The 70,304-nt window shown below is 45.4% G+C and overlaps 4 protein-coding genes and 1 long non-coding RNA gene across 8 annotated transcripts; 3 read left to right on the top strand and 2 right to left on the bottom strand.

Moving 5' to 3' along the window:
- Window positions 1-13,247: 13,247 nt before the first annotated feature.
- On the top strand, window positions 13,248-16,612 carry LOC100284854 (UDP-glucuronic acid decarboxylase 1). Its single transcript, NM_001157749.2, has 7 exons — window positions 13,248-13,864; window positions 14,393-14,540; window positions 14,636-14,715; window positions 15,146-15,229; window positions 15,311-15,385; window positions 15,809-15,901; window positions 15,967-16,612. Exons 1-7 carry the CDS (start codon window positions 13,316-13,318, stop codon window positions 16,153-16,155), a joined length of 1,218 nt encoding a protein of 405 aa, NP_001151221.2. The 5' UTR covers window positions 13,248-13,315; the 3' UTR covers window positions 16,156-16,612.
- Window positions 16,613-18,071: 1,459 nt separating this feature from the next.
- Window positions 18,072-21,887, top strand: LOC103651035 (uncharacterized). Its single transcript, XR_002750309.2, has 3 exons — window positions 18,072-19,791; window positions 20,301-20,436; window positions 20,542-21,887. It is a non-coding gene; the product is annotated as an uncharacterized lncRNA (long non-coding RNA).
- A 3,311-nt stretch (window positions 21,888-25,198) lies between these two features.
- LOC100275821 (plant-specific domain TIGR01589 family protein expressed) lies at window positions 25,199-27,173 on the top strand. Of its 3 annotated transcripts, NR_175400.1 has the most exons (4): window positions 25,220-25,421; window positions 25,587-25,692; window positions 25,899-26,386; window positions 26,547-27,143. NR_175400.1 is itself a non-coding variant. In NM_001149815.3 (3 exons), exons 1-3 carry the CDS (start codon window positions 25,374-25,376, stop codon window positions 26,318-26,320), a joined length of 576 nt encoding a protein of 191 aa, NP_001143287.1. In that variant the 5' UTR covers window positions 25,199-25,373; the 3' UTR covers window positions 26,321-26,535. The 3 variants fall into 3 exon arrangements, 1 of the variants encoding a protein (NP_001143287.1); NM_001149815.3 differs by lacking the exon at window positions 26,547-27,143 and having other exon boundaries at window positions 25,199-25,421; window positions 25,899-26,535; XR_002267817.3 differs by lacking the exon at window positions 25,220-25,421 and having other exon boundaries at window positions 25,510-25,692; window positions 26,547-27,173.
- A 2,092-nt stretch (window positions 27,174-29,265) lies between these two features.
- On the bottom strand, window positions 29,266-63,383 carry LOC103651034 (metal tolerance protein 5). Of its 2 annotated transcripts, none has more exons than XM_008676627.4 (6): window positions 37,488-39,338; window positions 35,739-35,854; window positions 35,346-35,591; window positions 30,972-31,052; window positions 30,284-30,517; window positions 29,266-30,058 (listed from the first exon to the last, which is right to left on the bottom strand). In XM_008676627.4, exons 1-6 carry the CDS (start codon window positions 37,678-37,680, stop codon window positions 29,708-29,710), a joined length of 1,221 nt encoding a protein of 406 aa, XP_008674849.1. In that variant the 5' UTR covers window positions 37,681-39,338; the 3' UTR covers window positions 29,266-29,707. The 2 variants fall into 2 exon arrangements, with proteins under 2 accessions (XP_008674849.1, XP_035822278.1); XM_035966385.1 differs by lacking the exon at window positions 37,488-39,338 and adding an exon at window positions 63,249-63,383 and having other exon boundaries at window positions 29,287-30,058.
- Window positions 63,384-63,463: 80 nt separating this feature from the next.
- LOC100501850 (Serine/threonine-protein kinase AFC1) lies at window positions 63,464-67,518 on the bottom strand. Its single transcript, NM_001196498.3, has 12 exons — window positions 67,207-67,518; window positions 66,417-66,594; window positions 65,990-66,016; window positions 65,663-65,816; window positions 65,532-65,580; window positions 65,335-65,449; window positions 65,018-65,109; window positions 64,551-64,707; window positions 64,352-64,416; window positions 64,129-64,226; window positions 63,886-63,991; window positions 63,464-63,776 (listed from the first exon to the last, which is right to left on the bottom strand). The coding sequence occupies exons 1-12, from the start codon at window positions 67,315-67,317 to the stop codon at window positions 63,624-63,626; spliced, it is 1,305 nt and encodes a 434-aa protein (NP_001183427.2). The 5' UTR covers window positions 67,318-67,518; the 3' UTR covers window positions 63,464-63,623.
- Window positions 67,519-70,304: the final 2,786 nt, after the last annotated feature.

Genomic DNA, 70,304 nt, shown 5'->3' with positions numbered 1-70,304 from the left:
AGCCGCGATCAACGGCGACGGACACCGGCGGCGAGCACGGGGGAGATCTTCTTCAGTTAACCAGGCACTGTACCATGGCAAAACTTGATTCAGTCACCTGACAGCCAGGATTTAGGGCCAAATTGCTCCTAAATTTCAATGGCAACACACGTCAAGTTCTGCAGCAATATTGTAGTGCTATAAACCAGCTACATCTTTGCTATATGGTATTGTCACAAAAAGGCAGCAGATCATGCATGAACTTGGTCTTGAAGTTGCTATCAGTCCACTGTCAGTCTGAATTTTCAGACTTAGATAGCCTGACAGTCCAACTTCAGGAGTGATTATCTTCAGTTTTTCCTTAACAACAATGCTCACACCTTTAAGCAAAGTTGTTCTCCTATAGTTGAGCTTCAATTTTGATGTGGTGTCCTAGGGCAAAAACCCTATGCTTTGAAAGTTACAAGGCCCAAAAGTGGAGCCAATTCTCTGATTTTCAGACTTCATCACATGAGTCAAGTGTGGCCCTTTTGCACTTAAGTCCAAAACTTAGGGTTTGGCTTGTAAATTCACATATTTGTGAACCAAATGACTTTATATGTCAAAACATAGTAGTTTTTACACTTTAGTCCAAGGGTTCATCATTTTTGCATATAAGCCCCTAGGGTTTGGTGTTAGGGTTTTCCAGGGTTCCAATTAGGGTTTTTGGTATCTCAGGGGCATAAAAGTGATTCAAGTTTATTCTTAGGATCATTTTATGGCTTTTACCCTAAAGTATTTAGGTTTTCTTAACTTGAGTTAAGTTTTACCCCTTTAACCACTATTTAGGGTTAAGTCCATTAACCAGGGTTCCATTTGCAAAAACAATAAAACAATACAACTTGTTTGAAATTTTTGCCTAGTGAATGCACTCTAGGTGTGTCACACATATGCAATGGCAATGCTTATGATGTTATGCTCAAGTTTTAGTTATAGTAACACCAGGGGTGTTACATCCTTCCCCCCATAAAAGAATCTCGTCCCGAGATTAAAAATCCTAGGGTAGGGAATGGTAAAGGAAATGCATCACATTTTTATTTCCTTAATTTTGGTACAAGGCAGGGGTGATGTGGGGTTACTTCTTCATTACAACCGCTATACAGACTTTACAATTTACATGAGGCTAGGAAGCCTGGGAAATTCTTATTTAAAAAGTCTTGGGTTTCCCATGTAGCCTCATCTTCCTAATGCTGGTTCCACTGTATCTTGTAGAACTTGAGAGTCTTTCTTCGGGTGACCCTGTCCTTTTGATCCAGAACTCGAATAGGATGTTCCGAGTAGGTTAAATCTGGTTCCAGGACAACATCAGTTATTTCAACGGTTCGATCAGGAACCCGAAGACACTTCTTCAATTGTGACACGTGGAACACATTATGCACAGCAGACAAGGTTTCGGGGAGTTGGAGTCGATACGCCACTGGCCCATATCTTTCCAGAATAAGAAAAGGACCAATATATCGTGGTGCAAGTTTTCCTTTAACTCCGAAACGCGATACGCCTTTCATTGGCGATACCTTCAGGTAGACATAGTCTCCTTCAAGAAAATATAAGGGCATTCGCCGTTTGTCTGCATAACTCTTTTGCCGTGCTTGAGCTTTCTTCATATTATGGATAATTCTCTGAACCTTTTCTTCAACCTCTTTCACCATATCAGGTCTAAAGAAGTATCTTTCTCCATGTTCAGACCAATTTAGCGGAGTCCGACACCGACGTCCATATAAAGCTTCAAAGGGTGCCATCTTGATACTTTCTTGGTAGCTATTATTATATGAAAACTCCGCTAAAGGTAGACATTCATCCCATTTTAGTGAGAAATCCAGGATACATGCCCGTAGCATATCTTCAAGTATTTGGTTCACTCTCTCAGTCTGTCCACTGGTTTGAGGATGATAGGCCGAACTGTGGAGTAATTTGGTACCCAGGGATTTATGAAGTTCTTCCCAAAACTTGGATACGAATTGAGGTCCACGATCCGACACTATGGTCTTTGGAACACCATGCAAACTGAGAATACGGGCAATGTATAACTCCGCATAGGTAATGACGGGATATTTAACTTTGACAGGGAGGAAATGGGCGATCTTTGTGAGTCGATCAGTAATAACCCAGATAGAATCATACCCTTTTGCGGTTCTGGGCAATCCCACAACAAAGTCCATACTAATGTCTTCCCATTTCCATGTTGGGATTGGCAAAGATTGCAATGGACCAGCAGTTTTCATGTGTATGGCCTTGACACGTCTGCAGGTGTCACACTTAGCCACATAGCGTGCAATTTCAATCTTCATCTTAGTCCACCAGTAATGTTGTTTTAAGTCTTGATACATCTTAGTGCTTCTGGGATGAATAGAGTAGCGACTAAGATGTGCTTCATCCAGAATTTGCTGGCGGAGCTCTTCGTTCTTTGGCACAACTATGCGGTTTTTAAACCATATCACACCTTGATCGTCTTCTTTGAAACACTTGGCTACTCCAGCCTTTATCTTCTCTCGAATGTGCTTCATACCCAGATTATCCTTTTGAGCATCAATTATTCTTTGCAAAATGATTGACTCAAGCCTTAACTGATTTAGAGTCCCTTGTTGAATGATCCCCAGGTTTAGCTTTTCCATTTCCTGACACAACGTGTTCTCGAAGATCTTCGCCATAAGACAGTGGCAGGAAGTCTTACGACTCAATGCATCTGCCACCACATTGGCCTTACCTGGGTGATAATGGATCTCCAGTTCATAGTCTTTAATGAGCTCAAGCCATCGTCTTTGTCTCATATTCAACTCTGACTGGGTGAAGATGTACTTCAAACTTTTATGATCTGTATATATGTGACAGATATTACCCAGCAGATAGTGACGCCAAATCTTTAGGGCATGAACCACAGCAGCTAGCTCCAGATCATGAGTTGGATAGTGCTCCTCATGTCGGCGCAACTGCCTTGAAGCATACGCAATCACTCGGCCCTCTTGCATCAGTACACAGCCGAGCCCACTGCCAGATGCATCACAATAGACGTCAAAAGGTTTAGTGATGTCCGGTTGAGCCAATACCGGAGCAGTGGTCAATAGTGTCTTTAGTTGCTCAAAGGCTTCATTGCACTTAGGAGACCAACTGAACTTAATGTCATTCTTCAACAAACTTGTGATTGGCTTCACAAGCTTAGAAAAATCTGGTATGAATCTGCGATAATACCCAGCTAGTCCAAGAAAACTCCGGACTTGGTGAACAGTTGTTGGGGGTTTCCACTCCAGAATATCTTTGACCTTGCTAGGATCTACCGCAATTCCTTTAGCTGATAATACGTGCCCCAAAAATTGAATTTCTTCCAGCCAGAACGCGCACTTACTGAACTTGGCATATAGCTGGTGTTCCCTGAGGCGCGTTAATACAATCCGTAAATGCTGAGCATGGTCCTCTTCATTCTTGGAATATATCAAGATATCATCGATGAAGACTACCACGAATTTGTCCAACTCGGGCATGAACACCGAGTTCATTAAATAAGTGAAATGGGCAGGAGCATTTGTGAGCCCAAAAGACATTACCAAGTATTCAAACAATCCATATCGCGTAGTAAACGCGGTCTTCGGTATATCCTCGGGCCGAATACGGATTTGATGATAGCCCGACCTGAGATCAATTTTGGAAAATACCCTCGCCCCAGTCAGTTGATCAAATAAGATGTCAATCCTTGGAAGAGGGTACTTATTCTTAATAGTGACCTCATTTAGGGGTCGATAATCCACGCACATTCTCAAGGTTTGATCCTTCTTCTTAACAAAAATGGCGGGACAACCCCAAGGGGACGAGCTTGGCTGGATGAATCCCTTATTCAATAGATCTTGCAATTGAGTCTTCAGTTCCGCCAATTCATTAGGGGGCATACGGTACGACCTTCGGGATATGGGAGCCGTACCGGGCTTTAGCTCAATTACGAATTCTACATCTCTTTCAGGGGGCAGTCCAGGCAAATCTTCCGGAAATACATCTGGAAACTCACATACTACCGGAATGTTCTTGATCTCCGGTACAATGGCTTCATAGACTCTACCAGAAGCTTTGGCTGGATTGGTTGCGGGGAGAGTCAAGAGAATCTCTTCTTGGTTATAGCTCAACCTGACGGTTCTAAGTTCAGTGTTGAGGATTGCCTTGTGTTGGGTTAACCAGTTCATACCCAGAATTACATCTATATCCTGGCCCTTCAGAACAATCATGTTAGCAGGAAAGTTCCGTTTGGCCATTGTTACTGGCACTCCATAGGCCACTTCTTTAGTATAAATGTGTCCCCCAGGTGAATGTATTTTAAATCCCTCCTTTGATTCATGGTATGCAATATGATGTTGTTCCACAAACTTCTTGCTAATAAATGTATGTGAAGCACCAGAATCAAAAAAAAGTAATTGCTGGATGACTGGCCACGGGAAACGTACCCATCATCATCGGCTCTCCTTCCGGTGTAGTAGCCACTTGAGTATAATACACACGCCCCGTTTTCTTCATATTCTTCCCCGTAGCATTTCCTTTAGGCTGAACTGATTTCCCAGATCCTTGCGAAGCATTAGATTGATTTTGCCTAGGATATGGGCAGTCTTTGATAAAATGTCCCGACTTGCCGCAATTAAAGCACCCAGTTGAAGAACTAGGCAAGGCAGGGAATCGAGTGCCTGGGGCACCCGGCTGTTTTGGGGTAGTGGGGGTATTATTGGGGCGGATAATGATAGGCTGTTTGAAGGGAAATGAAGGTGGACGAGAAAAAGGGCGATTTTGGCTTGAGGGTCGAATCACAAACCGTGGTTTCTTCGCCTGGCCCTGATTAGGCCTCTCACCACCGAATCCCTTATTCTTTCCAGAATTTGTGTACTTGGCTTCAACAGATAAGGCTGTGCTGACAGCCTTTCCATACGTGAGGTCTATGCATGTGGCCATTTTCCTTTGTAGCCGATCATTGAGTCCCCGCATAAAACAATTCTTCTTCTTCAAATTTGTATTCACCTGATCGATAGCATACTGCGACAGGTGATTGAATTTGTTGAGGTATTGAGTGATGGTATCTCCACCTTGTTGTAACTTCATAAACTCCTCTTGTTTCATATGCAGCACTCCCTCAGGGATGTAGTGTTCACGGAAAGCTGCTTTAAACTCATTCCAGGTGACTTGATGGTTGTCGGGTTGAATAGCCATAAAATTTCCCCACCAGGTACTGGCAGGACCACGGAGTTGTTGTGCGGCGAACAACGGCTTCTGCGTCTCTGAGCATCGGAGAAGACCAAACTTTTGCTCGATAACCCGAATCCACTCGTCAGCTTCTAAGGGATCTTCTGCCTTGACGAATAGAGGTGGACGAGTTTCCGAGAAATCCAGATAAGTGGTCTCACGGGGACCTTGCGGATAACCTCTTGCTGCTTGCTGCTGGAATTGTTGCTGACCCGCCATTTCCCTAAGGAAGCGGGTATTATCGGCGGTGGCATTCACCAAGGCGGCGATCGCCTCGGCTAACGTGGGAGGAACTGGAGGTGGGTTTGGGGTAACATCCCGTCCCCCAGAAGTTCCTGCTGCATCCTGTCCTCGAGTCCTGGTCGGCATCTGTGGCAAAAACATTTGTAGTAAACATAATGTGCCAGAGAAAACCTTCCATTTTACATTACTATAAAAAGTAATGATACAGACTCGATATTACATAACAGGATACAATACCCATTATACAACAGTACACCCTACAATACCCTTCCATACACTACTCTACTTCTATTACACCTTTATTCTTGCTTGCCGTTACTCTTGGCGGCTTCATCGTCAGGTGTGGGAGTCCAGACATCAACCAACCTCAAAGAAGGAGGAGGCTCAAAAAGGTCTAACTCCCCACCCAGCGCACGTCCCCCAACGTGAGATGGTCCAGCTTCGGCCTCAGCAGGTGGTGCAGGCTCACTTGGGTGTAGTTGTGAGTATAATACATGGACTTCCTCGTGCAACGTATTGCAGTAAACCTGCAGGTCATCGACAGTCGAGCTAAGTTCTTTAATTCGGGCCTGAGCCCTTGCTTCCTTAGCACACATTAGCAAACGAGACTGCACGACCCAGTCAAGTGCTAAGTCTCGATCAGCGAGTTGATCCTGCAAGTGTCGGATGTCCCTTCTCAGTTCGTTGATTCTATCACCGTCAGCGACCCAAGCATCAGTCCTATGTTGCAGTGCTGCCTGAAGTCGGCTCACACGAGCTTCAAGGTCTCCGATAGGGTCGTTACTTCCACTGCTGCTGCTTTCATGTCGGGGAGCCAATTGATGCCGAGGCACCCCAATTGGTCCCGTAGACTTGCATGCCGTTAGCCTGGTACGTGGCGGCATCTTTTCTAAGGGGGAAAATGTCATTAGTATGATTCTTAGCATGATGCATGTATAATTACAGAATCAACCTTAGTCGATTCAACCTTCTATATGTTGCACTCTTCCTATCTGGTCTTTAAGATAGACTTCTTCAGAATACTTAAGTAAGAAGAGAAAAGAATTTCTAGGTAAGACTTTCGAAAATTCTTTTGAAGATGCCTCATAATATCTGCCAAGAAGGGCTACGCTCCGATACCAGCTGTGACGGAACCTCCCAAGTAATTAGGCCCACCTACAGTTGTCCTTGTCCAACGGACATCAGACAACCCTGTAGGTGCCCCTGAACTACTTGACAAGTTCGGTATCCTTCCTTACCTCACCAGGAACGTCTCACCCATCTTGTAGACATTACAGAACATCGGAGATAAAGAAATGCGGAAGCGAATTACATAATCTTACATTTATTTCAAAAGCAAGCTTGAGTTATGTTATTACAGACCAAACTAAAAGTGAGTGCATAGAAGTAATATTATACAAACCAGGGAGGCACAAAACTCCTCCCGAGAAGCTAAAAGCAAAAGATCTTAAGTGGAGGACCGAGTCCTCCCGCACTTCAGTCTTGATTTTCTTCTTTTGGAACCACCTTGGCACAGAAGCAGCAAAAGTCTGCTACTTCCTCACCTAAAAACAACGAAGGGATAAACCCTGAGTATGGAATTACTCAGCAAGTCTTACCCGACTAAAGAAAAGACTCTCAAGGGTATGCTGGTTATATGGGAGTCAAGGTAAGGCTTTTCAATATTCAAAGACTCTGTTTTTGCAGAAAGGCTTACTAAAGTGGATCCTTAAAAATCCAGTTTTAATTTGTCAAGTTAAGTAAAATTACCTGTACTAGAGTTCTTTCTACCCTAGTTCAATCACTGGTCCTGCACTAGCCACTGTTTTTAACAAGAGCCCATCATCTTTAGTGGAAAGCTACGTGTAGGGCAGTGACCAAGTCTTCATAACCGCGAAGGTACGGCGATCCGAATCGATTATACTCAGCTGAGGATCTCCAATCACACGACATATGTAGCACTTAACCCTTGCATATGTCAACCCGCCACTGGGGTTCTTAAGACCGGATCAGGTTCACGCAAACCGAGAGCACAGCTACACCACCGTCTAGCCTCTTGCCACGGAGGGTACACGCTACTCTCGCCACCGCTCCACGCCCATTTCGTGTTATCTTATTCCGGCCTTAGTCTGCCCGAGGCAAGGCTTACCCATGACGAGGCATGTGACCAGTTAAAGGGTCCTCGATCATCAAGCCTACATCGAGACGGTCCTTAATCGACGCAGACGGAGACACTACACCGAGACTCTCTTCTCGTGCAAGTCACCAGCCCGGTCTCAGCTTAATCATTTCAAACCCAAAGTTGGTACCTGGCAGAGGTACATCCTTTTCGATGTTGAACCTATCAAGGCCTTTGATAGATCCATCATCAGGTTTTATTTTCGAAAAACATCCCACCCACTTTTGCCACATCATATTTTGTAAAAACAAAACCTTTTGTTTTTCTAAAGCAAAGCTAAGCATTAAAAAGCTTTTGTAAAACAGGTGATCAAGGAAGGTAATTAAATTCAAGGAAGGTAATGCAGGAATGGTTTTATCAAGCAACTCCTATCACCTAATGCAGCAATCAAGTGAGAAAGATTTTAAAATAGCAAGGGAGGTGGCAAATGCACCGGGGCTTGCCTTCGTTCACAGGTGAATCAGGCTTAGGTCCACAAATGTCGAAGTAGAAACTATTCCCGGCCTGAGTGTCCAAAGGTGGTTGTGGTGTCTCCTCTTCGGTAACTTCGATTTCTTCCTCACGTTCTAATCATAACCATACATATGTATAAGAATGGATGCCATGGGATGCTCATGAGGATGCAAAGACAACATAAACTTATTATTTATGTCTTGAATATAACTTTCCTTCACGGAGTTCCGGAAACTTAGGGTTTCCGGAGTCGGTAAAGGAGTTCATAGGGCAGGGGGGTGTTTTGGGGTTTGGTGATCAAACAAGGTCCAAATCAATTCAAACTCTACCCAAGGCTTCTAAATATTATATAACACTCTTATAAAAATTTTGGGCATTTTAGGACTTATCAATTATTTTCTAAAAATCTATAACCAAGACTTTTAACTACTTTAAATACCCTAAAATTTCTTATTTTCACTAAAAATCACCAACTTATTTTTATTAAATACTATGGAAAATAACAAACCTAGGAAAATTAGTTTCATAATTTTAGCATTTTTCTACATTTTTCTACATATTTTAAAGCTCTGCTGGAAAAAGAAAAAGAAAAAGATTAAGGGGAACTGGGCCGGATTCAGCCCAGCGGCCCAAGACCAGGGAGGAAAGCGCCCGCGCGCGGCCGCGCCCTGGCGGCTTTGCAGAAAGGGCCTCGGGGTTTGGCTAATTGGAAAACGAGCTTCTTTACTGTTGCACTGTGTCGCTGACAGATTGCAAGGAAACCCCTGCAGTTCTAATTCTTCGCAGAGGGAGGTCCCCGATGGCGTTCACGCCCAGCCGAGCTCCGGCGAGCGCTTACGCCGGCCGATTGGGGCTACGGCTGGGTTCTCCGAGCAACAGACATGAAATCGAGGCTACCTAGATTGTTTTCCCCAACTTAATTTCGCAAATGGGTGCCTGGTTGGTTCTGGCCACAGTGACCGAGAATGTTGTGGCGAGATAACCATGTTCCCGGCGACCAGAGGGTTTTTAGTTCAATTGCGTGGGTCGGCGAGCATCACCAACATGCACAGATGCTAGAACAGGAACAAGGAGGGTATGAGCAGACCTGTGGAGGGCTGGCCGCGGTGAGGTTGATTTCGGGTGGCGGAAATTTGATTTGGGGGAAAACCAAAATTCAAGCGCACTGATGCACGATTGCTAGCGATTAGTGGTGGCTGAATGCGTGAGGATGTGGTGAAGCTCGCGGCGGGGTCAATTTATAGAGCCCCGAGGCGGTGGCGCTTTAACTTAAGCGGCTAGCGAAGGTGGCCGGAGATAAGGAAGAAGACGTCGCGGTGAAATCGTGGCTAATGGCGTGGCGAGCTCCCCGTCGACGATGGGATGGCCTAGAGGAGTCACGACGACACGGTGTAAAGACAGAGCCACGCGGCGGACGCCGGTGATGGCTCAACGGCGGTGAAATCCTTATCCGAGGGATCGGTGAGCAAGGGGGAATGGACTACGGCGGGCCGAGGTGGCATCCAGTTCACCGGCGGCAAAGATCTTTACCGGGCGGAACTTATCCGATGGCCACCGAGCACGAATCACGACGAGCCGCGATCAACGGCGACGGACACCGGCGGCGAGCACGGGGGAGATCTTCTTCAGTTAACCAGGCACTGTACCATGGCAAAACTTGATTCAGTCACCTGACAGCCAGGATTTAGGGCCAAATTGCTCCTAAATTTCAATGGCAACACACGTCAAGTTCTGCAGCAATATTGTAGTGCTATAAACCAGCTACATCTTTGCTATATGGTATTGTCACAAAAAGGCAGCAGATCATGCATGAACTTGGTCTTGAAGTTGCTATCAGTCCACTGTCAGTCTGAATTTTCAGACTTAGATAGCCTGACAGTCCAACTTCAGGAGTGATTATCTTCAGTTTTTCCTTAACAACAATGCTCACACCTTTAAGCAAAGTTGTTCTCCTATAGTTGAGCTTCAATTTTGGTGTGGTGTCCTAGGGCAAAAACCCTATGCTTTGAAAGTTACAAGGCCCAAAAGTGGAGCCAATTCTCTGATTTTCAGACTTCATCACATGAGTCAAGTGTGGCCCTTTTGCACTTAAGTCCAAAACTTAGGGTTTGGCTTGTAAATTCACATATTTGTGAACCAAATGACTTTATATGTCAAAACATAGTAGTTTTTACACTTTAGTCCAAGGGTTCATCATTTTTGCATATAAGCCCCTAGGGTTTGGTGTTAGGGTTTTCCAGGGTTCCAATTAGGGTTTTTGGTATCTCAGGGGCATAAAAGTGATTCAAGTTTATTCTTAGGATCATTTTATGGCTTTTACCCTAAAGTATTTAGGTTTTCTTAACTTGAGTTAAGTTTTACCCCTTTAACCACTATTTAGGGTTAAGTCCATTAACCAGGGTTCCATTTGCAAAAACAATAAAACAATACAACTTGTTTGAAATTTTTGCCTAGTGAATGCACTCTAGGTGTGTCACACATATGCAATGGCAATGCTTATGATGTTATGCTCAAGTTTTAGTTATAGTAACACCAGGGGTGTTACACAAGTCATAGGTGTATTGAAAGGGAATTGGAGTCTTCGGCGAAGACAAAGGCTTCCACTCCACTCCATAACTCATCCTTCGCCGTCGCTCCGAGCATCTCACCATCTTCGGTATAATCTTCACTCATATTTTGTTAACCAAAGGAGGAGAAAGTAGCACAAGGGCTTATATTTCACTCAAGTATCGTTTTTTGGCGATTCATGCCAAAGGGGGAGAAAGTATTAGCCCAAAGCAAAAGGATCGCACCACCACCAATTTGAAATTTTTTAAAAGGTCTTGAAATGATGATGTTTTCAATCGGTATCTTATTTTCTCAGTTGGTATCTTATTTTCTAAAAAATAGCACCTTCAAAAATTAGTATCTTAAAACCCTCTTGAATACTAAGAGGAGGAATTTATTGAGGGGGAGTTTTGTTTAAGTCAAAGGAAAAGCATTTGAAACAGGGGGAGAAAATTTCAAATCTTGAAAATGCTTATTAAAATCTTATTTATTTACCTTTGACTAGTTGCAAAAGAACTTTGAAAAGAATTTACAAAAGAATTTGCAAAAACAAAACATGTGGTGCAAGCGTGGTCCAAAATATTAAAAATAAAGAAACAATCCATGCATATCTTATGAGAATTTCTATTGGCTCAATTCTAGGTAACCTTTGCACTTACAATTATGCAAACTAGTTCAATTATGCACTTCTATACTTGCTTTAGTTTGTGTTGGCATCAATCACCAAAAAGGGGGAGATTGAAAGGGAATTAGGCTTACACCGATTTCCTAATTGATTTTGGTGGTTGAATTGCCCAACACAAATAATTGGACTAACTAGTTTGCTCTAGTCTATAAGTTCTACAGGTGCCAAAGGTTCACAATAAGCCAATAAAAAGACCAAGAAAAGGGTTCAAACAAGAGAGCAAAAGATAACCCGAAAGGCACCCTGGTCTGGCGCACCGGACTGTCCGGTGTGCCACCGGACAGTGTCCGGTGCACTAGGACATTCGAAGCCAAACTAGCTACCTTCGGGAATTTCCAAGGGCGCTCCGCTATAATTCACCGGACTGTCTGGTGTGCCAGCGGAGCAACGACTACTTCGCGCGCAACGGTCGTCTGCAACCGCATTCAATGCGCTACAGTGCGCGCCAGAGTCAGAGCACACGCAGTTGGCGCACCGGACAGTCTACAGGACCTGTCCGGTGCACCACCGGACAGCCCAGAGGCCCCACAAGTCAGAGCTCCAACGGTCGAACCCCAACGGTCTGCTGACGTGGCTGGCGCACCGGACTGTCCGGTGCGCCATGCGACAGCATACTTCCAACGACCATTTTTTGTGGTTGGGGCTATAAATACCCCAACCACCCCACATTCAATGGCATCCAAGTTTTCCACTCTTCTACACCTTACAAGAGCTAGCATTCAATACAAGACACACCAAAGAGATCAAATCCTCTCCCAACTCTACACAAAGCTTTAGTGATTAGAGAGAGTGATTTGTCGTGTTCATTTGAGCTCTTGCGCTTGGATCGCTTCTTTTCTTTCTCATTCTTTCTTGTGAAAACTTAATTGTAACCGAGGCAAGAGACACCAATTGTGTGGTTGTCCTTGCGGGGACTTTGTGTCCCGTTTGATTGAGAAGAGAAGCTCACTCGGTCCGAGGGACCGTTTGAGAGAGGGAAAGGGTTGAAAGAGACCCGGTCTTTGTGACCACCTCAACGGGGAGTAGGTTTGCAAGAACCGAACCTCGGTAAAACAAATCATCGTGTCTCACTCTTTATTCGCTCACGATTTGTTTTGTGCCCTCTCTCTCGGACTCATTCTTATTTCTAACGCTAACCCGGCTTGTAGTTGTGCTTAAGTTTGTAAATTTCAGATTCGCCCTATTCACCCCCTCTAGGCGACTTTCAATAGGAATATAGGATGGCTGTGTTGTTTTAGCATCTACTAGGTGATAAACACCTTTATATTGATCTTGATGCAAGAGGCATGCATAAAGATTCTTTTTGGAAATATGTGAACTCGAATATCTAGTTCAACTGAAATATGTAGTCAACCAGGCATATTAATAACAAGAAAAATAGGAAGAAGAAATATTTACTTGATATGCTTCATATGCTAGAGATATTTTGTTAGGGCTAATGGTTTTTACCTTCAAGACCTCTAGGGAGGAAACCATAAGCAACATCTGATGCCACTACATGCAACTCCTCAACATGGTTCTTTACATGAATTCCGAGACTAACATCACTCAATCTTCTATCATCAATTGCTAGAGCATCTTGCGACAGGGGCTATCCATGGGTTTGCTATATAAGGCTCGTTGCCGGCTATGGGGACACGACAGGGGCGAAAGACCATGTATTTGACTTTTTTTTCTAAAGATCAGTCTACAAATTATTTTGTCAAATGATTTGTAATTGTTTTGGCTTCTTAAAAAATCTGCTTTAACGAGGAAGTCAGAGATAAAACTAGCTTTTAAAAAGTCAAAGCCCTCCTAGGACCTTGCTAACACGATTGTATTGTCGATCAAGGAAAAAGCAAATAATTGTAATCGGAGGGCCAATTTGCAAGGAACGAAGAAAAATGCAACCTTGCGCTGTTCCGCTCGTTTATTCTTCATCCCTGTCCACCTTCCCACACACCCACCAGGCCACCACCAGGTCACCAACCACGCACGCGCCTCCGCCTGCCCGCTCTCCCGCCATGAAGCAGCTCCACAAGTCTTCCCCTACCCACGCGCCATCGCCGGCGCACGCACCGGCTCCCAAGGCCGCCAAGACGGCGCGCCCAGGTCCGCGCTCCTGGATCGGCTACGTCCTCCGCGAGCAGCGCCTCCTCTTCGTCCTGCTCGGTGCGCTCATCGCCTCCACCTTCTTCCTCCTCCGGCCCTACCTCTCGCTCTCCCCGTCTTCCCACCTCCCCGACGCCCGCCCGCTCTTCTCCTTCGCCACCCGCTCCGGTGTTCCCGCCGGCTTCCGCCCGCCGCAGCGCCGCGTCGTCGTAACAGGCGGGGCAGGGTTCGTCGGCAGCCACCTCGTCGACCGGCTTCTGGAGCAGGGGGACAGCGTGATCGTGGTCGACAACTTCTTCACCGGCAGGAAGGAGAACGTCGCGCACCACCTCCGGAACCCCAGGTTCGAGCTGCTCCGCCACGATGTAGTCGAGCCAATCCTCCTCGAGGTGGACCGGATCTACCACCTCGCGTGCCCCGCGTCGCCTGTGCACTACAAGTACAACCCAATCAAGACGATCATATCCTTCACGACTGGATCTCGCCGGTTGATTTTGCTTACATTGAAAGCGACTCGTTCTGATCCCATCGTCTTCTTCTCTTTTTTGTATTTCTGGTGGCGGGTGGCGGGTGGCGGGTGGCGGGGCGGGTGGGTTAGTGTCAGATAGGAATGGAGGAAAATTGGGGATCCGTAGGGAAGAATAATGTTTTGTTAAATGCGATCACTCAGACTGCATCATCTGTATGTTCTCAAACTGGATTTCTTTCTTTCTTAAAGCAGCCAAAAAGTTAAAACGATTATGGCTAGAGATCCGTTTAGATAAACATCATTTGCTTGCTCTGGTTTTATTGAACAACGTTAGAGATCAGTTGATGCTTTGCTCAAGATTCTTGAAATAATTACCTCTCAGTATATGAGTTCAGTTATTTGCACATGCACGAATATGAGGGGAAGGATGTCGCCATTTTTTGCAGCATGTGTCCATTCAGTATCCATATAGATGGTGTGTTTCTTTTGTCTCGAATTTGGACTTCTTAACACTTTGTACAAGACAAATGTCATGGGAACTTTGAATATGTTGGGTCTGGCGAAGCGAATTGGTGCAAGGTTTTTGTTGACTAGCACAAGTGAAGTTTATGGTGATCCGCTTGAGCATCCACAGAAGGAGTCATACTGGGGGCACGTTAATCCTATAGGTAATTAACGATGTGATCTCCTAGTTATTAAGCCTCATAATTCTGATTGTACGTCACATTTCAACTTCTGAAAATCAATTTCTTATCCTTTTCAGGTGTTAGGAGCTGTTACGATGAGGGGAAGAGAACAGCAGAGACTTTAACTATGGACTATCATCGTGGTGGTGGTGTTGAGGTAACACTCTAGTCTTTGTGGTCAAATGTGGTATCTTGTGATTTCCGTTTACTTAAGTGTGAAAATAATGGAACTCAGTGAAACACAGCCTAAACCTTTTAATGTATCATAAATGATCTATTAGGTATGGTTCTTAATTATTGAAAAGATATGGAATGACATAGTTTTGTTATGAACGGATTATTGTGGGAAGCTAGCAGCCTTGAACATTATAATATTTCTATTTTGTGATCGGCATCTTGGGTTTATTCCATTAACAGTTTGAGACAAGTTACGACTGGTATGATTCGTTATTTACACTAACATGTTGTATATACAATCTAGCTCAATTAATATTCTGGTGGAATAAAACAAAACACTGCAGCTCCTTATTAGCTTAAAATTTGTTATCACTCCTTGAATATGTTTTACTAACCTGAATAGTTAACAGGTGCGTATTGCCCGTATTTTCAATACATATGGTCCTCGTATGTGCCTCGACGATGGTCGTGTGGTCAGCAATTTTGTTGCACAGGTTTGTTTGCTACATATTATAGACTATTTTTCTTAGTTGTGATATTTATGCATTTAAACATCCATATGATCGTCCTTGCAGGCACTGCGAAGGCAACCGATGACAGTCTATGGTGACGGAAAACAAACTCGAAGTTTCCAATATGTTGCTGATCTGGTAAGCACTGAACAGCCTTATTATGCATTTTGGTGTGTGGACTGTGATCTATGTGGGTCTTCTGTGCTGTTGTTCCCTCTGTAATTTCACTGGGCAATACTCTTCTGCATCTGTATATCTTAAGAATGAATACAAAATGTACAGAACTTTGTTATGCTTCATTCTACCATAAGGTGTATTACTATTCCGTCACAGATTCATTGTAATAGATTGCTAGCACCAATTTTCTAGAGGTACTGGGGAATTTGCCATTCATATTGTTGCCACTTGTTTACAATTTGTAGAGAGAATGTTCTGTAACTAAAATCTTATTGCACTTGGTTTATACATCGTACATTTGAGATGAATGGTCACCCATGGCTTCACATACCTTTGCATGCCTCTTATTTAAGTTGTTCATATTCTTACTCTATATGTTCTTAGGTTGCTGGACTGATGGCTCTAATGGAGAGTGATCATATTGGTCCTTTCAACTTGGGAAACCCAGGAGAGTTTACCATGTTGGAGCTAGCACAGGTTTGTAGACAATTTGTTTTTTTTAAACCCTTAAAGTGCACAAATGACAATCGCGCCTTCCCCAGGTTGTGAAGGAAACAATTGACCCAATGGCAACCATTGAATTCAAACCCAACACAGCTGATGATCCCCATATGAGAAAGCCAGATATCACCAAGGCTAAGCAACTGCTACATTGGGAGCCAAAGGTCTCTCTCAAAGAAGGCCTTCCGCTAATGGTTCAAGATTTCCGTCAAAGGATCTCGGATGAGTAATCAAAGCAATTCTTTTTTCCCCGAATGTGCCATGCACGTGTTTGTAATCAGAGCAATCGTATGATACTGGTCACCGGTTTGATTCTGAACGATGCTGCAACTACAGTCAGGAGCTCTTCACCAACTGGAGGCCTGGAGCCCTGTAGTACGATGTACTGTGTACACAACAGACTGTAGAATCACGCAGGCCCCATTTGGAGTGTGGGGATTCCATAGTATTTCTACGACATAGTACTATTTCTGTGAAATAGCTGAAAAGTTCATGGGTTCGTGTTGGTTTTTTTATATATATCTTGGTGAGGCAGAACAGAAGCAATCAATTGTTTTTTTTGTGCATGTGTGAAATTCCTGAATTGTGGGTGGTGAGAGATAGGATACAATGATGTATTTCAGGAGCTTTTGTAACACTTGAACATTCATCATGTGAAAAATGTAACTGAATGTGTTGGCCAGCTCACTGTTGTCGTTGCACATTCAACTGGCAATCCACAACTTCATTCCCCTTCCTCAAAATGTTTGACAGATAAAGTGAAAATTGGCATTGTCTTATATACAGTACCTGAGCAATTTTCTTGGATACACCTGCCATCAGAAGCTGACTTTCAAGACATCGAAGCTTGCAACATAGTAGGTGTTTCTGCAAATTCCGTAGCCTTCTACGTACTTGAGATGCACAATGAAACTAAGCGCTCTGTTCGAGCTGACGTTCCCACCCATTTCTGTTACGTCAGCAACTCTGACAAAGGCAAAGCCGGTGGCTTCACTGTGGGTACCGCCTCGTCCCTCCGACAAGCGCGATGTGGGACTCCTGATCGTCGCGGCGGCCGGCGGACGCCGAAGAACCTGAGGGACCAAGGAAATGGCACCTCTATTTCCCGAGGCTGTCGGCTGCGCCATCGCCGGCAAACGAGGCCTTCACGGCTACCCCTCCATTTCCATAGTCTGGTTGCCCTGCCTTTTGCACCTGGGACACATCACCTGGTGGTGTCAAAACTGAATGCTGCCAGAAATAATGAACCAGCAAAGGCAGGATTGCACTTGGTGGTGTTGATCAGTCCTCACAACACTCGGTGTTGAACAGTTCAGTGTAGGCAGAGTTTAAGCGCAAAAGTTTTGACAGTGTTCAGTTTAGGCAGCTTTTGTTCTGCAAGATAGTATAGGAAGCGTTCTTTGTGTTCATGTTCATATTCACTGTTATGTGCAGATGGTATTCTTGTTCAGTGTCAGGAATTAGAACTGAAAAGGGGTGATCTGGAGGTTGACAGAGCTTTTATTTTCAGATTTCATGATCTGAATACTTTCCTACCAAAAAGGGGTACTTTACTACTACATCTGAATATTTTTATTTTCAGATTTGATTTCTAGTTGATTTGGTTGCTAGTGCAAGCATTTTATGAACCGAATGTTTTCCAATTGATTTGCATGCATCCGAACTGAAAAGGGGTAATGCAATACAAGAAATCTGGATGTATTTATTAAGAAACAAGGCTTAGAAACACCCATTGTACTTATTGTTTGGAGAACCAAAAAGTTGTATCTAGGTACCCTCACATCTGCGCCCCATTCTATTCGGCTAATCACAATGGAGGTTTCGTGAGGTGTTTTATGTATTAATTAGTCTGCCACATCAGCTATTTTGATGACATATCACATCATTTAAGAAAGAAGAGTTTCGTGGAGTTTCATGGGGATGAAACCATGTTAACTCGTTTTCAAAGTCTTGGAAACTATGTGAAACCTCCGCTGAGAGTGTTTTGTTTCATCTTCATATAATTGAGTAAATCCTATTGTTTATTTATATGCAACATTTAAGAAGTATGTTGACATATAAAATAATGAGATGAAATTCTCTATTGAGAGAGGGTGTTTCGTTCATCCATAAAGCTGATGTGACATTTTTAGAAATAGGGACATGAAATCCTCGCTGTGATTAGCCTTGGGACCCAGCTCTGTAGCACCGCCGGACAGCCACAACTTCTCCCCGCCCCCGCCGTTCCCAAGGTAGGACCAGTGCCTTCTCCCGGCGACGCCCTGTCACAACCGGAGGTAGGGAGTCCGGCGGTCACCGGAGTTGAGCGCGAAGACAGGAGAGAAATTCAGAAGAGAAGAAAGGTACGAGTAGTATTGTACGGCCCAATACGGCCCACCAACTACATTTCAAAATTGTGATTCCAGAATTAACTCCCGTGTTCAGCCGCCACCATCCCCATTCGTGACACGCCCTGCCGCCTCCAGCACCTTCTCCTCGCCCCACCGGCTTTCTCAGCGCCGCCGGACACTCTGGTCGCCCGCACCTTCTCCTGGATCGAAGACTGGCGCCGAAATCCCGTCGGTCTGCGTTGAATGCCGTCATAGGTATTGTTGGAGGTCGTCATCCATCTTGGCAAGATAATCGTCGCAGCCCCATGGACACCGGTGCCACAGCACCTGCACGAGCTAGAAAGCGGAAGGGCAGTGAAAATGATGCATTCATCGAAGAAGTCAAAAAAATGAGAGAGTCTAGATTAGAAATAGAAAGAGATCGAAAGGCACGTGTTGACAAGTTCTTTGAGCTGGAGAAGAGTAAACTTGACCTTGAGCGCGACAAACATGACACAAAAGTAATGGAAACCGATACGAGTACAAATGGATGATGAGTCCAAACGGTATTTTAAGTTACTGAAAGAGGAGATTTTGGCGAGACGTTTTGGGAGAAAGCAAGATTAAGGCATCCTAATATTAGAGTTGCTGTTATTCTTATGTTATACTCCGTAATAATTATTTTCAACTGTTAGTTGTTGTGCCATGTACGATTGAACAAGTTGAGCAAGTTGATGTGTGAACTGTTGGTTAGTCTTATTCTATAATAATTCTTGCGAACTGTTTGTGCAGTGTTATTGTGGATTGCTGATTGTGCACTGGTATTCAATGAATATATATGCAGAAGTATGTTCTGAATTTTGTGGTAGCCTTCCTCTCTACTCCTTGCAGCATAGCGAACACGTTAACTTGCTTTGCATATTATTGTTCTTTCTGTGTTCAGGGAGTACTTATATTAGTCTGCATGGTACATTTGCTGGATTTGCATCGCAAAGCACCCACCATTGGTGGTACTAAGTTCACTGCTTTTACAGAGAATGTTCACAACCTAGCTGGTGATGTCTTACACGAATGATAATTCAGATGGTGATGCCTTTGCTGATTCACCATCAGGAAGTCCATCATCATGGAATTCTCATTCACTTGATGAAATAACAGATGCTGATGTATCTCGAATGCGGAAAAAGTGGAGCAGTGCACAGATGTATCTCGGATGCTGATGTATTCTCAGAGTGATTTGTAGTTAGTTCTAGTTTATGATTCATTGGATTTGCATCGCTTTTTAAAATCTACATGATATATGTGCTTCAGAATACCATAAATTTTGGATTTCCATGGAGCAAGAAACCTGCTATCTGTCACAGGCATCTTCATACATGACTTGCTATTTTGTTCTTACTGCCCTGGACTTAGCATCTTTTTAAATTTTCTCTTGGTGCCTTTAATTGAGCGCATATAATTGCTGAGGTTTATTTGAATGGACAGGCGCTGCAGGCTGCCGTGGAAAAATAGGTGGAATTGGTCATGTATGGTAAAATCTGCAGCACCAATCCTAGGGTAAGCCAGTGAAACAAATTATGCCAGATCAAGAAAAAGGTCATTTATGGTAAAGTAGTTGTGTCCTCCATCAATTTATGGGAAAGATCAACATTGATGTTCTGAAAAAAAAGATAAAATAAAATAAGCATGTTCGGAACACAACATAAAAAACTACTGTTGTTGGTTCCTTTGTCCTTCCCTCTCCCATAGATGTTTAGCTAGGTGTGTCTAGAGTTGATGGTGAATGTGAGGATCTGCGCTTTCTAGATTCATTTGACCAAAGGATGTAAATTTTAAGGTTCCTAGTCGTAAAATCACATCTGTGACATCGACATCGTTGTTGTCATATGGCTTGTAATGCGACTGTCGTTCCTTTCATCTTCAATTATCATTTTGTGCATGATATGCATGCCGTCATAATATTATGAAGTGTGGCTTCTTCCCAAAACCGAGCTACACCATGGAGGCTTCATGTAATCTATGTTCTTGTTCTGAAGAGGAAATAACCTTCCCGTCTTTTTATGCAGGATATCACACTTCATGAGCTTGATGCAGCAAATGCACAACCACAACGAGATCAAGATATTTTGTACCTTATGGGATAGATGATGAAGCCACGAAAGACTGAAATCACGGAAAAAACTATGGCAAGAAATCAATGAGGTTTCATTTTTTCACTTACAACTTTTTAGTTCTCTAAACAGTGCCAAATTTTGGTTATCATAGAAACTTATTTTTCACCTGATTTTAAATTTTATGTGTTGACAGGTGTAAACAGATATATTGACGAAGGAATCTGCAGAGCTTGTAGCCTTGTACGTGGTGTTTTGTTCATTGATGGGGTATCATTTTATTGCACTTGTGATTGAAAGATGCACTTATCATGGCCTAAGAGAAAAGTTAAGTAGAAAGCATGTTGATTTTGTTGTTTGCTAAACATGTTTTATCTGCCTCATGGTGCAGCAAGGTTTTAAAGTTGGCTAGTCGACTCTAGTCGCTTGAGCACCGATAAGGTGACTAATCGTGATTAGTCGTTGATTTGCTCGATTAGTCGAGCCTAGTCGACTCCTAATTGTCCACCTATAACAGGACTTTTATATATATATGTGTGTGTCTGTGTAGCAGGACAATAGTACACTGGTTTCACTAAAAGTTAAAGAGGTGCTCATTTTGGTCTCTGAATTCTGAACAGAGGAGTGATCGCCTGCGCGTGCTGGAGGGGGGACCTCCGTAGAGTGCAGCTGCCGCGCAATGGAGGGGGGCGCAGGTGACGCTCAAGTAGAGGGCCGCTGGAGCATAGCAAGGTGGCAGGGGAGGAGGGCGGCGGCGATGGAGAAGGGCGCACATGCGAGCGCGACTGTACGCTACGTAATGCGTGTACTGTATTGGTACAGGTAGGGTAAAACAATGTTTGAGTTGTACAGACGGTGAGTCGGCACATATAACAGAGACCATATTAGTGGCCCAAAATAGGCATACATAGTCGACCATTATACCTAGTCGGGGCAACTAGGACGACTAATCGCTTTCTAATCGCTCTAGTTGAGTCGAAGACCCTAATCGAGCTCGCTCTAGCGATAAGGCCAACTAATCGTGATTAGTCGGGCGACTTTAAAACCTTGTGGTGCAGTGCCACGTTTGTTGAACTTGATTGTGTCTTCTGTCTATTGAAAACCAATTAATGAAATAATGTTTTTCAGGTCCTCATGATGGATATTGAATGTTTTTCTTATCTTAACCGTGCATTAGAGAGTCCTTTATCACCAATTGTGATAATTGCTACAAATAGGGGAATATGTAATGTAAGGTATGCACTTTATTTGCCACAGTAGTCTGCAGCTAACTTCAATTGCGATAATAAGACCGTACATGTACTTGTCTATTAAGTTGCACCCTAAATACTTGCTTGATAAATCTTGTAATGGTTTTATCCAGAGGAACTGATATGACGAGTCCACACGGTATACCAGTGTATCTTCTAGATAGGTTGGTGACTATTCGGACAGAAACATATGGCCCTACTGAGGTGAAACAGGTTCTTTACTTGTTTTGGGCACAATTTCTAACGGCCCGTTTGAATTATTGGAATTGAATTCCATTCTAATAATAGTAATTTAGGCATATATCAATTAAGCTGATTTAGTTTTATACAAAATATAATTGTATACTACTATTAGCAAGATGTCGGAGATATTTATGTGCTATATTTTTACTATAGCGGAGTGAGACGAAGAGTGTCACGTAAGTTACAGAGTAGAAACAAATTCTACTACTGCATAAAATCATTTCACATCCCCCACCCATGAATTTGAGATAGACTAATATCTGAACTTTGAAAAGTAGTCGAATGTCAAATTCCAAACTAAATAAGTTACTTTATTGAGTGAATTCCAATTCTTTTAAAATGAAGGGATCCAAACACCCCGTAAGATTTTTCATGTCCAGAATTTGCATTGGTCTTTGCTCATTGCCCTTCACAGATATTGGCAATCCGAGCACAAGTGGAAGAGATCGATGTAGATGAAGAAAGTCTTGCCTATTTAGGCGAGATCGTACAGCAGATAATCTTTGAGGTTTGATTTGTGTGTGTGTGTTGTTATTTGGTAATTTCCACGAATACCTTGGATTAGTTTTCAAATATGAGTTAGAAGACTCAGGTCCTTGGAAGTTAGGCATGTATCTCGTTGGTCTGATCTGTGGCGTGCATGATTTCCTTCATTTTCAGAATCGATCTCACTGTGGCGTTCGGTATCACAAGCTGATTTCTCCTCCTCCTCCTCCTCCTCCTCCTCCTCCTCCCTTCATAGCAAGTGAGAAATGATGATAACAGATCTTTTTTTTCTCCCTCTTTGCAGACATGCTATTCAGTTACTGTCACCCTGCCAACTTGGTTGCAAAGACTAACTAGTAAAGGGAAAAGATCTGCAAGGTATATCTACCGAGCTTTCACTACCTGCAAGTATTTGCATCTCTGAGCTTATGTTCTCTATGAGGCTGATCTTGAGGAAGCTAGAGGTCTCTGTTCGGATGCCCAATCCTCGGCTCGTCTGGCCCAGGAGCAACAGGACAGATACATCACCTAGATTTTTCCTGTTGTTGAAAGCTCGAAGAAAATGTAGTTGCCAGCTCAAAGCCATGCTGTACTGCATCGATCTGCTCCACATGTTCTTATAGTCTATTCAGTCTTGGAGAGCACGTTTGGGAGAGATTATTTTTTTTGTAGTGCCTGCTTATGGCTTGCTTGTCCACATACTGTTCACTGATTAGATTGACCACTGGTGCGTGAATTGTCCTAAAAAACACAGCCTATATTTCTTTACAGAGTGTCTTCTTTTTTTTTCCTCCCCCTGCTGGTATCGCTCTGATTCCATCCGGCCATCGTTTTCGTGATTTCCTGCGGCAACGCGAAGCGTCTGCGGAGCATCGATCCTGTCAACGTTAGAGACCGCCGGCGACGGCGAAGCAGCGCGCTGCAACTGTCATCTAGTACCGCGGGTGTTCCACTTCCACCGTGCCGGGCCGAGCCGGGTCTTTTTTTTTTCTTCTGTGCCATGATTGGCACCGAAACGTCCGTGTCCAGACAGCGAAACGCTGCTGCTGCTGCATCCCGTGCCCGGCCTGGAGGCTGCTCTCGGTTCTCCTTCCCTCCCCTCCCGGGAGTCACCCGTTAGTTACCCTAGCCGAGCTATCTCATCCTCGCCGCGACGAGCTGCAGCCACCGGCGGATCGGAGAAAAAGCAGCACATGCACAATGCGGTTTAGACTTAGTCCACGGCATCAGCAATTCAGCACCACCGGTGGCCGTGGAGTTTTTGCGCGCGCGGCGAAAAGCCAGAGAGAACTCGGGGGGGCGGGGGGACTGACTCGCACGGCACCGCCGCCCGCCTCACGCGTTTCCTTCCTCCGGCCGATCCGCGCCCCCATCATTCCGGTGCAGTGCGCGGATCGGGCGACAACGACGACGTGGGGTGGGGGGCTGGGGGCGGGCCGGCGCCAGGGAAGCCGCGGGAAATGACGCACGCGCTGACACCAATTCGCCAGCAACACGACACGCCCGGCCGGGCCCGGCCCGCATCACAGCCGCATGCTCTCGCCAGATAACGCGCGCGCATCGCATCGCATCGCATGGGTCAGCCGGTTTTAGCGGCAGCCATGATTCCGATCGCACGTAGCCGTAGTACGTAACGGGCCTGCTAGCTAGCTTTTAGCTTCGTGTTCTCCAAGAAGAAGAAGAAGCGGCGGCGGCGACGGCAGGACCGTCAAGCTGGGGCCGTCGGAGCTTGACACCACCAAGTACCGAGACCTCAAAAGGCTTTTCGTACTGGGTGCATCGCACCTCGCCGCTCGGCGATCGCTCTCGGCCGCCTTTTGTTTCTACGTGTACGTCGCGGCGCCCGGAACTCGAGGACGAGATCGGACGGGCCTGTGATCGCGGTGGATAGGGGGGGGGGGGGACTCGAAATATCTCACGCGCGCACTGTAGTAGGTGACCGGTCCCTTGGCCTCTGCCTTTTCTTGTTCTCCCGGGCGCATTTTTTCTGTGGCGTGCGTGGCGTGCATGGAATAGAAACATGGATGACGCCTTTTCGGTTCCCGCCTTCCGTGTCTCGTCTCGGGTCGCATGATTGCACGTAACAGTACCTAAGCGAGAAAGAGGGCTAGGTGGTTTATACCGTTTGGTCTCCCTCCCGGCGGATGGATGGGATCTGACGGCCGTCGTACTGTACCCGGTGTGGGTCAGTCGTCCAATTATCTGTACGGACGCAATTTCGCCCGCCAAAGGGGAGGCGCCGCGTGGCGGGAGATGTGATGAGAGTGGGTGGGCTATGCAGCCAGTGGCGAAAGAAAGCCGTGCCACCCGGCCGCGGCTCCCATATTCCAGGAGCGGCCAAGGCTCCGTATGATGGAGCACTAGCAGTAGTGAGCACCCGAGACAACAGTATGAACAGCAGCGAATGTGTTCGCCCTCTATCCGGAACGTAGGACAGCCTGCAGCACTGCGAACCATTTTCAAATTCAAACAGGACACGCGCTTTTTTGTTTCCACATGTTCGCCACGCAGGGCACGGTCAAATTATCTTGTCGCCTAGTGCGAGGGCGAGCCAGCCAAGACAACCGCCGGCGCGGTGAATGATCCGACGGTCCTCAAGTGGACGCGCCTCCGCCGATCGGCTGAAAGGAACGGCGGAGGGTTGGCAACCAAGTTTCACCACAAACGAAAAGGGTAAGGCGAGGCGAGGCGTGGGCCCGCAAGAATCCCCTCCCGCGCCTCTCCGCGAATGGGGAGGCGGCACCCACGTGACCGGCTCGACCCCACGCCGCCCTCCCTCCCTGCCTGGCATGCGCATGCGCCCGATCGCGCCATGTCTCCCTCTCCTCCCGCGCCTCTATTTCTACCGCCCCGCCGGCGCTACCCGCCGCCCGCGCTCTCCATCCATCCCCGTCCCCCGCGATCGCCGAGCTCTACCTCCTCCAGCACACGTCCCGCGGCAGCATCCGTCAGAGAAGCTAGCTAGCGCTTCGATCCCCGATCCGTGTCGTAGACGACAGCGGGGCCCCCCGGCGGCCGGTTGTTTCTCGCAGCTCGGCCGGCGGCGGCCATGGACGACGACGCCTCCTCGTCTCCGGCGGCTTCGTACATCAGACTGGTAAGTTCTGCCGCGCGCGCGCGTGCGCGGACTATCTTCCGCGCCCGGCCCGTGCATTGAGAGTACGGTTCGATTGCCTCTTGTGCTGGCGTGCACGCAAGGTGGTGGTGATTGATGCAAGCTAGGTTCTGTGCGTATTATTGCGCACGCATGTCTGATATCCAGGTGCAGCATCTGATCGAGAAGTGCATCTGCTACAAGCTGAACAAGGAGGAGTGCATGGAGACGTTGGAGAAGCACGCCAAGATCATGCCCGTCGTCACGTCCACCGGTACGTCGTCGTCGTTTTCTTCTTCTTCTTCTCGATGGCTATTCTTGTTCTACTCTCGTGTTTCCACTTCGGCATTATTCTTGCAAGCGATTAACCAAGATTCAAGAGTATAGCTAGCTAGCGTTGACGCCAAAACCTACCAGCAGCCGGCCGTACGTGTCATTGACGATTTCTTCTTGGCATTATATATATGTATACGCTGCCAGTGTGGAAGGAGCTAGAGAAGGAGAACAGGGAGTTCTTCGAGACGTACAAGAAGGATCGGGGAGGAGGAGGAGGAGGCCCCAGGAACCTGCAGGAAGCGGCGGCTGCTGGTCACCATCCTCCTCCGCGTCTCCAAGTCCAACAGAGCTGCTGCTCACAAGAGCCGGCGCTGGAGCAGAAGAAGCACCCACCATCTGATGGAGTACAGGAACATAATCGCGTCGTCGTGGAGAAGGAGAAGAGGAAGCAGGACCCACCATCGGCGTCGGCGTCGGCTGATGGACAGGAACAGCGCGTCGTGGAGAAGAAGGAGAAGAGGAAGGACCCGCCGTCTGATGGACAGGAACGGCGCGTCATGGCGAAGGAGAACAGCCGGAAGGATCCTTCCGCTTCTTCCAAGAGATCAGACAAGGACAACGACTAGAGCTCTCGCTCGCTCGATCAGCCGTGCCGCTCCTGTGGCTACGATCGAATGTGGTCGATGCAGGAGGTACGGTACATCTATCGATCGAGAGAGAGAGCTGCTCTCTCTAGCTATCTATAGACTATATATATATCAGCATCGGTCGCCAGTGTGATTATGTGTGTAGGAGGCTGCATGACCATGTGTATTATGGGTAGACAGATTGATTAAACCTAGTATGATCCAGATCTCAGGACGATCGAAGATTCTCGATCTACAGGCGCCGCCGTACCGCGAGCAGGGGGAGGGAGCGACGGACGGTGTTGCGCTGCATGCGTGTGGGCCCTGCACACGTGGCGGCCGGGCGAATATTCACCCGGCTTAGCGTGTTTGAAGGACACGACACGACTGGTGGAGGTGGTGGTGGTTACTGTCAGAAGAAAGAGGCCGTTCTTGTCCCGGTGGTCGGTCTCGCGTCTCGACGTACGTACGTGCTCTGCTCTGGCGATCCGTCGAACAGACAGGACGGCCGGGCGCCGGGGCCAAGGCCAACAAAGCACGCGAGATTTCTTCCTCCCCCAGGCCCAGCCACCCTCCTTTTGGCGCCGGGCGCTTCTGAGCAGGACGTCTACGGTGGCTGGCAAATTCCCAGGCGTGCGCGTGACGTCTTGTTTGGTCGGAGCAGCCTGCAACAGCGCACGCAGTACACAGCCGGTCCAAGAGGCTCGGCCGGGCTCACTCCTGTCATGTTGACATGTAGCTAGGCACGTGCACACGTACTTGTGACCGCTACACAGGCCGGTATGCATGCCACTCGCTGTACGCGTCCACAAGAATCGAGCCCGGCTTTTGTGCTTCGGGAGTTTGGAACCAAGTCGAGTGTCGGGCACGGGGGCTGGTAGAGCTGACGTGCTCGCATCGTTGTCTGCTGCTGGCCACCGGCCGTGCTCTGGCTGCGTGGTCTACTCTACTGCTCTTCCGTCGTTTTGGCCGTGCTTTCCCCCCGGGCTGTACGCGTACGTCGTTTTCAGCTACCCGCCGCCGATCGAGCCATGTTTCAGGCACGCTACTCCAAGCAAGCAAGCTAGCTACTGACGGCACGGGGGTTTCATGCTAGTATCACAGATCACACACACACACACACACACACACGGCAGCAGAAATGGGGTGGACCAGACATTTTCCTTCCCGTACAAAACATTCAGCTAATAAGTGCCTTTTCCCAAGTCCTAGGAGGACGGTGTACCTTTCCCCCTCTCGGTTTTGGAGTGCTATGTACAACGAATATCCTGGGCGAAAATGGATTACGTTAGACTGAAAATTAGAAAGGTTTCAGCTGAAGTGACTTTGTAGTAGCTACAGACGAGATGATGATCTGTGAAGAGGTTTAGTTGCTTACATGAACAGATGCAGGGGCCTATGCAGTTTCGTTTTCAGATGTGATGCATCAATAATAGTGTCGGATACCATAATTCGGCGTACCCAGATCACAACCCTTTAGTGCTTAGACACTTGAGTAAGAAGAGATCATAAACAAAACACGCTTCCGACCTTACCAAGTCATGACTCGCTCGAGGCCAACCTCGAGCGAGTGACCTATGTCACGACTCGCTCGAGGTCAACCCCAAGCCATGACTTGCCCGAGACCAACCTCGAGCGGGAGACCCAAGTCACAACTTGCTCGATGCCAACCCCGAGCGGGAGATTGAGTCACGTCTCGCTCGAGGTCAACCACGTGCGGGAGACGTAGTCGCGACTCGTCCTAGACCAGCCTCGGGCGAGAAGCGTATTTTAGATTCACCTAAGGGCGTTTCGGATGACACTCCGGGAGCTACCCGCCTCGGCCAATCACTTTCGACCCCAGAACGTGCTTCTGTACATTCACATGCCCCGCTGAGGGTGCCAAAGGCAACAAGGACAACACAACTATGGTCTAATTTACCTTTAGTGCCCACGACGATGCGTAGGGCGCGAATACATGCACTATTCCCTTACTCCGACCACTGTTTCAACCACTCCGAGCGTGACTACATATAGCGTCTGATCCCGACCTTGGCCTCGGGAGAAATCTCTGCCTTGCCCGAGCACAACCTCGACCAACTGTCCCGGCAGACGCGCATTAAATGCCACATACTCTCCCGCGAATCTCGCAGAAGACCATGTCAAGCACTGTTTCAACTACTCCAACTCGACACTTCCTCACCCCTGTACAGGCTAAGGCTCGGACACATGTCCGTGCTCCCGAGCCCAGCCACGGCTCCCTACCCCATCAAGAGAATAGGCTACGGGTATCCTTCTCCTGACCAAAAGACAACACAAGGATGAGGGCCATCCTGCCTGCCACACCGCTACAGGGCTCGAACACAAGGACGAGAGTCATCCCGCTGGCCATGCCACTACAGGGCTCGGACACATCTCCTCTGACCACAACAACCGTACACTAACCCTTGTACTCTTTGGTCTCCTCCTTGCGACTATAAAAGGAGCCCGAGGCCTTGTACTACGAGCACTTAGGTGCAAAATAATACAAGCCTCCCCTTCCCGCTAAATGTAAGGTCTTCTTTTGTCCGAACTAAAATAAATTTTGTGTCTTCGGACCAGGATAAACCAAGGACACGCAACATAAATTTACTAGTTGGTTAGAACTTGGTTAGGACTCCGGTTTCTAAAACACCGTTAAATAGAAATCTCAACTTGGATGTGTGCATCCACCATACGACATAGGACATTTTTTATGCAAGCAACTCAATACAACTATAGGCACAGAACATCCATGTGACATATGAGGCAGCTCCACCCGCACACGCTCGTGGCATCACTACTTGAAAATGTGAAATCCCAAATGTGCAATAATGGGATGGTCAAAGGCAGTCTAGTTTAAGCTGCACTTACCGTCTCAAAACAAGAGCACGTCTTGCTTCTGAAAAGAGCTAGCCTTTTTTTAAAAAAAAGTGACAAAATATATATAAAAGAACAATTCAAAGACATAAATATCAAAACTATTTTCGACGTACTGGCAAATTTTAAAAAGTTTTGACTTTTTGAAGCAAGATATGAATTTATCTTACAGAAATACATACCTCAATCATCGGTCTCTCCATGCAAAAAGATAACGAAACAAACCTAGACTAATGAGCTGAAGACCAGTATAAAATAGGTCGTCGTCGTGGTGGTGGTGGAGGAGGAATCAGATTCTGTAGTCCATGATGCTACAAGGACACCATCGCAGAGAGCAAGCACTCCTTTACGTTCAGTCTCATCGCATGTACCCAACTGGTTTGCTGCGACGACTGACGAGATGAGCATCAGGTCTCAGAAGAAGCTTTCTGCGGCTACAAGTAAAATTGTTTCAGTTACGATTACGAAGCCGTGTCCTTCCGCCTGCTGCATCAGTTCGGTCCTAGCATGCTATTTCTCGTGGGACAAGGCGTGCTCGGGGCGGTGGGTGAATTCGTAGTCGAGGTGGACAAACGCGCGCTCGATCTCTGGCAGGCGCTCCAGCTTCTCCTGCAGGGCCTCGCCGATGTCGTGAGCCTCCCGCAGGGGCATGTTCGACGGCAGCACGATGTCCACCTCCACGAAGTAGTGGGAACCGAACGTGTAGGCGCGGACTGTGTCGATGTGCCGCACGGCCTTGTGGTGGTTCCAGCACAGGTAAGTCAGTTTCTGGAGGTACTCCGGCGAGGCCGACTGCCCCACCAGGGAGTGCACGTTCTCCAGCACCGTCATCGACCATGTCCTGATCGTGTAGATCGCCAGCTGCAGGGGAGGACGACAGTTAATTCTGGAGATAAATCATGATGAAAGAGTGTTTCTTGCAAGTTGCAAATGCAAAGTATTACCATAGAACAGTGAGTCATAACAGTATGATGGTAGAGCAAATGATGCCAACTACTCTTTCCCAAACTAATTAATACGTATAGAAAGGAATATATTAAGATGCTATATGGGATAGATGTGAGATCGAGCTTCTCATGTACTTACAACGATTGCACCAAGCGGATCGATCCAGCCCTCAATGTAATTGGCAAGTAGTGCAGCAACCAGGCCAATTACATTTGTGATGACATCGAAAAAGTGATCTTGTGCATATGCTTTGACAATTTCGTTGGTGAAGGAGCGGCAATATATAACCAGGGCAAGTTTTACCAATGTCACGGAGAGCATGATGTCCACAAGCCACTTTTCTTGATCACTTGTTAAGCTGAATTCATCTCCCTGGAGAATTAGATATGATCATATGTGATAATCAACAAGGGCAAACAATAATATGATTTACAGTTAGACCCTTAGACTGGTACTAAGAAAAATTACTAACCGTCCATGACGACATGACAAATTTTCAATTTATTTTTGTTCAAAAATCAATTTATTGCAGCATTAAGCACAAGAAAACAATGAAAAAAATATTTCTAACTATCCAAAGTACATAATATTTGTTTGCTGCAAGTAATTTGACTCTGCAGTGAAGGATAAAACGAAGCCATCTAAATTGCATACACTACTGAGACATGTCGGTTGTTACTCACAAAACAAGAGTTCACAAGAAACATTGAATTATGACACAGAAATAACTAAAACCCAATAGAAATATCTACTCTAAAGCAACCTGAAAATATAATTGGTAATGCCTCAAAGAGCAATGGAAATGAAATGTATTAGAGAGACTTACATCAGACACCAATGAACGTACTGATTCTAGAATTATCTGAAGGCCAAGGGTTGCCATAACAGAAGCAAAAACAAGTATTCCCTGAACAAAATATTTTAATGAATTTTCAGTATAGTGGTAAAGCAACTACAAATACATGATTGCTTATGTCGAAAGAGAAAACTACATGATTGACAATTATGTAAAATAGATTGGAACCCTCCAAACAAAACTGTAACTTAGTACCAGAGATACTATAGAAGGAATATGATCTAAAATAACTATTCCACTTAATACAATTACCATCTGTGCTTCTTTTCATATTGCCATAGCAAATTACCGAAAGATTTTGGAGGATGGGCAGTTCAGGTGTCTAGCAGATGCTAGGGCACAGCTTGATGTAGCTGCCAACTGGTTGCCCTGATAGTTTCCTTAGAGGTCGTTTACACCATGATTGTAACGGCAGTAAGGCGACATACGGCGGTCTATATGTCAAGGACGGTGTACCCTTGACTCGCCGGACCGCGGCTACACAGCTCGTAGCCGTCGGCTGTCTTCTCCGGTGGGGATTATGCCTCCCAACCGCGGGCTTAACAGAGGTAGAAAGGTGAGAGACAACTGATTATTGCTTGCCTTCAAAGGTCCGGTTACAATCCATTTATAAGGCCAGCAGCCAGAGCAAATGGAGAAGCTCACCTTGATTATAGGACCTGACCAATCTTAGTTTCCTTCCTAGCCACTAATCACTGGCGCATGTTCCTGATCTGCTCGACCCCCCCTGATCTGCGTGATCCCCTGCTGCGCGGTCGGCGCGTTCCTCAGCGCGGCGAATGTCCCGCGCGCGCCTCCCCCTACGGATATACGGTTGACCGTACATGACATCTCTCCCGGCGTCGAAGTCCAGCTCGTCCTCGAGCTGAAAGTTGGGAAAGCGGGCGCGGAAGTCGTCGAGGTCCTCCCACGTCGCAGACGCAACCTGCTCATCTTGGCACTGGACCAGCACTTGACGGACGCCACGGGCCAACCGACCCACAAGGATGTGACCAGGGGCGGACACCACCGCGCCATTGAGAGTCGCTGGCAGCACTGGTGGCTCTGCGGGCGGTGTGCCCACGAATTTCTTGAGGACACCCACGTGGAAGACGTCGTGGAGCCTGGCGCCCGCAGGAAGCTGTAGTCGCACCGCTGCCTCGTTGATGACGTCCTCAACGCGGTAGGGGCCGACGTAGCGGGGCTTTAGCTTCCCAGTAGGCATTCGTGGCAGTGACGCCGCCGACCATTGACGGAGACGGAGGAACGCCCAGTCGCCGACTTGGTAGTCCACCTTTCGATGGTGCTGGTCGTAGGCACGTTTCTGGGACTCCTGGGCTTGTTGTAGCTGATAGCGGACGTCGTTGAGGAAGGCGGCTCGTTCCTCTATTTCTTGCGCCACTGCCGCCACCCGCGTCTCGCCAGGTTCGTAGGAGCGGATGGAAGGAGGGTCACGACCGTACACCACCCTGAACGGTGTCGCGTGGAGTGAAGATTGGTAGGCGGTGTTGTAAATGTACTCCACCCAGGGAAGCCACCGAAGCCACTGCCGGGGGCGGTCGCTGGTGAAGCATCGAAGGTACATGGCGATGACGCGGTTGGTGGCCTCTGACTGGCCGTCTACCTGTGGGTGGAAGGCGGAGGACATGTACAGCTTCGAGCCGGTGAGTGTCATCAGCTCTTTCCAGAATGACGAAGTGAAGACCGGGTCGCGGTCCGAGACGATGGACTGCGGCACGCCATGAAGGCGAACCACCTCAGAGAAGAAGCTTGCGCCACCGATTCCACCGTGTAGGGGTGCGCCAGCGGGATGAAGTGGTAGTATTTGCTGAAGCGGTCGACAACAGTGAGGATGACCGTCTTGCCGTGCACCCGAGGCAGCGCCTCGATGAAGTCGATGCCGATGTCTGACCACACGCCGGAGGGAATCAGGAGAGGCTGAAGGAGGCCGGCTGGACGTAGGTGGTCCGACTTGTATCTCTGGCACGTGCTGCAGGCCTGGATGAACTCCTGCGGGTGAGCGTTGGTGGTGGAGGGCACGGTGGATCGGGAGTGGTCGGGCGAGGCTCACCTAACTCGGGATACCAAGCTGTCAAGGACGGTGTACCCTTGACTTGCCGGACCGCGGCTACGCAGTTCGTAGCCATCGGCCGTCTTCTCCGGTGGGGATTATGCCTCCCAACCACAGGCTTAACAGAGGTAGAAAGGTGAGAGACAACTGATTATTGCTTGCCTTCAAAGGTCCGATTACAATCCATTTATAAGGCCAGCGGCCAGAGCAAATGGAGAAGCCCACCTTGATTATAGGACCTGACCAATCTTAGTTTCCTTCCTAGCCCTTTCCTTCCTAGCCGCTAATCACTGGCGCCTGTTCCTGATCTGCGCGATCCCCCTGATCTGCGCGATCCCCTGCTGCGCGGTCGGCGCGTTCCTCAGCGCGGCGAATGTTCCGCACGAGCCTCCCCCTATGGATATACGGTTGACCGTACATGACACTGTAACCTTTTTATTTTTTAAGCACCTAAGGCTTTTAAGCACCTAAGGCACGAGGCAACTTCATAGGCATAGAAGTAAGGTGAATAAAAGCATAAAGCAATATAATAGATAGATGATATAAATCATAATAGGTAGATTATAGTTAGATAGATCATAGATGATATAGAACATAAGTCCCAATGCATAGCATAGTTCATAAATAACATGGTTTTGCACCGGTGCAACCTAATGCATAGTTCATAAACTAACAAGTCCACAAAAAACTCATAACAACATTAAATCCAAATTCTCAACTCTCAAGTCCTTTCCATCTAGGCATATTCATCCTTCAAGTCATTGTTTGTATTGGAAGGGAAACCTTCACCACCATCTTCATGGTCGATGGGATCTTCATCTTGACTATCAACATCCTCATCGTCATTCACTATCTCGTTCTCATCCAGTGGTTCTGTTACATTGTACCACATCACTTTATCCTCCTGCAAGATGCTCCTTTTCTTACATAAAGAGCACCACGAAAGGGCCTCTAGCGTAATGGTTAGGACTTCCGAGTAGCACCTCCAGGTCCCGGGTTCGATCCCCCTTGGGGACAAATTTCGGGTTTGGATAAAAAATCCTCTCATTGTGCCCCACCCGCTCTCGAAGATCGATATCCTGCGCGCCACCCTCCGACTGGACCGTTGCAGAGTGGGCAGTTGATCGGCCCGTTAGTGATGAGGGGTCAGGGTTCGGGGGTTTTCTCGGTCGAGACCATGTTTCGGTCTCTTCTTAATATAATATCGAGAGGGCGGTCTTTCCCTCCCCGACCGAGTTTTTTTACATAAAGAGCACCGCATCAATCTCGATTTCCAGTCACAACCTAATACCCATACTTCCAACCAAGAATCATCACTTTTTTGGCATTCATATTTGAGCTGTCATGGGATCATATTCATCCACCTGAGCTCATTGGTTGTTGCTCATCACTTGCCATGCCCACCTATAGAAGTAGTCGAGCATTGAACTACTGAAACTGAAGCATACACAAAGCCACAAACCAAAGAGATAGAGCCATAGAGAGATAGCAGACAGCACAGCAGCCCTGGCCCACCAAGTTAGGCACAAGCGGCCGGTTGCACTGGCGAACGGAATTGATGGTGCAGGGACTGTGTGCATGGCGGATGGACGACGTGGGCAACTGGGCGTGTGGGTTTGATGGATGGACAACACGGTGGGCAACACTGGAGGAGGGACAAGCGGCCACACCGGCTCGCCGTGAGCAGCAGCTAAGCTCTCGCATCGGTGAGGCGTAGGTTGGGCGGCCGCGGTGAGGAGGTAAATGTGTGGGCGAGGCAGCGCGTCGAGGGGAGTCTGACGGAGTCAAATGAACTAGGCTTCTCAATCTAGGGTTATTGGATGTCGTGCTCAATTCCTATAGCGTCCAAATCAATTGCCCATGGACGCCTTAGCCACGCCTCATGGAAGTCATGGACGATTCAAGGACGCCATATGCCTAAGATCTGAAGTGTCTAGTATGGCGTCCTAGCTGCAGCGCCTTACCGCTTAAGCAACGGTTAGAGGACGCCATAACAACCATGAGTGGCACACATGTAAGATTTTCATGCTTTGTGGTGTGTGGAGTGTGTTGTATATTTTGATCCCTTCTTAATGCAATGATACACAGCCCTCAAGAGTATTCAAATTTTAATTACCAGTAGCATATGAGAAACAATTAAATACGTTAACACATACCGACAACTGAGATAGTTCAAAAGAACTGTGTTCTCAAAAGTTTAGTGGAACCAAACGTGTGAAGTTGTGAACTATGGTAAAGACCGAATGATCCAAAGAAACTTGGAAATACAGGTTGTGACACAAATAAAAACTCACCAGTGGCTGCATCCGCTTTTTCCCAATTGGGTATCTGTATGGATTTGGTGTTTGCATTGAAAAGGCAGTAAACCACAAGATAAATCCTGACAACAAGTCTAGAAGAGAATCCAAAGTTGATGCGATGATAGCAAGTGAGCCACTCCTTACTGAAGCATACACTTTTGCAGCAAAGAGAACCATATTTGCAAAGTTAGACAACCGTATGGCTAATGTTTCACTCCTGGCAACCTTTTCTCGTTCTTCCTGCAGGTCAATAAAGTGGTTATCAAGCATTTATTGATGCAGTCTCACTTTCTTAAAAAAAGAAGTAGAAACAAACACAGTGAGGAAAATTTGATCATTAACATCCACATAAGCTACCTTCACTAATGTCGTTCATACATAATATACCTTGGACATTCCAGGAAGGAAACCACGATCTGTAAGTGTGTCCATCTCACTAAAACCCTCAAGCATCTCCACTTGCTGTTGATAGTATTCAGCAACAACATCCTCAGGACCTTGAGCTGTCAATAGAACAATAAATTTTAGGATTAATTAGATATATGCCATTCAAATTTTTGCAAAATTAGATGGTTAGTTCAATTTGATGCCATGAAGTGGCATGAAAATGAACCGGTTTCCCACTTTCCAAAGAAAATATTGAAATATACTCACTTTAGTTCAAAACAAAAGGAGGGAGATATGTGAAAAGCTTTCATCAAAATAAGACAGTCAGGACTTAAAATAATGTGACCAGCAAAATTACCATGGACACATATCTCGTTTGTTTTTATAAAGTCCCACTTCAAAATTCATTTGTAATTGCCTTTCCTAATATATAGCACCGGAGATACAATCGGACTACCGGGACTAAAACAGAAATAACCCAGACAGCTAAGGGGGTGATTGGTTTGTAGGGACTAATTTTTAGGGAGTGTTTGAATGCACTAGAGCTAATAGTTAGTGGCTAAAATTAGCTAGAGACATCCAAACAACCTAGCTAATATTTCAGCTATTAGCTATTTTTAATAAATTAGCTACTAGTTAGCTAGCTATTTGTTAGCTAGCTAATTATACTAGCAATTTTTTAGCCAACTAACTATTAGCTCTAGTGCATTCAAACACCCCCTTAGTCACTTCATTTTATTCTATTTAGTTCCTAAATTGTCAAATATGGAAACTAAAATAGAGTTTTTGTTTCCATATTTAGCAATTTAGAAACTAAAATTGAATAAATTAGAGGGACTCAAAATTAGTACTTAGAAACCAAACACCCTCTAAAGCAAAAACAACAGTACACCGATATAGCAACGGAAAAGACTACAGTTTGTCATTCAACTTCACCGCGGGGTGTTTGAATGCACTATAGCTAATAGTTAGTGGCTAAAATTAGTTAAGACATCCAAACATCTTAGCTAATAGTTCAACTATTAGCTATTTTTGGTAAATTAGTTAATAGTTAGGTAACTATTTGTTAGCTAGCTAATTCCACTACCAATTTTTAGTCAACTAACTATTAGTTCTAGTGCATCCAAACACCCCATTAGAAGCCGATATGATGGTGTCACACAGATGTCCTTTACTCTTGTGTGCTGATCTGTCAGTTGCCACTTAACTACACACACCACACAACAACCAAAATATCATAATAATAATTTTCCAGAACTTCCGCATGCGCAGTCCAAGAAATGAGTACCTCACGTGATGGAGACTGCCTTTCCTCAAATAGGCAGGAGTGGAATTTGCAGAACCCCAAAGCTAAAATTGTACTAACGGAAAGATGGCATAGACATTCATGCTGGGTTCCCAAAGTGGCGTAATAGCAAATAGGTAAGAACTAGGCCGCATCTAGGCCAACACTACCCAATGTCCTAATTCGACCCCCGGTTCTGGACTGAAAAAAAGAATCAAGCTAGTCCGCCCTAGCGTCAACCTAGCTCTCACTAACAGAAACCTCCCAAAAATTTGCACCGCTTGTACTCACATGTCGCAGAAAGCAACAAATTTATTTTACGAAACAAACCAAGTCGTCGAAACACGGGGCGCGTTACGCGCGTAAGACCAGATCGGCCAAACACAAAACAAACACAGAAAAGGAAAAAAAAACTTAATGGATGCAAAACATGAAAGCAATACAGCCGAGAGAGAAGGACTGACCTAGCACGCCGAGGCAGTGGTGAAGCGGACCGTTCGGCGGCCTCTCCTGGTGCGCCTCCGGCGGGCGGAACCCCTCGAAGTTGAGCCGCCACGAATCCTCCACCTCGGTGGGTACGCCGCCGCCGCGGCCAGCCTCCACGGCCGAGAGCAGGAGGAGCTCCTCCCCGTCTCCGCCGTTCGCCGCCGCCGCCATTCTGGAACCCTAGCAGACTGTGAGCTTGGGGCAACCGCGCTTTGACCCGTACGTACGTGGTGCTCTCCCGCGGCGCGGCGGCGGCGCGCGAGGACTAGGAGCAGACTGACGGCCGAGTTGGTTTGGTAGTTGCCAAGCGGGCAAACGCACTAGCCGTCTAGCCCCAGCCCCGGCCCCCGCGTGCGTCGTCCTCTCTGCGATTAAAAGAGGGCGGCGAGGCGGGCGAGGAAAGCGTGGGAGTGGGAGTTATTCGTCGCTTGCGAGGGCGCGCACGCGCTGGCTGCGCCGAGCCTATGAGCCCGGACAGGCGACTCGTCGGGAACCGGCTTCGGACTTATCGTGGGCCTGGTGTACTTGGTGCAGGGGGGGCTGGGCTGGTGGGCCAGAATTCTACCGGTACGCAGCACATGTGGAGGGGCACGATTTGAGGGGACTCGGATCTCGGAGAGGCCAGATGACACGAAACCGCGACGCGACTGCACGAGCCGCACGTGGGGCCTGCTCGTTACTCGTTAGCGACCAAAATTTGCCATGTCCAATAATTAATCAAGCGAAAGTTAAACAAAAAAATATCATAATTTTGGCAAGCCAAATATGAGGTCACCGAGTCTGTTAGCAAATCAAATAACAGCTAAAATCATGGCACAATAATATATATAGAAAAGCCAAAACAACATTAGGAATTTAGGAGTATTTTATTTGCAACAGGAGTATGGGTGTGCATGACAGAGTTTGGTCAACAAATGAGACACGTGCGCCGTATACTTTGCACGAAGCTAAGCGAACGTCACCAATACATCGAGACCTACACGTCTCCGAGCATCGATTTATTACAAATCGAAGGGCCATCTGTCGTACGGTATCATTTGATTCAATCTGACTGCCGGTTCAAGCCGGTAAGAAAAATGTGGCACGGTTCTGGTCTTGCCAATTTCAAGATGGAAGGCGTACGGTGTGGCCACAGTGGCCCGCTGCGTCGAGATCCCCGTAGCTTTCATTCGCCCTTCGGGGCAAAGAGCCATTCCCGTGCTCATCGGACAAGAGCGTGCGGTCCAATCAAAGTCCGGTTGAGCAACAGGGAACGGAGCGTGAAGACCGGTTGAGCAACAGGAAGCGTGGCCGCGCGGTACAGCGTGGAGAAGGATAGACGGGGACTCCTCCGACTCGACGTTTGTACCTGCACAAGAATTTTCCAGCGTTCCGCGCCCGTCGGCATACAGCGACGGTGATGGGATTTAGGAAGGAAAATCGTACGATGAGTGCAGGACCTAATCCGGCGATGCGAATAACGTGAATTGCGTGGTTATTCCACATTGTTGAAGACGAAGTTCGTAGTCCTAGCACACAGAAGAAAATCGGGGCTACTGTTAATTGATAACGAAGACGAGGGAAAAAACAAACGAATTGGGGCGTTTATCCATGATAATGGAGAATCGTTGGTTGGTGAGGGCTGCCGACTGTTCGTGTGGAAGTCAAAGAAAATTTTGTAAAGTATACCTGATCTTGGACCGCTGCAGTGAGATAAACTAATTCAGGACGCCACGTTAACAGCACGCGATTAATATGTTTAAAGTTGCTAATAGATGTGTAAGTACAATCAACCCTAATTGAGGGTTTTAGTGATTAATGACAAAACAAACTAAGATTCTAACAAGTTTGCTCCTAGTATATACACAGTATTTCTACAGACAGGAGAAGCACAGATCTTACGAGCATAAAAGTATAAAGCACAACGGATTTAAAATTCCACATCAAATGGCGTGCTTCAAGTGTTAAGTGAAAGACGCCTAGAGGGGGGGTGAATAGGGCGAAACTGAAATTTGCAAATATAAACACAACTACAAGCCGGGGTTAGCGTTAGTAATAAAGAAACGAGTCCGCGAGAGAGAGCGCAAAACAAATCCCAAGCGAATAAGCAAGTCAGACACGGAGATTTGTTTTACCGAGGTTCGGTTCTTGCAAACCTACTCCCCGTTGAGGAGGCCACAAAGGCCGGGTCTCTTTCAACCCTTCCCTCTCTCAAACGATCCACGGATCGAGTGAGCTTTCTTTTCTCAATCACTTGGAACACAAAGTTCCCACAAGGACCACCACAAGTTTGGTGTCTCTTGCCTCAATTACAAGTGAGTTTGATTGCAAAGAGAGGATCAAGAAAGAAGAAAACAATCCAAGCGCAAGAGCTCGAAAGAACACAATGCAAATCACTCTCTCTAATCACTATGGCGTTGTGTGGAGTTTGGAGAGGATTTGATCTCTTTGGTGTGTCTAGAATTGAATGCTAGAGCTCTTGTAGTAGTTGGGAAGTAGGAAACTTGGATGCAATGAATGGTGGGGTGGTTGGGGTATTTATAGCCCCATCCACCAAATGTGGCCGTTGGGAGGCTGTCTGTTCGATGGCGCACCGGACAGTCCGGTGCACACCGGACAGTCCGGTGCCCCCTGCCACGTCATCACTGCCGTTGGATTCTGACCGTTGGAGCTTCTGACTTGTGGGCCCGCCTGGGTGTCCGGTGCACACCGGACAGGTACTGTTTGCTGTCCGGTGTGCCAGTATGGGCGCGCCTGACTTCTGCGCGCGCAGAGCGCGCATTAATTGCGCGGCAGAGATCCGTTGGCGCGGAGATAGCCGTTGCTCCGGAGTCGCACCGGACAGTCCGGTGCACACCGGACAGTCTGAATTATAGTGGACTAGCCGTTGGAGTTTCCCGAAGCTGGCGAGTTCCTGAGGCCGACCTCCCTTGGCGCACCGGACACTGTCCGGTGTACACCGGACAGTCCGGTGAATTATAGCCGAGTCGCCCTTGGAAATTCCCGAAGGTGACGAGTTTGAGTCTGAGTCCCCCTGGTGCACCGGACATGTCCGGTGGCGCACCGGACAGTCCGGTGCGCCAGACCAGGGGTGCCTTCGGTTGCCCCTTTGCTCCTTTGTTGAATCCAAAACTTGGTCTTTTTATTGGCTGAGTGTGAACCTTTTACACCTGTATAATCTATACACTTGGGCAAACTAGTTAGTCCAATTATTTATGTTGGGCAATTTAACCACCAAAATTAATTAGGGACTAGGTGTAAGCCTAATTCCCTTTCAATCTCCCCCTTTTTGGTGATTGATGCCAACACAAACCAAAGCAAATATAGAAGTGCATAATTGAACTAGTTTGCATAATGTAAGAGTAAAGGTTGCTTGGAATTGAGCCAATGTAAATGCTTACAAGATATGCATGGATTGTTTCTTTCTTATATATCATTTTGGACCACGCTTGCACCACATGTTTTGTTTTTGCAAACTCTTTTGTAAATCTTTTTCAAAGTTCTTTTGCAAATAGTCAAAGGTAAATGAATAAGAGTTTGCAAAGCATTTTCAAGATTTGAAATTTTCTCCCCCTGTTTCAAATGCTTTTCCTTTGACTAAACAAAACTCCCCCTAAAAGAGATCCTCCTCTTAGTGTTCAAGAGGGTTTTGATATATCATTTTTGAAATACTACTTTCTCCCCCTTTTGAACACAATAGGATACCAATTGATAAATACTCTTGGAAAACACTAAGTTTTTGAAATTGGTGGTGGTGCGGTCCTTTTGCTTTGGGCTCATTTCTCCCCCTTTTTGGCATGAATCGCCAAAAACGGAATCATTAGAGCCTTCGAAGTAATTTCTTCCCCTTTGGTCATAAGTAAATGAGTTAAGATTATACCAAAGACGAAGTCCGGTCCTTTTGCTTTGGGCTTTTACTCTCTCCCCCAAAGACAAGGTCCTTTTTTTGGAGCGATGGCGAAGGATGAGTTACGGAGTGGAAGCCTTTGTCTTCGCCGAAGACTCCAATTCTCTTTCAATATACCTATGACTTGGTTTGAAATAGACTTGAAAACACATTAGTCATAGCATATAAAAGAGATATGATCAAAGGTATTCAAATGAGCTATGTGTGCAAGCTAGCAAAAGAAATTTCTAGAATCAAGAATATTGAGCTCATGCCTAAGTCTGGTAAAAGATTGTTCATCAAGAGGCTTGGTAAAGATATCGGTCAATTGATCTTTAGTGTTAATATAAGAAATCTCGATATCTCCCTTTTGTTGGTGATCCCTAAGAAAATGATACCGAATGGCTATGTGCTTAGTGCGGCTATGCTCGACGGGATTGTCGGCCATCTTGATTGCACTCTCATTATCACATAGCAAAGGGACTTTGGTTAATTTGTAACCGTAGTCCCGCAGGGTTTGCCTCATCCAAAGCAATTGCACGCAACAATGGCCTGCGGCAATGTACTCGGCTTCGGCGGTGGAAAGAGCGACCGAATTTTGTTTCTTTGAAGCCCAAGACACCAAGGATCTTCCCAAGAACTGGCAAGTCCCCGATGTGCTCTTTCTATTGATTTTGCACCCCGCCCAATCGGCATCCGAATAACCAATCAAATCAAATGTGGATCCCCGAGGGTACCAAAGCCCAAACTTAGGAGTGTAAGCCAAATATCTCAAGATTCGTTTTACGGCCGTAAGGTGGGATTCCTTAGGGTCGGATTGGAATCTTGCACACATGCAAACGGAAAGCATAATATCCGGTCGAGAAGCACATAAATAGAGTAAGGAACCTATCATCGACCGGTATACCTTTTGATCCACGGACTTACCTCCCGTGTCGAGGTCGAGATGCCCATTGGTTCCCATGGTGTCTTGATGGGCTTGGCATCCTTCATTCCAAACTTGCTTAGAATATCTTGAGTATACTTCGTTTGGCAAAGGAAGGTGCCCTCTTGGAGTTGCTTTACTTGAAATCCTAGGAAATACTTCAACTCCCCCATCATAGACATCTCGAATTTCTTTGTCATGATCCTACTAAATTCTTCACATGTAGATTCGTTAGTAGACCCAAATATAATATCATCAACATAAATTTGGCATACGAACAAATCATTGTCAAGAGTTTTAGTGAACAAAGTAGGATCGGCCTTGCCGACTTTGAAGCCATTAGCAATAAGGAAATCTCTTAGGCATTCATACCATGCTCTTGGGGCTTGCCTGAGCCCATAAAGCGCCTTAGAGAGCCTATAGATATGGTTAGGATACTCACTGTCTTCAAAGCCGGGAGGTTGCTCAACATAGACCTCTTCCTTGATTGGTCCGTTGAGGAAGGCACTTTTCACGTCCATTTGATAAAGCTTAAAGCCATGGTAAGTAGCATAGGCCAATAATATGCGAATTGACTCAAGCCTAGCTACAGGTGCATAGGTTTCACCGAAATCCAAACCTTCGACTTGTGAATACCCTTTGGCCACGAGTCGAGCTTTGTTCCTTGTCACCACACCATGCTCATCTTGCTTGTTGCGGAAGACCCATTTGGTTCCTACAACATTTTGGTTAGGACGTGGAACTAAATGCCATACCTCGTTCCTTGTGAAATTGTTGAGCTCCTCTTGCATCGCCATCACCCAATCCGGATCTTGAAGTGCTTCCTCTACCCTGTGTGGCTCAATAGAGGAAACAAAAGAGTAATGTTCACAAAAATGTGCAACACGAGATCGAGTGGTTACCCCCTTATGAATGTCGCCGAGGATGGTGTCGACGGGGTGATCTCGTTGGATTGCTTGGTGGACTCTTGGGTGTGGCGGCCTTGGTTCTTCTTCATCCTCCTTTTCTTGATCATTTGCATCTCCCCCTTGATCATTGCCATTATCTTGAGGTGGCTCATCTTCTTGATTTTGCCCTTCATCAACTTGAGCCTTATCCTCATTTTGAGTTGGTGGGGATGCTTGCGTGGTGGAGGATGGTTGATCTTGTGCACTTGGAGGCTCTTCGGATTCCTTAGGACACACGTCCTCAATGGACATGTTCCTTAGCGCTATGCATGGAGCCTCTTCATTACCTATCTCATCAAGATCAACTTGCTCTACTTGAGAGCCGTTAGTTTCATCAAACACAACGTCACATGAGACTTCAACTAGTCCAGTGGACTTGTTAAAGACCCTATATGCCCTTGTGTTTGAGTCATAACCAAGTAAAAAGCCTTCTACAGTTTTAGGAGCAAATTTAGATTTTCTACCTCTTTTAACAAGAATAAAGCATTTGCTACCAAAAACTCTAAAGTATGAAATGTTGGGCTTTTTACCGGCTAGGAGTTCATATGATGTCTTCTTGAGGATTCGGTGAAGATATAATCGGTTGATGGCGTAGCAGGCGGTGTTGACCGCTTCGGCCCAAAACCGGTCCGGTGTCTTGTACTCATCAAGCATGGTTCTTGCCATGTCCAATAGAGTTCGATTCTTCCTCTCTACTACACCATTTTGTTGAGGGGTGTAGGGAGAAGAGAACTCATGCTTGATGCCCTCCTCCTCAAGAAAGCCTTCAATTTGAGAGTTCTTGAACTCCGTTCCGTTGTCGCTCCTTATTTTCTTGATTCTTAAGCCGAACTCATTTTGAGCTCGTCTCAAGAATCCTTTTAAGGTCTCTTGGATTTGAGATTTTTCCTGTAAAAAGAATACTCAAGTGAAGCGAGAATAATCATCCACTATTACAAGACAATACTTACTCCCGCCGATGCTTATGTAAGCAATCGGGCCGAATAGATCCATGTGGAGTAGCTCAAGCGGCCCGTCGGTCGTCATGATGTTCTTGTGTGGATGATGGACTCCAACTTGCTTCCCTGCCTGGCATGCGCTACAAATCCTGTCTTTCTCAAAATGAACATTTGTTAGTCCTAAAATGTGCTCTCCCTTTAGAAGCTTATGAAGATTCTTCATCCCAACATGGGCTAGTCGGCGGTGCCAGAGCCAACCCATGTTAGTCTTAGCAATTAAGCATGTGTCGAGCTCAGCTCTATCAAAATCTACTAAGTATAGCTGACCCTCTAACACACCCTTAAATGCTATTGAATCATCACTTCTTCTAAAGACAGTGACACCTACATCAGTAAAAAGACAGTTGTAGCCCATTTGACATAATTGGGAAACAGAAAGCAAGTTGTAATCTAGAGAATCTACAAGAAAAACATTGGAAATAGAATGGTCAGAAGATATAGCAATTTTACCAAGACCTTTGACCAAACCTTGATTTCCATCCCCGAATGTGATAGCTCGTTGGGGATCTTGGTTTTTCTCATATGAGGAGAATATTCTTTTCTCCCCGGTCATGTGGTTTGTGCACCCGCTGTCGAGTATCCAACTTGAGCCCCCGGATGCATAAACCTACAAAACAAATTTAGTTCTTGACTTTAGGTACCCAAACTGTTTTGGGTCCTTTGGCATTAGAAACAAGAACTTTGGGTACCCAAACACAAGTCTTTGACCCCTTGTGTTTGCCCCCAACAAACTTGGCAACTATCTTACCGGATTTGTTAGTCAAAACATAAGATGCATCAAAAGTCTTAAATGAAATGGCATGTTCATTTGATGCATTAGGAATTTTCTTCTTAGGCAACTTAGCACGGGTTGGTTGCCTAGAACTAGATGTCTCACTCTTATACATAAAAGCATGGTTGGAACCAGAGTGAGACTTTCTAGAATGAATTTTCCTAATTTTGTCCTCGGGATAACCGGCAGGGTATAAAATGTAACCCTCGTTATCCTGAGGCATGGGAGCCTTGCCCTTAACAAAGTTTGACAATCTTTTAGAAGGGGCATTAATTTTGACATTGTCTCCCCTTTGGAAGCCGATGCCATCCTTAATGCCAGGGCGTCTCCCATTATAAAGCATGCTACGAGCAAATTTAAATTTCTCATTTTCTAAGTTGTGCTCGGCAATTTTAGCATCTAGTTTTGCTATATGATCATTTTGTTGTTTAATTAAAGCCATATGATCATGAATAGCATCAATATCAACATTTCTACATCTAGTGCAAATAGTGACATGCTCAATGGTAGATGTAGATGGTTTGCAAGAATTAAGTTCAACAATCTTAGCACGAAGTATATCATTCTTATCTCTAAGATCGGAGATTGTAATTTTGCAAACATCAAAATCTTTAGCCTTAGCAATTAAACTTTCATTCTCTAATCTAAGGCTAGCAAGAGATACATTCAATTCATCAATCTTAGCAAGCAAATTAACATTATCATCTCTAAGATTGGGAATTGAAACATCACAAACATGTGAATCAACTTTAGCATTTAAACTAGCATTTTCATTTCTAAGGTTGTCAATAATCTCACGACAAGTGCTTAGCTCACTAGACAATTTTTCACATTTTTTAACTTGTAGAGCGTAAGCATTTTTAACCTTAACATGTTTCTTATTTTCCTTAATAAGGAGGTCCTCTTGGGAATCCAAAAGGTCATCCTTTTCATGAATAGCACTAACCAATTCATTCAATTTTTCCTTTTGAGCTATGTTAAGGTTGGCAAAAAGGGAACGCAAATTATCTTCCTCATCCCTAGCATTGTCATCACTAGAGGATTCATATTTAGTGGAGGATTTAGATTTAACCTTCTTTTTGCCGTCCTTTGCCATGAGGCACTTGTGGCCGACGTTGGGGAAGAGGAGTCCCTTGGTGACGGCGATGTTGGCGGCGTCCTCGTCGTCGGAGGAGTCGCTTGAGCTCTCGTCGGAGTCCCACTCGCGACAAACATGGGCATCGCCGCCCTTCTTCTTGTAATACCTCTTCTTCTCCTTTCTTCTCCCCTTCTTGTCGTTGCCTTGGTCACTGTCACTAGATATAGGACATTTAGCAATAAAATGACCGGGCTTACAACACTTGTAGCAAACCTTCTTGGAGCGGGACTTGTAATCCTTCCCCCTCCTTTGCTTGAGGATTTGGCGGAAGCTCTTGATGACGAATGCCATTTCCTCATTGTCGAGCTTGGAGGCGTCTATTGGTTGTCGACTTGGTGTAGCCTCCTCCTTCTTCTCCTCCGTTGCCTTGAATGCAACGGGTTGAGCTTCGGATGTGGTGGGATCATCAAGTTCATTGATCTTCCTCGAGCCTTCAATCATGCACTCAAAACTCACAAAATTCCCGATAACTTCCTCGGGGGTCATTTTAGTATATCTAGGATTACCACGGATTAATTGAACTTGAGTAGGGTTAAGGAAAATAAGAGATCTTAGAATAACCTTAACCATCTCGTGGTCATCCCACTTTACGCTCCCGAGGTTGCGCACTTGATTCACCAAGGTCTTGAGCCGGTTGTACATGTGTTGTGGCTCCTCCCCTTTGCGAAGCCGGAACCGACCGAGCTCCCCCTCGATCGTTTCCCGCTTGGTGATCTTGGTGAGCTCGTCTCCCTCGTGCGCGGTTTTGAGCACATCCCAAATCTCCTTGGCGCTCTTCAACCCTTGTACTTTGTTATACTCCTCTCTACTTAGAGAGGCGAGAAGTATTGTTGTTGCTTGAGAGTTGAAGTGCTCGATTTGGGCCACCTCATCCTCATCATAGTTCTCATCCCCTACGGACGGTACCTGCGCACCAAACTCAACAACATCCCATATGCTTTTGTGGAGCGAGGTTAGATGAAATCGCATTAAATCGCTCCACCTAGCGTAATCTTCACCATCAAAAGTTGGTGGTTTGCCTAATGGGACGGAAAGTAAAGGTGTATGTTTGGAAATGCGAGGGTAGCGTAAGGGGATCTTACTATACTTCTTGCGCTCTTGGCGCTTAGAAGTGACGGAGGGCGCATCGGAGTCGGAGGTCGATGTTGATGAAGTGTCGGTCTCGTAGTAGACCACCTTCCTCATCCTTTTGTGCTTGTCCCCTCTCCGATGCGGCTTGTGAGAAGAAGATTTTTCCTTCTTCTCTTTGTGGTGACAAGAAGATTTCTTCTCCTTCCCTTTGTTGGAGGAGCTCTTCTTCTTCTCCCTCCTTTTGGTGCAGGACTCTTCCGATGAAGTGCTCCCGTGGCTTGTAGTGGGCTTTTCGCCGGTCTCCATCTCCTTCTTGGCGTGATCTCCCGACATCACTTCGAGCGGTTAGGCTCTAATGAAGCACCGGGCTCTGATACCAATTGAAAGACGCCTAGAGGGGGGGTGAATAGGGCGAAACTGAAATTTGCAAATATAAACACAACTACAAGCCGGGGTTAGCGTTAGTAATAAAGAAACGAGTCCGCGAGAGAGAGCGCAAAACAAATCCCAAGCGAATAAGTAAGTCAGACACGGAGATTTGTTTTACCGAGGTTCGGTTCTTGCAAACCTACTCCCCGTTGAGGAGGCCACAAAGGCCGGGTCTCTTTCAACCCTTCCCTCTCTCAAACGATCCACGGATCGAGTGAGCTTTCTTTTCTCAATCACTTGGAACACAAAGTTCCCACAAGGACCACCATAAGTTTGGTGTCTCTTGCCTCAATTACAAGTGAGTTTGATTGCAAAGAGAGGATCAAGAAAGAAGAAAGCAATCCAAGCGCAAGAGCTCGAAAGAACACAATGCAAATCACTCTCTCTAATCACTATGGCGTTGTGTGGAGTTTGGAGAGGATTTGATCTCTTTGGTGTGTCTAGAATTGAATGCTAGAGCTCTTGTAGTAGTTGGGAAGTAGGAAACTTGGATGCAATGAATGGTGGGGTGGTTGGGGTATTTATAGCCCCATCCACCAAATGTGGCCGTTGGGAGGCTGTCTGTTCGATGGCGCACCGGACAGTCCGGTGCACACCGGACAGTCCGGTGCCCCCTGCCACGTCATCACTGCCGTTGGATTCTGACCGTTGGAGCTTCTGACTTGTGGGCCCGCCTGGGTGTCCGGTGCACACCGGACAGGTATTGTTTGCTGTCCGGTGTGCCAGTATGGGCGCGCCTGACTTCTGCGCGCGCAGAGCGCGCATTAATTGCGCGGCAGAGATCCGTTGGCGCGGAGATAGCCGTTGCTCCGGAGTCGCACCGGACAGTCTGGTGCACACCGGACAGTCCGGTGAATTATAGTGGACTAGCCGTTGGAGTTTCCCGAAGCTGGCGAGTTCCTGAGGCCGACCTCCCTTGGCGCACCGGACACTGTCCGGTGTACACCGGACAGTCCGGTGAATTATAGCCGAGTCGCCCTTGGAAATTCCCGAAGGTGACGAGTTTGAGTCTGAGTCCCCCTGGTGCACCGGACATGTCCGGTGGCGCACCGGACAATCCGGTGCGCCAGACCAGGGGTGCCTTCGGTTGCCCCTTTGCTCCTTTGTTGAATCCAAAACTTGGTCTTTTTATTGGCTGAGTGTGAACCTTTTACACCTGTATAATCTATACACTTGGGCAAACTAGTTAGTCCAATTATTTGTGTTGGGCAATTTAACCACCAAAATTAATTAGGGACTAGGTGTAAGCCTAATTCCCTTTCACTAAGAAATAACGACGGTGCTAAATTTATAATTCTTGAGTCATAGGAATCGCCGTACAATTAAGAGGGATCTGCGCCGGTTAAGTAAGTTGTGAAACGAGCCAAGTTCAAAATCTTTTGAAAAACTCCTTGGAGATCATTTTCCTAGATCATGAATGCCCTTGAGAAAAACAAATTTTACTTCCCACAAAGACCCCCCTTTTGTTCTCTTCAAAATACTCAAAATTTGGTTTCAGCCCCCAAAACCGGTTCAACCGGTCCTGAAACTGGTTCAACCGGTTTCGGTACTATTCACCTGCCTCCTCTGCTCTGACCTATCTGACAGTCAGAGCTGTCAGAAAAGTCTAGGGATGGCAGTGGGTAAGGTACCCAGTGGGCACATGAAGCCATACCCATACCCATTAGGAAAAAATTGACCCAGACTCATACCCACTACCCATCATGGGTACAAAATTACGCCATACCCATACCCACCATGGGTAGCGGGTACCCATCGGGTACCCATACCCATTAACATTACGATAGACATGATCATTTGAATCGCAATAATAAGTACCAGCATAACAAATGCATCGAACCCAACATAATTTTATCACATGTTCAACAATATTCAACATTAAATGGAAACATCATGCCTTCAAATTACATAAAACATAGCATTGATTCTACAAAACTGTGGACAAAATCATGCCTTCAAATCTAATTGTGGGAGACGGGAGACCTGGGTCACTAGGTGCGGGAGAGTGGAGACCTGGGCGAGGGCAACTGGCCGACCTCCAACCGCCGATTGCGAGCTGCGGCGGTGCGGCCTAGTGACCTAGTGGTCGGCTGGCGGAGTGGCGGTGGTGGATGGGAGGATGGCTTGGACGCCTGGAACCCGGATGGTCCATCTGGCGGCTGGCCTGGTGCCTGGTGCGTGGTGCCCTGGTGGCCGCGTTAGGGTCTTAGGGTTAGCAAATAGCGAGAGCAAATTCATTTTATATGAGACATACGTGTTATATATTAGCGGGTACCCCATCGGGTAGCGGGTATGGGGCAACAGAGAACATACCCACGCCCACCGTACCCGCTGGGCATAACAAATGACCCAATAAAATATCCATGGGTATCAAAATCCGCCATACCCGTGCCCTAATAGGGTTTTTACCCATCGGGTTTCGGGTTTCGGGTACCCATTGCCATCCCTAGAAAAGTCGCAGCAGATATTTTTTCAGAAACCGGTTGAGCCGAAATTTTTCCCTACTCAGCCGGTTTTGAAACCGGTCGAGTCTCCGGCTGAGTAGCTCAGTGGACCGGGATCCCCCTGGTAGAAACCGGTTCAACCGGTCTGAAAACCGGTTCAACCGGTTTTTGCTCCTTTTCTCCCAACGGCTGCCAGCTTTTGGGGGATCCTTTATATACCCCCTCACACTCTCTCTCTCATTTACTCCTGCCTCTCCCACGAATTCTTGGCTGACCAACCTTCAAACAAGCGCATTCATTTCACCTTTCACACCCGCAATCGCATCTCCTTCAATCATTTGAAGGACCCTTGGTGTGAGGTGAACTCGATCGAACTCGCTGTCAATTTCATCTCGATTCTCCCATTCTCTTGTTCTTGAGCTCGTTGCAAACTTAACCGTGTGCGGATTTGTTACTCTTGGAACCTCGTGTTCCTTGACGGTTAGAGGTTGCTTGAAAGTCTCCAAATTTGTGGACGACCCCAAGAAGTTTGTATCACCCGCTCCTTGAGCTGATTTGAGAAGAGATTGCCTTGACCTTTGTGGTCGGCTTGTGGAGGATTAGGGTTGGAAAAAACCCGGCCCTTTGTGGGTTCCTCAACGAGGAGTAGGACACCTTTGTGGTGGTTGTCGAACCTCAGGTTATATCGCGTGTTCTTGTGTGTTCTTGTCAAGCGCTTTATATTCAGTGGTTGGTTCATATTATTCATTTGAGTAGATTTTGTGTAGGACAAATCTTTAGCTATATTCTTCACTACTTCGCATTTGTTCAATAGATTATCAAATTTAAGTTGAGCAGGTTCAAACTTGTTCAGTCGTGATTAAAATCGACTGAACCGGTTTGCACCAGTGCAACTTTAATTTAACCTATTTCGAAGTTTTTAGTGAAAATTTTCAGGTGTAGCCTATTCACCCCCCCCCCTCTAGGCTACTTTCAATTGGTATCAAAGCTACGTGCCTCGTTTTACGCTTAACCGCATGAGGAAACGATCATGTCTACACAACGGGACCATGTGGATCCTCTCCTCGAGGAAATCCCCGTCACATCTTCCGGTGAGGAAGTGGACCACAAGGTCCTCGACCTCGCCATGAAGATTGCCGAGAGAATGTTCCTCAAAATGAAAGAGGAAGATACTAAGAAAAAGGCCGAAGAAGAAGAATCAAGAAGAAAGGCCGAAGAAGATAAAGGTAAGGGAACATTTGATTATAACGACGATCTAGTGGATCTTTTGGTGTCTAAGGTATTGAGCAAGGTAAATCTCAACACCGAAGGATCATCTACCAAAAGCAAAGGTAATGAATTTAGCAAAGTTCAATTCGATTACTCTAGAAATTATATTCCCAACTTCTCTTCCGCCCCACTTGGAAAGTTACCAACTCTTAGTGAGTTGAACTATGATGAGTGTGCCGACAAGATGAAGTCGCATTTAATCGGTGTGCATCCTAGTCTTTGGGAGATTGTTAATGTAGGTATGTATAAGCCCGCCAAAGGAGAAGAGATGACTCCGGAAATGATGCAAGAGGTTCATCGAAATGCTCAAGCAGTGAGCATAATTAAAGGAAGTCTTTGTCCGGAAGAATACCGGAAAGTTCAAGGAAGAGAAGATGTCCGTGACATTTGGAATATTCTTAAAATGTCACATGAAGGAGATCCCAAAGCTAAAAGACATAGAGTTGAAGCTTTGGAAAGTGAGCTTGCAAGATATGATTGGACAAAGGGTGAGTCGCTTCAATCACTCTTTGATCGGTTGATGGTGTTGGTCAACAAAATAAGAGTTCTTGGGAGTGAAGATTGGAGTGACTCCAAGGTCACAAGATTGTTCATGAGAGCTTATAAAGAGAAGGATAAGAGTCTTGCAAAAATGATAAGGGATCGTGATGACTATGAGGATATGACGCCTCATCAATTATTTGCAAAAATTCAACAACACGAGTCCGAAGAAGCCCTCATCAAGACAAGAGACTCTCATGCCTTGATCACAAATGAACAAGACAACCCCAAGAAGAACAAAGACCACAAAGCAAAGAAAGTGGTCGAGACCTCAAGTGATGAAGATAGCTCAAGTGATGAAGACACAGCTATGTTCATCAAAACATTCAAGAAATTTGTAAGGAAGAATGACAAGTTCCAAAGGAAAGGAAAGAAGAGGGCATGCTATGAATGTGGCCAAACCGGTCATTTCATAGCGGATTGTCCTAACAAGAAGGAACAAGAAGCCAAGAAGGAATACAAGAAGGACAAGTTTAAAAAGGGAGGCAAGACCAAGGGATACTTCAAGAAGAAGAAGTATGGTCAAGCCCATATTGGTGAAGAATGGAACTCCGATGAAGAGAGTTCTAGTTTCGAGGAAGAGGAAGTGGTGGCAAATGTGGCCATCCAATCTACATCAAGCGCGCAACTCTTCACCAACCTACAAGACGACTCCTACACTCCAACTTGCCTCATGGCAAAGGGAGATAAGGTAACCTTATTTAGTAATGATTTTTCAAATGATGATGATGATGATCAAATTGCCATGAAAAATAAAATAATTGAAGAATTTGGCTTGAATAGATACAATGTTATCACCAAATTAATGGAAAAGCTAGATAAAAGAAAAGCAACTCTTGATGCTCAAGAAAACTTGCTTATCCTTGAAAAGGAAAGAAACCTAGAGCTTCAAGAGTTGATTCACAATAAAGATAAAGAAGTAATTAACATGAAAACCTCTATAACTAATCTTGCAAATGAAAAGAATGCACTTGAATCAAGCATATTAAGCTTGAATGTTTAAAATCAAGAACTTCAAGTGCAACTTGAAAATTGCAAGAACATCAATGCCTCATCTTTAGTTTTTGAATCTAAGTCTAGCTCAAATGATAATTCTTGCAAACATTGTGCCAAATATCATGCTTCTTGTTGTCTAACTAACCATGCAAGGAAGAATAGCCCACAAGTGAAGGTCAAAGAAATTTTGAAAAGATGCTCTAGCAATGATGGGTTAAAGAAAGTTGAACCCAAGTACAAGTCCCTTAAGCCCAACAATGGAAGAAGGGGGCTTGGGTTCAACTCATCCAAGGAAAACCTTAGCACAGTGCATAAGGGGTGGAAATTCCCCAAGTTCATAGAAGGAACCACTCTATATGATGCCTTGGGGAGGATCCACTCCTCAAATGACAAGTCACCTCAGGTAAAGGTTAACTTGAGTTCCACAAAGAGTAAGATGAAGGAAGTGGGATCCTCAAGTGGACAAAAATTTAATGCTCCCATTTCCCACTCATATCTTTGTGATTATATGTTGACTTGAGATTTAGGGAAATTGGTTGTGAAATATGTGGGTGCCTACACTAAACGAAAAGTCATGAAAAGAAGTGTGTGGGTACCCAAGGCTATAACTAACACTGTAGGACCCAATTCAATTTGGGTACCTAAAAGCATAGCCTAAACTTGTTTTGCAGGTCTACTCCTCTGGTGGGTCAAGTTGGGTGCTTGACAGTGGATGTACAAATCACATGACCAGGGAGAAAGACATGTTTCATACATTGCAACTAATTCAAGAAGCACAAGAAATTGTGTTTGGAGATAGTGGCAAGAGTAAGGTGATTGGTATTGGTAAAATTCCTGTCTCTGACCAACAATCACTTTCAAATGTTTTATTGGTAGATTCTTTAAGCTATAATTTGTTGTCTGTTTCACAACTTTGTGGAATGGGTTATAATTGTTTATTTTCGGATGTGGATGTGAAGATCCTTAGAAGGGAGGACTCCTCAGTTGCCTTTACCGGTCGCTTGAAGGGCAAGCTTTATCTTGTTGATTTCACAACAAGTAAAGTGACGTCTGAGACTTGTTTAGTGGCAAAGTCCGACAAGGGTTGGCTATGGCATCGCCGGCTAGCCCATGTCGGTATGAAGAATTTGGCCAAACTTCAAAAGGATAATCACATCATTGGACTAACAAATGTTGTATTTGAGAAAGATAGGGTTTGTGGCGCATGCCAAGCAGGAAAGCAACATGGAGTCCCACATCAATCAAAGAATGTGGTCACAACAAAGAGGTCATTGGAGCTTTTTCACATGGACCTCTTCGGACCTGTGGCCTACGTTAGCATTGGTGGTAGTAAGTATGGTTTAGTCATTGTTGATGATTTTTCTCGATTCACCTAGGTTTTCTTTTTGAGTGACAAAGGTGAAACTCAAGAAATTTTGAAGAAATTCATGAGGAGAGCTCAAAATGAATTTGAGCTCAAAATCAAGAAAGTGAGAAGTGATAATGGGACGGAATTCAAGAACACAGGTGTCGAAGAATTCTTAGGAGAAGAGGGAATCAAACATGAGTTCTCGGTGCCTTACACTCCACAACAAAATGGTGTTGTGGAGAGAAAGAACCGAACTCTAATTGAAGCTGCAAGAACCATGTTGGATGAGTACAAGACACCTGACAATTTCTGGGCAGAAGCAGTCAACACCGCCTGTCATGCAATCAACCGTCTCTATCTTCATAAGATCTACAAAAAGACTGCTTATGAGCTTCTCACTGATAACAAACCTAAAGTTGATTATTTTAGAGTGTTTGGTTGTAAATGTTTTATTCTTAACAAAAAGTCAAAAGCTCAAAGTTTGCTCCTAGAGTGGACGAGGGCTTCTTGCTTGGTTATGCATCAAATGTGCATTGATATCGTGTTTTCAACAATACCACCGGTCTTGTTGAAATAGCGATAGACGTGACATTTGATGAGTCTAATGGCTCGCAAGGGCATGTTTCTAATGACACTGCAGGAAATGAAGAACTACCTTGTGAAGCCATAAAGAAACTTGCAATAGGTGAGGTGAGACCTCAAGAAAAGGATGATGAGTAAGGAACCTTATGGATGACCAATGAGGTTGTTGATGTGGGTGCAAGGGTGGTGAGTGACAAAGTCTCCACCCAAGCAAACCCATCAACCTCAAGTCATCCAAGCCACGAAGAAAATCTTCAAAGGATGCCAACAGTGGTAGAAGATGAACAAGAAAGTATTGATGATGAAGTGCCTCTTGATCAAGTGAATGATGAGGAGGAGCAAATACAAAGACATCCATCAGTGCCTCATCCTAGAGTTTATCAAACAATTCAAAGGGATCATCCAGTGGACAACATCCTGGGTAGCATCAGGAGAGGGGTAACAACTCGATCTCGTTTAGCTAATTTTTGTGAATTTTACTCGTTTGTTTCCTCTCTTGAGCCACTTAAGGTTGAAGAAGCATTGGGTGATCCGGATTGGATAATTGTCATGCAAGAGGAGTTGAACAACTTCACTAGGAATGAAGTCTGGTCCTTAGTCCAAAGACCCAAACAAAATGTGATTGGGACTAAATGGGTCTTTAGGAACAAGCAAGATGAACATGGCGTGGTTACAAGAAACAAGGCACAGTTGGTTGCTCAAGGCTATACTCAAGTGGAAGGACTTGATTTTGGTGAAACATATGCGCCGGTAGCAAGGTTAGAATCAATTAGAATATTAATTGCCTATGCTACTAACCATGATTTCAAGCTATATCAAATGGATGTCAAGAGCGCTTTCCTAAATGGACCACTACAAGAGAGAGTATATGTGGAGCAACCACCGGGTTTTGAAGATCCAAAGAAGCCAAATCATGTTTATCTACTTCACAAGGCACTCTACGTGCTTAAACAAGCCCCTAGAGCTTGGTATGACCGTCTTAAAGATTTTTTAATTAAGAATGAGTTTACAATAGGAAAAGCTGACTCTACTTTATTTACTCGAAAAGTTGACAATGAATTATTTGTTTGTCAAATATATGTTGATGACATTATATTTGGTAGTACTAATGAAAAATTTTGTGAAGAGTTTAGCAAAGTAATGACGAACAGGTTTGAGATGTCTATGATGGGCGAGCTTAAATACTTCCTGGGATTTCAAGTCAAACAACTCAAGGAAGGTACTTTTCTATGCCAAACCAAATATACACAAGATATGCTCAAGAAGTTTGTCATGGAAAAAGCAAAACACGCCAAGACTCCAATGTCATCAAATGGACATCTCGACCTAAATGAGGAAGGTAAACCTGTAGATCAAAAATTATATAGATCAATGATAGGATCACTGCTTTACTTATGTGCATCTAGACCTGATATAATGTTGAGTGTTTGCATGTGTGCACGTTTTGAAGCAAATCCTAAAGATTGTCATCTTGTAGCCGTTAAGAGAATTCTAAGATACTTAGTCCACACCCAAATCCTAGAATTATGGTATCCCAAAGGCTCCCTTTTCGATTTGCTTGGCTACTCTGACTCAGATTATGCCGGTTGCAAAGTAGATCGAAAAAGCACTAGTGAGACTTGCCAATTCCTTGGGCGGTCCTTAGTGTCATGGAGTTCCAAGAAACAAAATTGTGTTGCACTTTCCACTACAGAAGCTGAGTACATAGCAGCTGGGGCATATTGTGCACAGTTGTTATGGATGAAGCAAACTCTTACAGATTTTGGTTGTGAGTTTAACAAAATTCCACTTTTGTGTGACAATGAGTGCCATAAAACTTGCAAACAATCCGGTGCAACACTCTAGAACTAAACATATTGACATCAGACACCATTTCTTAAGAGACCACGAAGCCAAAGGAGATATCGAACTATTTCATGTGAGCACCGAAAATCAACTAGCCGATATCTTCACAAAACCCCTTGATGAGACTAGGTTTTGTTTTCTTAGGAGTGAGCTAAATATTTTAGACTCTTGAAACGTGACTTAATAACTAAATTTTGATCAAACTTGACGGATTAAAATTGATTGTTTGAGCAATATGAAATGAGAAATAACATTTTTATCTTGAAAAAAAAATCTCATGTTATATTTGCTAAGTGTTGTTATAGCCCTTCTGAGCAATATCTAGAAACTGGTTGAGTAAACCGGCTGAGTAGGCCACTCAACCGGTTTCTCCCTGGTGGAAACCGGTTGAACCGGTATAAAAACCGGTTGAACCGGTTTTGGCCTTCGCGCCGTCAGTCAGCGCGCAGTCTGCGCTGACAGCCGCGCAGTCTGCGCTGTCAGTTTTTGCAGTCTGTGCTGTCAGACTGCCAGAATTTTCGCGCAGTCAACACAGTTTTCTGCGCGCTTTTACTGCGCAGTTTGACCAGAAGCCGGTTGAACCGGTTTTTGAACCGGTTGAACCGGTTTTCTGTTTTTCTGGCGGCCGACTTTCCCCCTTTTTTATTTCTCACCCTCTCTCCTCTTCCCTTCTCAGTCTCATATTCCAGCCGCCGCCGCCCACTCATCCTCCTCTCTCTCCTTCACACTCCACTCCAAAAACTCTCTTGTGCCCTCACACTTTTGGAAGAGTTGTTGGAGATCCGTTCATCCCAGCGTTCTCCATCATCTTCCTCCATCTCGTTGGGATTTCTTGACCCAATCTCCGGATCGAGGTATTGCCCTATTTCATTTCCTTGTACTCGATCCTATGCGTTCTTGATTATCTAATGTATCATTCATTGGGTACATTTTAGTTTAAGTGATTGCAACACTTAGATTATCTTCATTTGTCACAAACATTGTTAGAGATTAGCGATTTGATATTGTTCGTTGTAGTTGAACCGCTCATATGAACGGTTGAAGTGCATGCTCAATATCTTATGCGTTTCTACTCAAACGTGTTTGATCATTGCTCATCATAGGTTCTATTTCTTATTTCTTAGAATGGTGCGTCGAAGGAACCCGTCTGTGGTTGAATCCGACTCCTCGCATGACCAGGAAATCCACGGAGATACTCCACCTCGCTCTCGATCCAAGCGAGGGCGCGGAAGCGGCAATGTCATGTCGGGTGCTGAGGCCTCCGGGTCTCAAAGTGCTCGCGGTCGGACATCCCGGAATCCTTCCGGTCGGTCTCGACCTGCGACGAATCCGCAGGCGTGGGAGCCTGCAAGTGATGATGAAGGCGGGAAGGATGATGAAGTTGATCTTCCCCTGGCCCACGCTCCTGTGATTCGTGGCTTGGTCCTCCACCGGGCAGAGGCTCGGCGTGCTGGCAATGAGCCAGTCACTGATTTCACTGCCAGTGGAGGCTCTGCTCTCCTCCAGGATCTTCGTTTCCAAAATCTTGTATTGCGTATTCGCGATGCCAGGATCGATGGAAATCGCTTTTGGACACTTCATCACGCGGATTTCTATAATTCCGTCATTCTCCCCAAGAAGCATCAACCTATCCTGCATCAATGTTATATCAACTGGGAAGGTTGTGAAGCCATTGGGGACCCAGAAATGACACAGGCATTGAGGGCCTGTGAAAGGAAACAGATGAAGAGTATCATGACATTCCAATATGATTGGAATGATGAAGTTATTGCTCAATTCTACTCAACTTTGTGGATAAAGCTAGCTGACGAGGAGAGTCATTACAACTACCCTTATCTGAACTTCTTCATTGAAGGTAGTTGGTATAAGGTGAGCTATCGTCGATTTGCTCACATTCTTGGCTTTTCTGACAATGATATCTCTGGCGACAAGATCAAGATTCATGATTTCCGGCAGCCTACTAGAGATGAAGCCAAGGATCTTTATCTTTCTGAGTCTGGGAAGTATTGGGAGTCGACAAACATTCATAAGTATTATCGTTATATCAACTCCCTCTGCAGGATGACCCTCATTCCAAAAGATGGTAATCAGATGAACATTCTTGGGGAGAGCAAGGTCTTGCTCTCTTTTATGAAACCCAGCAGCTCAGAAAGCATAAATGTCTTTGATATGATTTGGCAGGAAATCATTCATGCCGCCTGCTTTCCTTTGAAAGGGTGTCTTCATGCTCCGTTTATCATGAAGATGATTGAGGTTGTGACTCAGTTCAGATTTGACAAAGGTACCAGACATCAGTCATACACCCCTTTCTGGATTGATCCCAACAATCCAGCAGGGCGCCTCAGGAAAGCTCCCTCCAGTTCTCGTGCTCATACATCTGCGGGCCCGTCTGCTGGTGCTGGTGCTGCTGCTGCTGCTGGTGCCTCGCGCCCTTCCCCTGGCCGCGGATCTCCCACACCACGTGGTCGTGGTCATGGTCGAGGTCGTGGCCGTGGGATGGGTGCCCGCTTGGCCCACGGGTTTGCGGCTTTCTTCTCCATGTGCCGAAACATAGCTGCGGATGTCCATGAGGTGGCTCGACGTCAGCGGGAGACCGACGACAACCTTCGTCGTCAAGCTTCCGCTTTGGGTACTCCCTTCGCCCCCGCTCTCCTGATGTACCTCTCCACCCTCCTCCAGATGTCAACGAGTGGTACCAGCAGGCATATGGGGTGCCTTTTACGACAGCTGATGACGTCGAAGAAGAAACTTATTTTGATGATCCGGAGCAGTTTGTCCCGCCTCCGTATCACGAGGATCCGGGCCAATCGTCCTCTTACCCTCCGCCCCAGGACCTGTCTGGCAGTGCTCCTCCTCCGGCCCAGTCTGGAGAGGAACACTTTGCCTCTGACCTGGCGCACCACCTCTTCACTCTTCATCATCCTCCTCCCCACTGGTGATCATTGGATTGGCGCTTCTCTCTCTTTTTGGTTCTTGTTGCCAAAAAGGGGGAGAAAGTTTATTATGCAGTACCCTTTATGCAGTACCCCTTTATTTTTGTGATGAACAATCGGTCTGTAATAACTATTTGATGCATGCATGGCTCGAATGTCATAAACACTTTTATGATGTGATGAGATGAGTTCTCATTGTTGTAATAGCTGTAGAATTTTTCATATCATATGCTATACAATAATGAGCTTGAATGTGTAATTTTTACTCTTTCTATCCAATTATGTTTCATACCTCATTATTTTTGTGTATGATGTTTATTGTTCTCTCTCTAAATATGTTGCAAATTGACATATCAAGTCAATGTTAATGTCGCAAAACTCATGCACATATTTAGGGGGAGCTACACATACACAAAAGATTTTATCTCGCAAGTACTTGTAACTTTTAATTCTTATTTTCATTCTAGTTTGTTTTGGCATCAATCACCAAAAAGGGGGAGATTGTAAGTGCAATCAACCCTAATTAAGGGTTTTGGTGATTAATGACAAAACAAACTAAGATTCTAACAAATTTGCTCCTAGTATGTACACAGTATTTCTACAGATAGGAGAAGCACAGATCTTACGAGCATAAAAGTATAAAGCACAGCGGATTTAAAATTCCACATCAAATGGCGTGCTTCAAGTGCTAAGAAATAACGGCGGTGCTAAATTTATAATTCTTGAGTCATAGGAATCGTCGTATAATTAAGAGGGATCCGCGACGGTTAAGTAAGTTATGAAACGAGCCAAGTTCAAAATCTTTTGAAAAACTCTTTGTAGATCATTTTCCTAGATCATGAATGCCCTTGAGAAAAACAAATTTTACTTCCACAAAGACTCCCCTTTTGTTCTCTTCAAAATACTCAAAATTTGGTTTCAGCCCCCAAAACTGGTTCAACCGATCCTGAAACCGGTTCAACCGGTTTCGGTACTGTTCACCTGCCTCCTCTGCTCTGACCTGTCTGACAGTCAGAGCTGTCAGAAAAGTCGCAGCAGATATTTTTTCAGAAACCGGTTGAGCCGAAATTTTTCCCTACTCAGCCGGTTTTGAAACCGGTCTAGTCTCCGGCTGAGTAGCTCAGTGGACCGGGATCCCCCTGGTAGAAACCGGTTCAACCGGTCTGAAAACCGGTTCAACCGGTTTTTGCTCCTTTTCTCCCAACGGCTGCCAGCTTTTGAGGGATCCTTTATATACCCCCTCACACACTCTCTCATTTACTCCTGCCTCTCCCACGAATTCTTGGCTGACCAACCTTCAAACAAGCGCATTCATTTCACCTTTCACACCCGCAATCGCATCTCCTTCAATCATTTGAAGGACCCTTGGTGTGAGGTGAACTCGATCGAACTCGTTGTCAATTTCATCTCGATTCTCTCATTCTCTTGTTCTTGAGCTCGTTGCAAACTTAACCGTGTGCGGATTTGTTACTCTTGGAACCTCGTGTTCCTTGACGGTTAGAGGTTGCTTGAAAGTCTCCAAATTTGTGGACGACCCCAAGAAGTTTGTATCACCCGCTCCTTGAGCTGATTTGAGAAGAGATTGCCTTGACCTTTGTGGTCGGCTTGTGGAGGATTAGGGTTGGAAAAAACCCGGCCCTTTGTGGGTTCCTCAACGAGGAGTAGGACACCTTTGTGGTGGTTACCGAACCTCGGGTTATATCGCATGTTCTTGTGTGTTCTTGTCAAGCGCTTTATATTCAGTGGTTGGTTCATATTATTCATTTGAGTAGATTTTGTGTATGACAAATCTTTAGCTATATTCTTCACTACTTCGCATTTGTTCAATAGATTATCAAATTTAAGTTGAGCAGGTTCAAACTTGTTCAGTCGTGATTAAAATCGACTGAATCGGTTTGCACCAATACAACTTTAATTTAACCTATTTCGAAGTTTTTAGTGAAAATTTTCAGGTGTAGCCTATTCACCCCTCCTCTAGGCTACTTTCAAGATGTTAATAATTCATATTTAATTTCAGCTCATTATCTAACTACCAACTACCGATTTGAGGATGATTATTCTCAACCACGAGGCAGTTAGATCCAAACGTCTACGAAAAATTAGCTAGCTAAAAAATAAAAACCATTAGATAATTAATTTTTACCACTAATAGATGCAATCAGATCCCAATTGTTCCCAGAAGCGGCCATAGTAGTTATTTGTTCACCAAACTAATTGCAAACGTCATCCTAGGCAATCATAACGTGTTCATTCTACGCAATCATAACGTGGTCAATACGCATAGGAGTAGCGTAGCAAATTATGGAGATACTCCCAGCTTCAGTCAAACCTTCGGTGATGCAGTAAGACCTTCACGGTAGCATATAACGCAACCGTGTTGGAAACTTGTACTAGTGCTTTTGTAATGCTGCTTTTGAACCAAGCTCGTGCAACGATAGATAGCCAGACAAATGGAATCCAGAATCACGTGGTCAAACGGTACCAAATCCCAACTGGTATAGGGTCCCCAGGTCAGCCTTAGTCAGCATTACATCGTTCACGGTTCTGTGTCAAAGCAGAGCGGTTGTAAGCGTAGCGTGACACGCCGCTGAGGGAAAACACGAAAAAGGCCATATACAATAGGAAACTGCAAGATACGTGTGCCGTGCTTGTGTCGTGCACTTTTGCTGCAAATGTAAAGGTTAGAAGGTACATGAAGCCATTCCATTGATCAGGTTAGCGGTCGTAAGAGAACAAAGAATTACCCCACCATTGCTCCAGCAGAAAATATAAAAACAGAAGTCCAAATAAAATACCAATGTAATATCGTAATTTCATTCCGAGACATGCCAACCACCAAAGCTCATATAGAAACAAAGGAAGCGAACAACTGCATTCCAAACCTGAAGTCGTTTTAGATTTTCTAGATTCATAAGTGTGTGTGTCTATCAATCTATCTATCTATCTACACACGCATACATCTGCATGCTTGCGCATCTGTGCGTGTAGACGTGGTGTACATATCTAAATACATAGCTTTGCTATGCACTTAAAAAAAGGTCAAAACAACTTACAATTCAGGATGGAGGAAATATTTTTTGAAAGCAGCACATCATCTTTTTTGCGAAAAAAGAAACTTTAGAAAAAAAACATAAATATGGTATCCAAAAGTCACCTAAGTTTTGTCCATGTAAAACTTTCTGAAGTTTGACTAGGTTTTAGAACATATTAGCAACATTTGTATCTCCAAATAAGCTCATTTTTAAAATACAGTCAATGACTAATCTAATTATACTTAAAAATAACAATCCCTTTATATATTTGGTCCAATAAAAAATATTGATTCCTCAAGAAGTGATAATGATACCTTTGTGAGAGTGGGGATAGCTTTTATATCAACAATTTGTCTAGTCAAGTGGTAAACTCAAGCTCAGTGAAAACCAAGCTTGACCGTGAGACTTATTATAAGATATAAAGACAAATCTCAAGCAATATTTGCCATACAAAACAAGTTGACGTACTTGTTTTATTTCTTGAAAGAATCAGAAATTCAAGAGGAAAAGAAAAACACCACCAAACCAAAAGTGCCATGGCAAAAAATATCATTGCCAACTTGCACGAGAAATACTCAAATTCTAAATGCATGCAAAATGATTACCTGTTGACCCGAGATCACTGTATGCCACCATTAAATAGTGTTCCAATCTTCCATGAAACCACTTAATCCCATTTATCCTCAATTGACACCACCTGGTTAGGGATTTCTGCATGCTACCTGCTAGTACTGAAGAGTCTGGCAAAATTAGTATACGAATGGGGAAGACAGGAATTTGTATCAATTGGAAAATGACATCCAGTTAAAATGGATCGAGTGTCAGAGAACTCTGCTTATATACACCAATTACCTTTCAAATCATTGAACAGAATGCAAGTTAGCATATTTCATTTTTCGTAGAACATCTCCACTTTTTTGTAGTTCTTACACATCAAAATGAAGAAATACAGCATTGACATTTTCAATCTCAGTGTAGCCTCAGAAACCACATCTTCTGATGCATCTGGTAAAGAAAGGGTGTTGTAGAGCTTCATGTGCTTTCAGGCGCTCATTAGGATCATACCGAAGAAGTCCTTGAAGAAGATCAATTAGATCTCCAGCAGAATGATCAACATGTTGCATCACAAGGTTCTGCATGGATTGCAATGATTAGAACTTTTTCAAAAGTCATACCATTTAAAAGATGTCAGTTGGCCAAACTGATGCGTAATTGATTAGAGTACATCAGAGAGGAAAGTACCTGCAGACGAGGCAATTTCCAGACTGCCTTCATGCTCTCTCGTGAGGCCGCTCCCTCTGGCCAGTCCAACCTTACTCCGCGCTTGAAGTACTTTTCAGCACGCCGACTGTAAAAACAGCATTAATAAATAGGTTAATAAGATAAGCGAAAACAGAACTGATCAGATACCTCATCTTGGATGTATACATAAATAAAAATGACAAAAAGTATGATAAGAAGATAACAAAAGACTTGTACACATACTCAGCTCTGACAATCATATGCTTTGGGAGAGGCCCTAAGACCTTCTCCATCATAGCCAAATGCTCCAAGTTTTCATGTGTTTGAAAGAGAGCTTCCCCCTAATATTATCATGAAAAAACAAAAAAAATTGCAAGAGAGACTTATCAAGACAAGCACCACAGAGTTGCGACAGATATGGTCAAGATTAATCCAGTACTCCAATGCAGAGTCTTAGTAAACTAACCGAACAAAGCTCAACTAAAATGCAACCCACACTCCACAAGTCGCATGGATAGTTCCACCCAAGACCTAAACAAGAATTGTCATTTATCAAAGATTTAAAAAACAAATACAAAACAAAGAAACTGGTGTCATTAAGAAAAAAATAGAAAATAAAGGTAAATTGGCCACTTTGTGTGTGGGTCAGCGGATGTCAATTATACCAAGGATAACTTCTGGTGCACGATAATGTCTTGTCGACACCACATAATTGTGGTCTTGGCTCTCGAAAGTTGTACTCCCAAAATCAATCAGCTTGATAGCACTAGATTTTGGAAGGTTCTTAAAGAAAGAACCATCCTTTGGTGGTCGTATAGAAACCTTCATTGCAAATTAAAATAAAGTTTAGAGAAAAAGGTGCATTTATGCAGTTGCAATTCTGCATAATCTGTTATTAAATTAAGTAATCAAATTCCTGTCCACATAAGAATCAGAGGAATGCCTGCCGTTGCAGTTTTCCATAATCCCCTATTTGTCACTGTCGCACAGGTGGTCCCCACATGACAGTGCCACGTTAATGGCAAATAAAGGATTGCTAAAGAACATTAATAATGTGTATATGTCCTAAAAAGAACCTTAATCAGTAAATACAATACAGAAGTGTGTAAAAGTTTAGGAATCCAGTAACAACCTTATAATCAGGCACCCTGATAGACTCTGATGAAACAAGGAGAATGTTTTCTGGCTTCAGATCCGTGTGAATAAGTCGCAAGTCATGCATAACTATAGAGGAAAAACAACCATCAGCTTCATTTAAAGAGGACTAGGGAAGCACATCAGAACTTGCAAATCCAACTTACCAAGACCATGCCAAACCATAGCAGTTTAGTAATCTAATTATATTGTTCAAAATTCAGAAGACTTTATCGCAAGTCTAATGATGTTGCTCAAAATTCAAAAGACTAGATGGTTGCATTTAAGTGTAGCCAGAGTAAACTGAGTACTCACATGCAACAGACTCTAATATTTGTCTGGCAAATTCTCGGACAAGGTCAATAGGAAATGAACGGTAGCTATTCTTTCGCAGAAAGTCATATAGGCTTGGCCCAAGCTTCTCAAATACCTGAAGAGATCATCAATTCAATATCATAACCTGATCATCAAAAACAAGTAAAGTATAGCCTTCTTGACGCATATTCACTTACTATACAAATATGATTACGATAGTCAAACCAGTTCCGTATTTGCACACAACTGCAGGCATAGAACCATCGATGCAAATCCATCAACTCAACAAAAGGATCAATAAGTGAAACAAGAGAGGTAAATTTCTTACCGGCTGCCAGTAAAGTCATGCTTCCCAAGTCTCTGGAGCACATCAATTTCTATCATAGCAGCCTCTCGGTATTTCTGAAGGGAGCGTACAATCTTGATAGCCACTGCTTCTTGGTTTTCCAAGTCCCAGCACTCCAAAACTTGACCAAATGTCCCTGTGACACAGATTGGAACGATAAATATAGCATGGAATGGAAGCAATGAAAAGTGTTGGGACTGAGAACATAGAAAACCATGTCATCCTTGTCCGAAACTAAGCATTCCAGCTAAGAACAAAGATCACTGCAGGATAGAATATTATATAGCAGTACAGAAGGGGCACACTAACCTTCACCCATCTTGTTAAGTATCCTATCTGCATGGTCAGGAAAGCAGCGTTAGTTATAATTATTACAAAACCAATTAGGCATACCCAACAGAACCAAAATTATAAAGTAACAGTTAGGACCGACACGAGGATCAAGCAGCAGTCAACACAATCATCAGTAAAATCTGCATTTGATGAATGATGGACGTAGAACATGAAACAACATTGAACCAATGTTCATGAATTTACATTGAACCGGTGATTAATTTATGAAGCATGAAGCTATTTTAGTTGAGCCACAATACATAAATGAAAACTCCATGAGTACAGCTTTCAGTGACATATAACCTTCAAAAGAAAATACATCTAAACAAACTATTCAGAGATGCCAACAAAAACAAGCAACCTAATGCAAGGAGTAAATGATCATTGAGTTGGAGAAATATACATCTTGGTGTGAGATTCTCTCCAACCGCAAAAACATAGTGTCCATCCTTGTCATCTGGTCTCCAAGGAGGCGAAATATTCCGTGGCGGCCCGGTGTAATAAATTGATGGTGGTGGAAGAAATGCAGTCGTGAAATTACCATTAATTAGTTCCTGCCCACAATATAGCATCGGAATTGCCTACAAAAATACCAAGCCATGTAAACAACAAACATGGATACAAAGTAGCAGTTCAACAGGGGTAAAAAACACTGAAGGTTGATATTGTATGTCTTTTACTGAAATGTTTAGGGTCCAGTTGACCAGTTACACGACTCGATATTATGTGAAGTGGCAATCAACATTGTGCAGTAGCCACTAACGGAAGTACATAGCTCTTGCATATTCCCACAAAAGCGAACGTTAACTATGTATGCAATAATAACTGGGCTCCCCAAACCAAATTTAATAAATGTTTTATTTCTACAGTCCTTGTAAACAAGAAATTCATCCTGTAATACTTACATATTCTAGCCGAGAAAAAAAAGCTTTTATCAACTCCAGAGTTGTGCTAGAAAGCTCCAAAAGCCAGAACAAGGTAACACAGGTCAGAAAATCTCCCCAACATATACACCACTAACTGGACAAACTTCTATGATGATCCGCAACAGCAAAACTACATACCCCCAATTCCCCGAGCTCCAACCCCTGATCGAACCAACCGACTCCAAATCTAGCGAAAACCGCGCCCAGATCTAGCCAAACCCCACGACTGGTAGCCAATCGATGCGGCGAGCGGGGCCAGAACCATACCTTGGGGGGCTGGAACAGCGTGGGCGCGACATCCCAGGCGAGCCGGGCCCGTTTGCGCGGCCGCTTGTCGGCCCCCTGGTGCGGATACTCCGCGAGCCACTGCGCCTCCATTGCCGGCTTCGGAACCCTAGCTGGGTCACTCCATCGGCCGGGCCAGTCCGGCGGTGAATTTCGGGGGAGGGGGATTTGGGAACTGGAGAGCGGTTCGGCAAGGGCCGTCGACTCGGAGCTCGATTTGGGGTTGGGGGATTTGGGAGGGGAGGAAACGAAGCGGTTGTAGCAGGAGGTGGGATGGGGAAGGGGGGGAGGGATGCAGGGATGCTCGAGCCTCGAGGTGTTGTGGTCTGGTTGTGCTCGCGTTGCGTCCGAGGAACCACGGTTTGGTGTCAGCCCCGCGGGAGAGGCGTCCCCAGCTAACTATGGTTAGTTCAATTTTAGCGCTGTTATTCCATATCACCCCCTCGGTTCCGGCTGTATGTGGTTTTGGTTATCTCATGCAACGCGTTTTCTGAGAGGACCGGGACGACGCAGAACTTTTTTGTGTAGGTTCCGGACCTTTATGAAAAAAATGGGCTCGTCAGATTTCCCGTCAAATTTCGGACTCCACGGTTGGTGGGAAACGGTTTGAACTTCCAGCCATGCTTCGTTGGGCATGATTCCAATTTTCACAGCCAGATATCTTGGAGCCATGCGCTGGATAGCCCGCGTGTATCATCACAGCCTCGTGGAGTCATGGACAGAGGAATTCCTTCTCTGGGCATTGCCTACCTTGAAAATCCACCGTGTATACTTATTTAGAATCGAACATGGTCGGCGTTTTCTATGCCTTTTTAGGACCCGTTCGGTTAACACGGAATGGAAGTCCAGAATTATTCCTACCTATATTGTTTTTTAATTTTTATAAGTTTTAATTAAAAGGAACAATTTTTAGTGCATTCTTGTAGAAAAGAATGGGCCCTTAAACGGTTTTGGCCTCTTGGTTGCAGAACCGCAGGTCAGGTACGAGATATCAGAGCAAGGATTTCGGGGTAGATTTTGTTCCACTGGTTGGTGTTCGGGGGCAGAAGGCCTGCAGCTTCCTCCCTGGTGGCCTCTAGTGGTACTTGGCGGCGACTTGGCCTACGGCACTTTTGGCCGTCCATCGTTTGGTGCTGGTCGTGGAGAAAGAGTAAAACCTGGCCATGATCTTCACCGACTTCGACCTACGTTCCTCCGAAATGGAGCACTGGTCCAAAATACAGCGTGAGAGCAACATGCCGCAGTTGAGTTTTGGCAGTTTGGCACTCTGATACTCTCAGGTCGAGGCGTGAGTCTGAAACTCTGAATGCACAGGGCATCGATCCCTGATGCCATCCCGGACCGACGTTCTCTCCTTTCCTGAAAGGTCGCCTAATTAGGCCAGCCTGAGGATGAGAGACATGCTTTCTCGCAATAAGTACTTTTTCCCTCTCTACCCCTCTGAAGAAATAGAATCTGAGTTGTGTTGCTCGAAGCTAAAAAAAAAGACACACACCGAACTTTGCCACCATAGCAACTGGCGAGTTGACAATGACGGCTCATGCCCGTAACACTGCAGTGGGAAGGAGCTAAGAAACGTTGAAGCGCTTGCTCCATGCTCGTGCACGCTCCCTCCATGTCCATCACTCCCATTCACCAGGGTCTTCATGCTTGGGACCTTGAGAAACGCGACGAAGGCTAGCTGCAAAGGCACAGAAATGTAGTGAGAGTGACACGTTTTAGCTAAGAATTGTTTCACGCCTTTTGCTTTGGCTTCTGAATTGGCAGGATGCTGTTTTCGCAGCAGTTAGAAGTTAAACAAGTTAGAATCACAATGTATTCATTTAAGCTATAAAAAAAGTTAAAAGTTTTAAGCATTTTTAATACTTTATCCGTTCTAAAATAGTGTCATTTTAGCTTTTAGTTTTTATGACTATAGTCAAATGAATGATGACAAATCTAGACACATATATAAAACACACTAGTCAATTGTCCATGCATTGCGACGGCTCACAACAATACCAACATAAACTATTCACCAAAAAGATCTCAAGTTTTTTTTATTGATTATCTCCGTTCTTCGCATAATATTTTTTATTTGATTATTTGACTAACCGAGTCGACATCATGGTAAAGAAAAGACCATGTAGACAGGCGATGCCGAGCCATCGAATGAGTACTATAAACAGCAAATGAGAGACATCCATCCATCGCCTCCCCCGCTTCCAATGTTTCGTAGAGCAAGAAGGGAAGGAAGATGTAGTCATACCTGTTCGTTGCTGGAGAATGACACAACGAAGATCTGGACATCTAGAGGCGACATATTTAGTATACCGCTAGATACATATAGGGAGAGAGCACGCAAACGGAGAAAGAAGTCCAGCCGGAGCAGCTCCAAACCGAGAGGCATCCGCACGAGGCGTCAGTCCGAAAAGGGCGAGTGAATGCGAGTGCCTTCCTAACCCTGGACCCGCCAAGGTGACACAAAACCACCACCAACTTCGTAGCATATACCAACAGCTGCCACGCTATGGGTCTTGGTTGTCCAATATCTCAGATCTAGACTACTTATCGCCAAGATAACATAAGCGTAGCAGGCGCCATCGTATCCTCCTCGGCGGCACACACGAAGAAAAGCCAGGAGCAAGACCGACTCGCCCATACCCGCGTCGACGAGCGTCGTTCGGCTCGTGGCTGCGACCGTGGGCGAGGGCAGTAGGTTGGGGAGGAAGAATATGGGTGAAGGCCGGGAAGACGAACAGGACATCCGACGACAGTGAAAACTATAGTGCGTGCATGCTGTGAAACATCCTCGTGGACGTGCAATAGCCACTGCGCGGGTCAGTGTCGGGGCTGGTGTTAGACGAATACGGGAAGGAGACGCCTGCTCCCACGCCCTCTACCGAGAATGGGTGGCGCGAAGGGCATGAGGGGAGAGAGAAAAGAACTAGGATGGTGAACGAGATGGCGGCAACTGAGACGAGAATCATCATTATCGTGCGGAGGTATAGATGACCAAATGGGTCATGTCTGGTGGGCTGGTACGGGGCACGACTCGTTTAATAGTGCCTAGGCCAGCCCGACACGAGCGTCGTACCGTG

This window comes from Zea mays, chromosome 3, assembly GCF_902167145.1.
Source record: "Zea mays cultivar B73 chromosome 3, Zm-B73-REFERENCE-NAM-5.0, whole genome shotgun sequence".
Classification (NCBI taxonomy): Eukaryota; Viridiplantae; Streptophyta; class Magnoliopsida; order Poales; family Poaceae; genus Zea; species Zea mays.
This window is presented reverse-complemented; position numbering and strand designations above follow the sequence as displayed.

Coding starts and splice junctions, on each gene's coding strand:
- LOC100284854 (NM_001157749.2), top strand. CDS start 13,316: ATGAAGCAGCTCCACAAGTCTTCCCCTACCCACGCGCCATCGCCGGCG. Junction 14,716..15,145: donor ATCGTGGTGGTGGTGTTGAG/GTAACACTCTAG, acceptor AATAGTTAACAG/GTGCGTATTGCCCGTATTTT. Junction 15,230..15,310: donor TCAGCAATTTTGTTGCACAG/GTTTGTTTGCTA, acceptor TCGTCCTTGCAG/GCACTGCGAAGGCAACCGAT.
- LOC100275821 (NM_001149815.3), top strand. CDS start 25,374: ATGGACGACGACGCCTCCTCGTCTCCGGCGGCTTCGTACATCAGACTG. Junction 25,422..25,586: donor CGGCTTCGTACATCAGACTG/GTAAGTTCTGCC, acceptor TCTGATATCCAG/GTGCAGCATCTGATCGAGAA. Junction 25,693..25,898: donor GCCCGTCGTCACGTCCACCG/GTACGTCGTCGT, acceptor ATACGCTGCCAG/TGTGGAAGGAGCTAGAGAAG.
- LOC103651034 (XM_008676627.4), bottom strand. CDS start 37,680: ATGGCGGCGGCGGCGAACGGCGGAGACGGGGAGGAGCTCCTCCTGCTC. Junction 35,855..37,487: donor CCACTGCCTCGGCGTGCTAG/GTCAGTCCTTCT, acceptor TTCTATTGACAG/CTCAAGGTCCTGAGGATGTT. Junction 30,059..30,283: donor ATCCGCTTGGTGCAATCGTT/GTAAGTACATGA, acceptor CCTCCCCTGCAG/CTGGCGATCTACACGATCAG.
- LOC100501850 (NM_001196498.3), bottom strand. CDS start 67,317: ATGGAGGCGCAGTGGCTCGCGGAGTATCCGCACCAGGGGGCCGACAAG. Junction 65,110..65,334: donor AATATTAGAGTCTGTTGCAT/GTGAGTACTCAG, acceptor TTTCCTCTATAG/TTATGCATGACTTGCGACTT. Junction 63,992..64,128: donor CATATGATTGTCAGAGCTGA/GTATGTGTACAA, acceptor CTGTTTTTACAG/TCGGCGTGCTGAAAAGTACT.